The following is a 72,089-nucleotide window of genomic DNA, read 5'->3' on the forward strand; positions in this document are numbered from 1 at the left end:
GCATCCTCGAGAAGAAGGTTTTTCAGAGAGGTTCTGGTTTTAGGAGGGACTGAAGGATTTGGCCCTCAGGCGACGACACCTCCTCCACCACCCCCCCCCGGAATACACTCCAAGATTGGAGTCGTGCATGTTTGTGTTTTCATGTTTTTACGTGGATACAGTACTTTAATTATTTTAATTTCCAGTCGTTTACTTTTACTAAACATACTGGAACTACATGACTGCCTGGAAGTGGCGTTGCAGAAGAACAGCAATAAAGAATTAATTGTACAAACATTTATCATCCCCAGATCAAACCCTCCTTGTGAGGCTAAGGCTTAACTTGTGGAGAAGAAAAGGGGGAGGAAGGGGTGGTAATGGCGGAGAGGGGTGCTTGTGGGTTTTTTATGTGTTTCCTTTTATTCCAGACGACTATATAATGAAAAGCCTTTTAGCCTTGGAGAACTACTAAATATTAAGCACAGCTTAAAATAGGCAGTAGCTTTCGAGATCGCTTCGTCCTCCTGCCATGCCTTTTAAGAAAAGGTCGTACCCCTTCCCTTATTTTCCCACTAGTAAAAGCTTCCTTTTTTTTTTTTTTTAAGTTCTCTAACATGTAAGGAAATCCTCTTGTTCTACATAGCAATGTCTTTAAAAAATATTTTATAGACCTCTTCTTGTTCACCGATTCTGGAAAAAATTTATATTGATCAAGGTCAAACGCTTGAATTCTGACGTGACTCACTTCAAAGGTGTATTTGTGTGCCCTTCGAGCACATTAATACTAATTATCTCTCAAACACTTCCCCAAAACTCCTACTGCCTGTTTCAGATGCAAATCTAATTAACGAGCTGCCTTTGAGTAGCACACAGGGACAGCGTAATTCACTGAGTTGTTGAACCTTTTGCCTTCTTTTATATTTATTTATAGGTAGCTCCATCATATTTTGAAAGCGTAGGCAGTTGTGTGAAGCTACAGGGTAGCGAGTGCAGATCTGCTATAGCTAATGAGACTTTCCAGGCACCGGAGCTGAGAAAAAGGATTAGCTCCAACTTCTTGCAAATGCATTCAGGGACGTATGTAATAACACTCGCTGGGCCCTACTTTGTCTAAGTTAATTTAGAAATTACTAAATCTTGAAAGACCTATCTAAATATTGTGTATTATTTGTAACCATGAACTGATTGATTTAGTAATAACTGTTTGCTTTCGACACTGGGGGAGGGGGGTAGGCTGCAGAAACCCTGACTCCTGAGTGAAAGCCATTAAAAAGTGCTCGTCCCCTTCCCAGGAGCCAGGACCCGCACCACCTTTCTTACGCTTCTGCGTTTAACATGCGCATTTTCAAAAGCCACCTCCCGAAGATGTTCGCTTCGAGCATCAGCCCCCAACTGTGTCGTCCCCGTCGTCCCCCGTCCCCCCCCCCCCCCGCGCTCCTCCCGGGCTACGGCGGGCGGGCCCCGGGGGCTGAGCAGGGGGTGGCGGTACCCGGCGGAGGGTCCGCGGCTGCACCGCGCCTCTCCGCGGGGCCGGCGGGCGGCGGGGGGGCGGGAGGCGGCCGCAGCCAGCCACCCCCTCCTCCTCCGTGCGGGGGTGTGCGGGTGTGTGGTGTGTCGGGGAGAGATGCTGTGTAATTTTATCCACGCTGCACTCTGGGAGTTCACACGAGACTGATACCTTTTGCCTCCTCTGCTTTGTATCAATTGGTCGCAGATCAGGCTATTGTTGCAGGAAGCTGCTTTTATTTCTATGCTCCGTCGATCAACTATTTTCCCCACGGTCTCAGTCTCTTGCCGAAATTCAGTGGGTGTCTCCCCCCCCCCCCCCCCGCCCTCTCTCTCTCTCCTCCTGCCTCTCTGTCTCTCATGCATGCCGTCTGTCTAGCTGGAAACCCAAGGAGAAGGCTGATCACGGCAGCTCCATCTAATCCAAACAGCTGGGACTCTTCGGTGGCCTTTGCTGATGTCTATTGATTTAAGTAAATCTGAGACAGATAAAAGGGCCAGATCGGGGCTGATAAAAACTTGCCGATGCTTCACGGCTCGAACCAGTGTGTGCTCTGCAACTTTGGAGTGCTGCTAGCAAGACGGCTTTAATGGGACCCCTGGTGTCATTCGCTCCAAGCCTCCATCTCCCCCGCAGACTAAGCGCTGCGGCCATCATGCCACAATGGTTATAATTTGGATCTTGTTCCTGAGTTTGTTGCAGGAGCCGTGGTCCCCAGGGCGGGCCGCGGGGGTGGCCGAGGCCGCCGGAGCCTCCCCGAGCGACCCCCGGCCGCGCCGGGATGCGGGGGGTCGCGGCGGCGTCTACGAGCACCTCGGGGGAGCGCCCAGGCGCAGGAAACTCTACTGTGCCACCAAGTACCATCTCCAGATCCACCCCAACGGCAAGATCAACGGCACCCTGGAGAAAAACAGCGTCTTCAGTGAGTACCGGGCACACCTTTCCCATCCCGCTTCCCCCGGGCCGGGGTGTGTGGGGAGGGGGGTCTCTCCCTCGGACCAATTACGTCCTGCTGCAGCATCAGCGGGCAGGCGACGGCGGGTGCTGGGACGGTGCCGGACGGGGCGGCGGCGAAGCCGCTCCCGCCTCTCCTCCTGCCCAGCGCTGCCCCGGGGCCGGAGATGCTGCCTGGCGGCTGGGGCTGCTCGGCGGGGACCGGGAACACCCCCAGCTGCCGGGGCTTTCGTCCCTTCCCCTCGTCGGGCTCGGCAAGACCTCGCCTCGGCGTGTCGGGAGCCGCCCCGCTGGCTCCGCCGGACCCCGCAGCTCCCTTTCCGCACCCTCGCACCCTCCGGCTCCCGCTCCCGCTCCGTCCCCGGGGACTCCCGGCGGGGAACTCCCGAGCGGGGCCGGCTGGCGCTGGAGGGGCTCAGTGACCGCGGGGCAGAGCAGGGCGCCCAAACCCCAGCTTTTTCCCAAGCTCCCCCCGACCGGGACCGGGAACGTGCCCTGCACACCCGCCCCGACCTGTCACTTGCTCTCGCTCCGCCGGCGGCTCTCCGCGCCAGCCCTGGCCCGGCCCGGCCCGCTGGGCAACCGGTGGCCTCGCACCTCCCCGGGGCCGAGTCCCGGTGCCCTCCTCGACGGGCTGCAGGCTGCCCTCGCCTGCCTCGTCCCACCCCAGCTTGTCTCTCGCAGGGGACCTGAGCTTCCACGGGCTAAATCACATCTGTCCCCTTTGACATGTGCCGGGGATCGGCAGTAATTAAGATGAAACGGGATATGTCGGGAGTGAGGGGGTTTGTGCGAGGGCGGCAGAAGGGAGGACAGCGGGGCTCAGCGCCACCGCTGCCCGGGGGGAGCCCCGGGCACCCCCGCACCGGCCCCGTCCCCGGCCGTGGGCACAGCCCGGCCCCGCCACCCCAGGAAGCGTAAATCCCAGCTGGTGATGGCACACAAAGATAGGGCGACCTCAGGGATCTGTCTGAAGTCCATAAAGGAAAACCACTATTTCCTAGAGGAAAACCCCCTCGCTATGAAAGCCTGGAGGAGGCATCCTTCAGTGGTGAACCGGTGCCTGATTCAAAACAGCTGTACCAAAACCACCCCAACTCTCCCAGGCCAGCAATCCAGCTTTGCAAAGGGGATGGGCCCCTGGCTCTGCTATATCATTTCCAAAAGGCAGCAACGGGTTTGGGTACAAGGGTCACCTTTTGCCTTCAAACACTTGTAGAAAGTACTGAGCCATTGGGCCAGCTGAAAGCAGAGTTTGAGCAAGCGAGCTAGAGAGCCCTGCACATAAAACAACATCTCCTGAGCCATTTGTGCCTCCATCATGGCACCTTTGGCTGGACATAAACATTTTGGCAGGTATTGTGCCAGCCTCACCCGTGACACTCTTCTTGTGTTTGAGACTCCATTTTTGATGGCCTGAAAATCTCCTCCCTTTTAATTTGGCTCAGACAGTCATATTGTCCTTGCCTGGAGGGCTACATTGACCTCCTAAATGACAAGTTCCTTTCATGATTATATACATGGTTCTAAAATGCAACTGACTCACTCTGTTTTACCCTCTGGAGACCTCAGCAAGGGCTTTGTCCTGAAATGGACAGCTTTGTGACTGGTTTCAATAAGTCAAGAGCTCTTGTGTTCCTAAGCATTAAAGAGGATTTAAACTTTTTTATATACATATAGGATTAAGTGAACCTCTAGTTCACTGTCAGATCTTTTTCATTTTTGAAAGAGTTCAATCTCAATCAGACATCTAGGGATTTATTGTCAAGCTTGTCTCAAACAATTCCCACATCATCGCTGTTTTATACTGTTTCAAATAATAGTCTTGTTTCATTCACATGATTGCACTATGATTTTGGTGTGAGCTAGTGATAGCTGTGAAATCATACTCAGCAGGTAAGCAGTTATTCAAATGTATCTCAAAAAATTACACATGATGAGGAACAACAACATATCTCATAATTGTTTCTGTTTCTAGGTATTCTTGAAATAACTGCTGTTGATGTTGGAATCGTTGCCATCAAGGGCTTGTTCTCTGGCAGATACCTGGCCATGAACAAAAGGGGCAGACTTTATGCATCAGTAAGTTTTACTTAAGACTGGCATGTGCCTGTCATTTCCTATGGGGAGAACCGGTCCAGTGGGGAGCACTGATTTCTTATAAACAAACATTTGTAGAGAAAAGCATAATATTATAATGGGAATCGTTACAGACAACCAAACAGTATATTTTTAAAAGTGGAAAGAAGCTGTGTTCTTACTTGCTTTTTGCCTGTACAGCCAAAGGCAGAAGAATGTATTTGACAAAGGTATTTCAGCCAGCCAAGATTCTGGGCAACTGAGTACACTGATAAAGAACTCAGCAGCCAGCCTTTGCAGTGCAGAATGTCCATCTCCAGCCAAAATTATCCATCTTTATATTTGATGTGGCTCTTGGACACTGGCAGATGATATACATGTCAGATAAAGAATATTCAGAAGTAATTTAGCATCTCTGTTACAGGAAAGCAGCTTCCGACGGGAGTTTCTTTGCACAGAGCATTTGGTTGGGCAGTGAAAGAATTTATAGGTACTAAAAGGCAGGGCTGTAGCAAGGAAAGGAAGTATGAGAAGGTGCAAGAGGATAAAGGTGAAAATAAACACCTTGTTCTACTCCTTGAATCATTTTTTGTCCTGATCTTTGAGGTAAAATCTGGGCTCTACTGACATTAGTGGGAGCCTTGCCTTTTCTGCCCAGCCAATACTTCCCCTCGGTGAATAAAATACTTTAGCTTAGACGTCTTCACGTTCAGGGACACACTAAGGCATCTTTATCAGTGTGTATACTATACACATTAGCTACCTACTTGAATTTCTTCCATTGTCTTTGATTACATCCCTAGCAATCTTGTGATCTCATACTGTGGATCAGCCATACTGTGCAGGTTCTCCAGGAATCCTGTGGTATGAGAGCAGATTTGAAGAGAGTAAAACGTGCAATTTGCTTCCTCCAACTAGTCATGGTACATAATTCTGTTGATTTGGACAATATGATATATCCTCAAGGAATGTGAGCTTTTTTCCATGTGAATGCAACCTGGGTAACACAATCAACTCCGTTGCCTCCCTGGTTTAATGTATTTTACTCCACCTTTTCAAGAATGTTCTGATAGTGTTTACGACCCAGCTTCTATAATGTGTCTCATGTGATGCACGCTGATTAAAGGGCCTGTGTGTAAAGGTGATGGGTCTTTGCTGGTGCAGAGAAGCACATCACAAACAATTTTGGCAAAGGAAAATGCAGCTGAAGTGACATGAGGACATACCAGCTCTGCTATGCCAGAGCTAAGGCTGGCCATATCTATGCTTCCAGTTAATATTCTGATTTAAATGGGCATCTTTGTCAATGGAGCTCCTCCATCAGCTCAGAGCCAGCGTCTGCCCCAATTAAATCAATGGGGAGGATGAAATCTCAAGTTCTTTCTCATCTTTCTCTCTTTCCTGTTCAAAATAGGTACGTCTTTCCTCCAGATTAATTAAACTGAATTAAAATAAGACTAAACAAATTCTGAGCAAAAAGCTCCTCTCCTAGAGTGGAGAAAAGCCTAGAGTAGGGTAGCCCAGAGAGTCCTTTTCTTCTGGACTTCCCTGTCTAGTGTGAGCAGCATCAGGCCATCCTGAAGTTTGTTCAGCTGTCACATGCCAAGGAATATCAGCCATGAAGGGTTTCTGTACAACTAGAAAATATAAATTGTGCTACTCCAGCTCAAGTTTGAGAGAGACTGTTTCAGACTTGTGTTTCAGACCTGGAGGGACGATCCAGGAAAAGCTATTCCACTCCAGCTTTTTCACAGAAGCAGCAAAGGCTGAGGGCTCAGCTCAGGAGAAGCTTCCTGGCCTTGCTTGCCTAGAAAAAAACTAATGACTTCATTGATGTCACTGTGCTCGGAACCTGTGCAAGGCTCCTATTTCAAATAAGACTGACTTATTTGTGGATAATTATATAGGGAGCACCTTATGAAATCGTATTGGAATAACCCCATTATCCCTTGGATCGCCAATTTTCCCACGTCAATAAAATGAATTTGTTAAGTCTGCAGAATTCCTTTGTGTCCTTAGCAGATTGTGATAATCCTCTGGGTTTATCCTCTGTGACAAACCCTCTACAACCAGAACCAAGGCAGACAGCAGGACAGATCAACCTACATATGGTAGTTGCATGGGCTCCAGCACCACAGCATATGAAAACCTTGTCCTTGCAAGGAAGGGCACTTCCGTTTTACAGCTGTGATGCTGAGACATGTGGAATCTTTTAAAATCTTGTTAAATGCCTATCAGCATTTCTGGTGAGTGAACAGCATTAAAGACATGCTGTTAATGGAGTCTATGGCTTTTCTGGCCCCAGCCTGCCTACCCGTGCCCTTTCCAGGCCTGCAGAGGCAACGTTAAATAAAAAAAAAAAATCCTCTGTCAAAACCATGGCAACAGTTCCCCTCGGCCTCCGTGCTTTATGCATGTTAGATACTGGAATCTTACTCACACAGGTAGCACAAAGATGATTTTGTAGTTAAGAAAAGATTTAGAGTGTGGGAGGTCCTTTATTTGCACCTTTTCCACCGCTCACAGGGAGGAGGATGGAGTTCCTCTTGCCAGTCTTCTGCATACTGTTTTCTCTCAGTTGAGGACCAGATGAAAAGGGGCAAATTTTGGCAGATCATGTAAAATGTGAGGACCCAGGATGGGTGCGTATTCTCCCTTACGGTTTCTGATAAAGGAGCAGCCTAGCTTTTCGGAGAAACACGCTGGTGGACAGGGTGTACGCTCATTTTGTTATGCTGAAGCAAGCAAAGAAACTTTATAAAGGTGTTGTTTACTGCTCAAATATCTGTAACAAACTGGGTGTAACAGACTGCAGGTGTATCTAACTAATACTACACCAATAAAGAGCCACATTTAACATTAAACTCTAGTATTTTACCTTTTTAATAGATGTCAAAAGTTGATATGCAGCAATTAAATAATCTATCCAGTTCACAGGCATATTTAGATCCTTAAGCACAAAAAAATTAAATTTACAGCTGAACAATCAACAGAGCTATTCATTCCTGTTCACATGTAGTTTTTTGTTTTCAGATTGTTTTTTGTCCTCTTTCTGTCTACGACCCACAGAGTATGTTCACACTGCTGCCAGCACCTTGCTGCACAGCCGTTCAGGCTCAGTGCTTCTCTTCTGCTCGCCTTTTGTACCACCAGTCTGCGTTTTTCTTGCCACACGTGTTGCTGTCCTTATCCTAAAACTGAGTAGAGACTTTCTTAAGACTTTAGTCCAGTCTTATTGAGGTAGAAGACAGCTATTGCCCATATAGTCTTTCTTAAATTTCATTATGTTTGCTTTACAGGAAAATTACAATGCAGAGTGTGAGTTTGTGGAGAGAATCCATGAACTGGGTTATAACACCTACGCCTCCCGTCTCTACCGAACTGTACCTAACAGAGCCGGCGCCAAGCGCAAAGCCAGTGCAGAGAGACTCTGGTATGTCTCAATCAATGGAAAAGGACGACCCAGAAGGGGCTTTAAAACTCGCAGGACACAGAAATCATCTCTCTTTCTGCCCAGAGTACTGGATAACAAAGACCATGAAATGGTCCGACTGTTCCACACAAACGTGAAATATCGAGAGAGTCTCCTGAAGCCCCCAAGCAAGAACCAGCGAAGAAGGAGAGGACGCTGATGGGGATGGGGGGAGCCTGTATGGGGGCTGGAAAAGACAGAGTCGTCAAAATACTACTAAAAAAACTAACAGCTGTGATTGTATGACAGGCATTAACATGGACACTTTTTGTACCCTGTATAATATAACTGAAAGTCACATCACTTACTTTTAGCTATTGTAGAATTATTATCTGTGGTAAAAGAGATGTGAGATAAACTAAGGCACATTCAAATGTAAATTAGTTGGATGTAATAATTTTGTCAATGAGTTTCACATTTTCTTTTCTTAAAAAAAAAATATATATATATCACTTTCATTACTAGTATTTTCATTCTAACTTGCCATAGGGTATTATCTCAGTGACCCTGTCCTCCCAGAGCATATGAATATTTTACACTTACCAGTTTTGTGTCCATAGAGAAGGTATAGCACTTTCATGGCTCTTTTGGCAGTTCCTCATAAAAAGCTACATTCCTATTTTTATGGAATACAGGAGTTAGAAAACTGGTTTATTTTTTAACTTACATATATTTATTTTTATGTTATGGTCAGCCAGTATCAACTATACTTTTTCCTAGACTGTCCAAGAAAAGTAAAATTGTAAGCTACTTCAAACATTTCAACAGACCTACACATTACTAGATTATTCTTGAATTTTTTTAATTAAAAACCCAAGACACCTGACCTTGTCATTCAAATAAATGAATGTTGATAAAGTGGCATTTGCATTGACCGAGCTTTAGCAATATATAGCTGTTTAACAGTTGATGAATCCTCTTCTAAAACAGGACCCAAATATGATGTGAAAGCCGAGTTTATGGTGTGGACGGAACTTGCAATATAGGAAAATTCAGCATTGGGCATGAGAATCTTTATCAGGTACTTTTGTTTACCTAAGTTTTCTACAGGAAGTCCTAGTTCTAGGTTAAATAGTTTTAACTATTTTTGGGAAAAAAATAACAGTCACATTGGGCATACAAAAACCATAGCGACTTGCTAATTTAAGGTGGCTGCTATGTTCTGATTATTCTTTCTTTTCAAATGCTTGTTATTTTCACAAGGTAATCCTAAACTGAAAGCTGCAAATCCAGACAGGGTTTAATGATCCTGAGTTTTGGTTCAATCCATATAAAAATACATTTCTATAATTTTTTCTACGCTGATTCTGGAAGTTAACTTTTACAAAGTTGAGGGGAGTTCACATCACAAGTTTAATTTTGAGCAAGGGATTAAGCTTTAAAAATTTCTCTTGACATCCAGGAGATGACAGAGTAGTACAAAGATTTAGATGTGCTTGACAAGCACAAATAATCGTCATTTCAATATGTGGCCTTGTGCTCTAGAATTAGGCCCTGATACAGCACAGCTGGAGACTGCACTGAAATAAACATTCAATCTGAATTTAACAAAAGATCTGTAAGTTAAATATGACTTTACATAGAAACAGACAGGTGCAAATCCCATTCCCGGCCATACCGACACAAATCTCTTCTTGTGGGCTACCTACTGAATAACAGTGTGATCATTTAAAACTAGGTAGTGAAAATCTTCTATCATTAAGGGGTGAATTCTGTGAGAGAGAAGTAAAATGAGTCTATAGAATGAGTTTACTAAGCCTAGTAGTTATAGGTTTAGCACTGCTTACATCCCTATAAAGGTAAAAACAGGAAGGTGTCTATATCAAAAAGTATGTTTCATTCCTTCCACCTTCTCATCTTTTCTGTAATATTCTAACAAAGAAAGAAACTGTGTTTGAATAAGAAAGTCTAAATTCTTTGATTTCTGCTTTCCTTTATACTGAAACAATGCAAAAAGACAAATTATTTACATTAAATAGTGCAATGTGGAGCACACAGAATAGACCTAGGTTTAAAAAAGGGTACAGAAAAACATGGACCGTGTTCCCAAATTTTCTTGCTTTTACAAAATAACTGAAAATAGTGATGGGATCTTCACAGAAGTAATCAGGCAGTATCATGTCAGAGGCTGCTGAAAAAGCTGTGTGAAGAAAAAACATAGACAGCAAAAAAGAAACAGAAGAATTCAGGTTTTCTGTTTTGTTTATTCTCCTATGAACCACACAGGAGTCAAATGAGTCCATAAAAAAGGTCCAAACTACTGCAGAATTCAAGGTGTTTTTTGAAAGTTGGTTGTATCAATGAAGAAAATTAAGTTTTGCCTCCCGGGCATCAGGGGTGTTTTGGGGACACATTGTTGACTACACCAGCTACCCTAGCTCAGTTCTGTATTTCCCTTCAGGCTACTGGTGGGGGCTCAACAATTTGACTGGGCAGGAAAGCGAGGGGCGTAGGGAGTCCTCACGGCGCTCAAGCTTTAAGAACAGAATGCAAGGGAAGGGAAGGAAAGTGTCAGTAAGCACAACTGGCAGGGAAAGATCACCTACAGCTGAAGATTAAGAGAGCTGTTTTTCCCCATGTCTAACTTCTGGGCCATATTTATTGTGGCTGCTTTCAGATCTATTTCCCCTCAACTTGTAAGAAAAACAAGATCCATTCTCAGCTATCTCTCCCCTAAAAATTGTTGTTGTAAAGCTAATGACCAATGACTGTAGCAAGTATTTTTGATAAAATCCTGATTGTCTAAAGAAAGTGGACAAACTCCCGTTTCCTATGACACAAAGACGACATCTTCACAGCAGCTCCAAGTCCATTTCCTATCAAACGTTTAGTCTTTACTCTTAGCTTTTCTCAAGGGCAAGTGCTTGTGCTGACTATATTGCTTGCTTTTCTGGCTCTGCCTTTATCAAATTTCCCTCTCATTCTTTTCTCCTTCTACTTCTCTTTTGCAAATGGTCAAACTACCTGCCATAATGCAACAGAAGGTCATTACTATAGGCGATATAGGAATATCATGAATTACAAAACACCTGCTTACTCCTGTCTTTGTTTTGAGCTGTATTGCATGCTTGTTGTAGGATTATTGTTTTAACCACCTTCCCATAGGAAATTGCAATGAAGTTTAGCTTAACACATGAACTATATCCTTATTTCAGTTTCAGTTTTCATCCCAACAAGGTCTAAAATACTGACACGGAAAAAAAAGGAGAGGGGAAACAAAAGAAAAAATAATTAACTTATTGGACACAATGGCATTCTAACTACCATAGGTAAGTGATGATTTTCACATCAACCTAAAACAATTTTACTGACATTCTTAGAATTTTTCTTTGCTCAGTCTCATTGCAGCAATTCAAAGGAGATGGCTTTGGGATTTGTCTTTTTTTTTTTATCTTTTAAGAAATATTAATGTTCTTGTTGAAATACTTTTCATTACAGACATTCATTACTTAATATACTTTTAGCAACCTTGAATTCCACAGTTCCCAGATACTGACAGGCTGAAATCCTATTAATGGTAATTATCCTAGTTGTATCCTCTACCCCATTTTATTTATTTGGACCAGATCCTTACAAGATACCTTACAAGATGCAGTAGATTTGAGTTACTGTTACTTTCTCCTTGGGATTATAAAGTCAAGATGTATCTCCTCTTTTAAAAGTTTCTTGAGTGACTTTATACCTTTCCATTGTACAGGCTATTATCAGACTTTCTCCCTTTTTTTTTTTTTTTTTTTTTTTGAGGAAGATGTAAACTTTACCCCTTTTTGGATTGTAGAGTTTCTGCAAATTTCACGTACTCCCGAAGTTCACTGGCATCCTTAAATTCATCACAAAACAGAGGTCATAAGAAGGGTCATTCATGGAAGCCAGCCCTGGTAAGGAACTCATTTGCTGCAGCCTTTTGGTTATATACCAGGTCAATATTCAATTGTTTTGTGTTTCAGAGTCCTTTTCAGGGCAACCGTCAGCATTCTGTGGTTACATCTGTGTTAGCATGTAGTGCAGACCTACAGCAACAGATCTGCAGAGCCAAATCTTTGGTGCCAAGTAGCCAGTATCCACACTACGCATATTTTGGGAATGGGTGGGAGGGTTACTTTGGATGACTTCCAGTCTGGCCCTGTGGACTGGACTGGGAGCCCTTTGGCAGGTGGAGCACTCTGAGAGGGTCTTTGGGCTGAGTGTCACCAAGAAGGAATCCCCTTCATGTGCTCAGCAAATGTTGACATAACTCCAACTAGCAAGAGACCGTGCTCCAAAGCATGCATGCTCCTGATTTGAACCAAACGCCAGTGTAGATGTACGCTGTGTGAGATCCCCTCATTCATGCCCTGAACGTGTTTCCTTCTGGGGCAGAAACCAGATCTTGAAACCATGAATTCAACCCTCTCCTTCCTGGGCAGCAAGTCAGTTACCAGAGCAGAAAAGTATCGCTGTTCTCATGCTGGTGCCAGGAGAGCATGGTCACCATGTACTAATTGCCTACCCTCGGACAACCTGCTCTGGGTGGCCCTGCTTGAGGAGAGGGATTGGACCAGATGCCCTCCAGAGGTCCCATTCAACCTCAAGCTTTCTGTGATTCAGTTATTCAATTATTAGTTGTACTGAATTCAAACTGATTATTAGTTTGCCCTCACCTTTGGATATTCAGACTCATGCTGTGCATTTCAGAGTCCAGCTCCCTATCTGAACCCCTTAGATTTCTCTCCATTCACAAACCATCTGAAACCAAGCACGCTGGTCAGTTTTGGATCATTTATTCTCTGGCCCATTTTAATAGTCTGGTGTACTAACTATCTGTTCTTTCCCTTAAAATCACCTATTGCACATTCAGTATAGTCGTTCAGTTGCCAGATACAAACAAAATTTGAGTGGCTGGTGTGTGTAATTTAAAAATCTACTGTCTCAGCTTCCTGTCCTGCACCAGCTCTTTCCTGAACGCCACAATTCATTCATCTTCACATTCTTTTCGTCTCCTTCACCTCCTCCCCATAAGAGTCTTCCTGTTGGTGCCATTTCTAGCACTGTATAGAACTGTTTCCTTCCAGTTTTGTGCTTTTTGTAAAAAATAAATATTGTTCTGTAGAAACCTTACAAATTATACAAATATTGTGTTACTTTCCTGGTCACTCATACATTTCTTGGCTTGGATGTCATTTTCTTTCATGGGCATGAGCAGAGAAGAGTCTATCAAGAGGTTTTGGCAATTTTCTCCACTTGCTTCCAGACAGAAGACGTGCAGCCTGATCCATGACTTCTTGATTTATATCTGAAGCAGATTTTTTTATTTCCTTTAATCCTTGCTTTAGCGGATCATAGCCCTTATATTCCAAGCTGTTCAAAACTTCATGTAAAATATTCTGGTCTTTGGTGATTATATTAGTACTTTTATGGTTGTCTGTTCATAACAAGCAAGAGTTGCGCCTGAAACTTAAATAGTTACCCCATGTTGAATAACTCTGTTACAAAGCATAAATTGTTTCCCAATTTACCCAAACGTTTTTCTCCACTTTCTCAGCATGGATTTTCCCTCTCTTCGAGGGTCATTACTCTGCCATCTTGAGATTATATTTCAGTAATTTTGTGGTATTTCTGACTTTTTTTCACCACTTGCTCTAGGTCTGATACTCGTTTCTACAAACCCTGCTACCGTTACCCATTTGCTTCAGCAAGAACAGCAATGCACCCCATTTGTGTTTGGAAACTGCCTGACACTCATACCCTCAGCATTTAGAAGAGAGACTGGTGACATTTTTCAAGGTAATCTTTTTTAATTACAAAGAATGCATAAAATCTGCTTTCCTCAGTCACCACAAGCATGAAATAATGCTAGAGGGGATTTTTTGTTCTTACTTTTTAATAGCAGCACCTAGCCCCAAACCCTCTCTGTTTCAAGTCCTTTTGTGAGCTCCTGGATTTCCTGCTTTACTTCGGGATGTTTCCTCTTTCTTCTCTGCTTTTCTTTGCAGATGTACAACCTTCTGCAAAACAATAGGCAAAGAAATCCTTTTGACCACATGTGCCTTTACTCTGAGTAGTTGCATGGACCTGGTTTCGGAATGGGGCTGGTATTAGTTCAACTCTTCAGTCAACAAGGCTTGACTGTTTCTTATAATTGTCTGAATTGAGGATGTGGTTACTCCCCCAGCTTTCAGAAGGTTTAGTCCCATCTAGAACAGTTCAGGCTGAAGAAAATCTAGACAGCAAAGCTGCTATAATACACTGAGATTCATCAACTATTTGAGTCACAGCCTCATCAGTAAATATGAGCTCAAAGGAGCAGACAAGTAAATATATTTAAATTCATAGCCAGGCAGGGCAATATAAGACATCATAAAACAATGCCATTGAAAAGTGTCTTTGAGTTACAGCGAAAACCTTTTCCCTGAGCACCCTGCAACCACCGCACATTGATGTCCAGAGTCTCCCTCTCAGACCGAAACAATAAACTTGGAAAATAAAGCTGTTAATGATGGCAATGAAAACTTTGAATCTTAGTGCTTATTTGTATTTGAGATAAAGCATAAGATTCTTCATATTTATATGTACATGCATTGCATAGTTATATGGAATTTTCCTCAGAAAAATATATAATCAGTTGCATCAAAAATGAGGAATACTTTTTCTGGCCTCAAAAACTCAGGGAGAGTACTAAAAGAGGTTCATTTACAATGTACATCTCTGAAAATGTATTAAAACAACTTAAGCCAAACCTTTCTAAGTTTAGTCATCATGAAATTATTGAATGTCATATACATACAGCAAACACTATTACATCTTTGAGCCCAAAGCAAACAAGATTCTACACATTTTTATACTCCTGGAATCGAAACGTTTCAATTTGGATTACCAGTAATGTGCTGAAGGCCTTGTAAAAAGGGGCTTTCAGTTAGGACAACTATTTATGCATTGTTTATATGCAGAATTGTTTTCTAAGAACCAAACGTTTGCAAGGACATCAGCATGACACTCTGCCAAAAATATCTCGATAGGAACTGCTGTGATCTGTCTTATTAAAACAATAATCTGTGCCCAGAAAGACCTTACTGACAGCTCTTCCTTTTCTCCTTTTGGAATGCAAACTATTTTTATGGGTAATAAATATAGCATTTAGAAGTATCACAAAAGAATTATCTTTTACCAGGAAGATACACCAACAAAGAAACAAACAAGTGGTGGGATGAAATGCATTAACTCCCACTAATTCAAATCCTTCTTGTTAGAATATTCTTTGTGATATCAGTCATTTAGCATTTACATAACGTCAGCTATATCTGATAGGATTTACAAATGAGCTAAACAACAAGCCCTGCAGACTTCACAGCCACGAGACTGATGTTGGACTTTGGGCTTCAAGCTTTGCCACCGTGGCCCAAGCACAGGGCATGGATGAGCAGCCTGGGCTTTGCCCCAGCTCTGCATGCGGATGTGGGGGGCCTGGGATGAAAAGGGGGCCATCTCCATACTTCACTTTATTTTCCTGACTCTTGGATGCAAACACTCATGACCCACCTGTGTCACGACACGGAATATGGCTGTGGTTGCTGACAGTCTTGCCAGTCTCCATCTTCTGTGTGGGCAGGTAAGGCACAGGGGAGGGATACTAACATGTCAAAAACAGGAGACTGTGAAGAGTATCAGCTGATGAACCAGATCCCGACAGATATTACTGCATCTTCTAGAGCTTAAGAAGTCGATGTGAGATGTCTTCCATCACCCCTTAGTGATGGAAACTGGTCTCCTCAGCATGTCACCACAGCTGTACAAGTCTTCGGGGACTGAAGAATTTTTATTTTTCCTTTGTTCTGGTAATGACATTTTGAAAACTGATTGTGGATTCCTACCTGATGCTATAGCCGTTTTTCCGAATACTGAGTTCCTTGGTTTGTCCACAGAAAAGTTTAGCTGCAAGCATGGAGATGAGCAATGTGAGGGAGGTTCCCTCCTTTGTGGTTGTTTTTTGTGTTCTTTACTTGCTGGTGTCTAGGTTAAGAAGGTACCTATAGTGGGAAATGGTATCGTGGACACAACCCTGAGAGACAAACGGACCCAGTGAAGGAAAGATTTGCAGCTGCAAACATTGCTTTACGCATTTTGTGGTGATTAAAGTGACAGCACAAAGAAGTGACCAGCTTCTGAAATATAAAAGGGACCTGAAAATATGACATGAATAAAACCAGACGCATAACTAACTAGGTGTAAAAATTATTACTTGAATTTGATATATTTTTCTCCAATATGAGGCCAAATTTCATTCTTGTTACTATCTTCAGGGAAGCTATCAGGCAGAATGTACACAAAAGAATTCACTTTTGGAGTGATTTGAACCAATTGATACCACGAAGTTCAGCTTTTCAGCTATAATTGCTTGGTTTGACTCCAGCACAGTCTGGTTCCCACCACAGGTGGTGGGACTTATTCTTTGACTCTCAGTGGACTTGAATAATTTTCCACCTGACATTACAACATCTTAAACAAGATTTTGGAGTACTCTGAACCTTTCATAAATTAGTTCAGCAAACAGATCAGGGGCACATTTGAATAAAATAGTTATTTATTTGTAAGTGAAAGGTGCCTTGCTTTTTGGTTGTACTGTTCCTCAGATCCTCAGATGAGAGCACCGCCCATAACCATGGTGTTGGGAAGGTTTATTTCAGCAGCATGAATTAGCAAACCAGAGGGAGAAAGAGACCAAGAATATGCATAAATCCCCAGGGAGATTTGGGAAACTTGTACCTCTGTGAGAACTAAAGACTATAACAACATTGAATAGCTTGGATAAGGTAGCAGCTTCTTTAGTTCATGTACCTTCTTCCTCTTCTATTAAAGAAGATTTGTGCTCTTCCTTCTTGGATTTTAAATGGTAAAATGCTTTGCATAGGGATAAAATGTATTGAACTGATTGATTATTTTTTTAAGCTATCTTAAATAGTGCCTTTGAAGTTTGCAGTGGCACTCAACTTCAACTGTCATCTGTTTCCTTTCGGAAGGTTTGAAGGATTTGGGAAGGTGAACAAGCAGATCTATAATTAAAGAACAGTTGATAGTAACTGTCCTCCTTTGTTAGCATTCTCGGGGCGACCTCCAAATTTAGATGGTTAAAGAGAACTCTGTCCCATTTTAGTTCTGCAATAGTTTAGATGCCACCATCGCATAGCAGAAGATAAGTCTTTCTGAAATCCAGGGTACATCTCCTTTCTAACAACAAAACCAAGCTCACATTCTTCACTTCACATATTAAAGAAAATGCTATGCTTTCCTACGGTAACAATCCTAAACACTGTAGTATCTTTATTGCAGTCTGAAATGTCTGGATTTGAAGAACAGTTATTTGTCTGTGAGGAGAATTTAGAGACATCCTGATGCTAATACAAAAGTAAGAAAGATGCAGGGCTGGCTGCAGAGCTCTGGAAGGATCCAGCCCTGATGGGATGTGCAGTTCTACTGACTTGAAAATATCTCTAGCACCGGCTGCTTGATTTTGCAAATTTTTGTCCTGGAGCAAAGGAAACTAGGTCTGATGGTGTAAAAACATCACAATATCTCTCACCGAGATGTTTTTGAATGCAATCTCTTTTTAATTTGGAAATAACCCTTTCTGGAAGTACTTTGTGTAAGTTTGGTTATACTGTCTGATAAAACATCATATGTGATGACCTGTGATGATCAGCTACAAAAGACAATAATTGGTCTTAAATCAATTTTTATCTATTGAAATAACCCCTTGCGTGAATTTTGGAGGGAGAAATGGGCTCATTCATAAAGTATGACTAGAATTCAGTGTCTTTAGATACTTCATCAAATACCTCCCAAAAATTTGACAGCAGATCAAGGCTCCACCTTCCTTTTATGTTCCTAGTAGGAAAAGTCACACAAATGTTACTTTATGCGGCCAGAAATGAACTAGTCTGAAAGAAGTCTGCTGGCAATCTCTGAGACAGCGGCACTGGAAGATAGGTGATATACATTACCCGGCACAGCATAGTTACAGTATGATCGTACTTGCTTGGTTTTCACTGCAGACGTTGGAGTCACAGGCATGTGTTGCTCAGACCATGAAATCAACTGAAAATTATTCTTAAATCCTTAGACATTTTTTCATGGCAACATGGGTCTAAAACTACAGCAGCAGAAACTGAGTTTATTTGTGTCCCATAGACTGTCTGCTCCGAGGATCTGGTAGCCATATTCAGTAGTGCATATGGAAAGAAAAACCTCTGAATCAGATTAACCCTTTCTCTCCCCAATTCTAAATGAAGAGGACATTGTGTTTCTAGTGCTTTACTGCAAATGCATTAGAAAATAGCTATAGGAAATAGAGATGCTCTAAGATCTTCCCAGAGGGGGACCTGGATAGTGAAACAAAGCTCATCAGAATTGAATTTTTCCTTCTTTTCTTTTTTTTTTTAAACACGCTAAATTTCCTAATCTAAACAGAGCAAGGTGTACCTACAGGTTGTTTGCTTTTTCTTAGAGAACTCAATGCAATCTTATGTTTCCTCTTATATCTGTATTGCACAGACCAAATTCACTCTCTTTTGTATATCATCCCTTTCTGCAGTCTACTTCTCTAAGCATTTTCCCAGCTTTAGTAAAAATGTACCAAAGCCTTCTCCCCTGCAACTTCCCTCCCTGTAGGCCCATGTTTTTACTTCTGGTTCAATACTTCTGTATATGTTTTCAGAGAAGACAATCTCTTCTTAACTTTTTCTCTGCTCTACATAGATAGAATCATAGAATGGTTTAGGTTGGAAAGGACCTTGAAGATCTTTGATATCTATATAGATAAAGTAAGAACAGCCTCCTTCCAGAAATCCTGAAAGCACACAAGCGACCTGGAGATCTGACCCCAGAATGGTCTCAAAGAAACCCCACCACCCTACAGAAAGAGCCCTCTGAACCAAAAGAAAGCCCCAGCTGCTCCAGCACACCTCTCTTGGAGCCTGTGGAGGGCACAGGTTCACTAATTTCCTACATGTGTGCCCAAGGAAGGCAGCTGTTGACCGTCTTCTGGCCAGAATCAACTTCTTCCTTGTTAATCCCCATAAAAGACGTGGCTACCTCTCCTTGTGGTGTTTCCCCAAGGGGTGGCAACAAGCCCCGTAACTTAATTGCTTCTGAAACCCAATCTGCAGGCAAGTACAAAGCTTCAGTTGCTGGAAAGAGAGGTAACAGTGCTTGAGCTCAGGGGCTAGGTTTTATTTTGTAGCTGTTTGGGTTTGTGACTGTGCAGAGATATTTTGGGGCAGGACAATATGGAACTGTAATTTGATCAGGTGTAATAGCAGGTTGAGTATCTCCTAAGGGCTAGGAACCCAATCTAGCTTTTTTTAATGGCTTTTCCTAAAGGATGAGGATGGATTCCTGTGCCATAGCTCAATGCAAGGTAAGATTACTTTAATGTGAGCTCAATACTGCTTCTTGTTTTAAGTTCTAGCAAATGTTAGCTTCTCTACCAAGAACAAAATATAAGAAAGCTTTTCTGATTTAAAAAACTCATATAAAAGGTGTATGATTTTTTTGCAATGGCAATGTCTCGCAGCATAAGCCAAACATTCCATTCAACTACTACTCCACAGAAAACTTAAATTAAAAAAAAAAAATTCTTATGTACTGCTGTGTTTTTGTATCAATTTCCCTTGGCATCTGCAGTGAGATGAAAAACTGTAAATTTATGGAACAATAAGACCCTTATAAAATAATACAACTTATAGAGTCCATGTGTGGAATACTCTGGTGCCTGAATATTGGAACAAGGTTCTAGTTTTTGAGGTGAATTAGAAACGTAGGCAAGAGTTTGCTTTCTTGGTAAGTTTTGGAGCAAATCTAGGTTATGGCCCATGCAAAGAACATGTATGGCTAAACAAAGGAAGAGCTTTTTTTTTTTTAATAATGAAGCATTTGGTCGAAAAGCTGTGGCAAGACTGAAGGACACTTTGTGCCTCTTTTATATGCGACCTTGATAAAGCAGAATTGAAAAGGAAACACCAACCGATTAAAATGCAATCAAAGAGAGATAAGAAAAACACTTTTACACCTTAAGCTGCTGTTGTGGTGCTGCTCCCTACATGAGGTTGACAGAGGAAAAGGAAGAAAAGAAGCAGAAGGGGAAGAAGAAACAGAATTTGTTTAGAAAACTCTCCTGGAGGACCCTGCCAGGTGAAGGCCTGTGGGATTTTTATTCTGCACACATTTCCAGGAGTAAAGCACTTTATCTGAGACAAAGAAAATGTATATTCACATCAATGACATCACTTACTTGCAGATGTGATACTTCAAGTTCACTTATTTCTGAAACTCATACTTTCTGTTTGGCCGTTTGTGATGGCAAACCAGGAAAAAACTTATCAGTTGTAAAATTGTGTATTCAACTGTGATGGTACATGTGTATTTGTACTTGGAGACCTCATGAGAAGAGAAGTTCATGCTATGCAAGAAAATGAGAGGAGACTCGCATGTGTGAGGGCTGTTGGAGAGTCTAATGCTGACCACTCGCCCATCATGGCAGCTGTGGGCATGAGTCCTGCAGATGGTAGAGGGAGCATAAGGTGGTGCAGCTCTGCACAGGCTTCATTTGTGACGGTGGGGAAGCAAAATAAACAAAATGCCAAGCCAGGCGACAGGCTGCTACCATCCTCAGTGGGTATCGTGACTTTTGCAAGAGCTAGTACAGTAGGAATTAATAATTACATTTCAGGAACTCTACTCAACTCTCCCACCCCATTGTGTTTGGGCAACTGTTCAACCTTGGTGCTAATAAAAAGCAGCATTTTCAATTAATTCTACATTTCAGAGGAAGGATGGCCAGGTTTTTTGCTCCTGCAAAGAGATAAGGCTGCCCAAATTTCCAGGAATATTAGGGCTCTGTGAGATTTCTTCCTCCTTTTTGCTTTTAAAAAAAGTACCCAAAGTAAAGCTTTTTGAATAGTTTTGGCAAACTTTTGTATAGCTTCAGTACAGTTATGAGAGGGGAAATAGTTTTGGGTCAGCTGAATTAATTGCAAATTGATTTAATGGGTCCAGTTACTGAATTTGAGTAAGCAAGGTTTTGAATAACTGAGATACTTTTCAATGTAAGCAATAAATACCAGGGATAGAACTGTATTATAGGAAACAGAGACTATGACTGAGCTTTGGATAATCAAGATTCTAGTTTGTATCATGTATACTTTGGCAGCAGCTGATTCCTATAGGAATAAAACAGTAAGAACATGTGCAAACTTCAGTATGACACTACCACTGTGACCTCGTCAACAACTTCAAGGTCATCATTAGGAGAGTCTTTGGCTTTTTTTTTTTTTTTTTTTTTTTTTTTTTTTTTTGCCTGGTTGCACGTGGGTTGTTAAGATTTATTACAATCACTGCAAGAGAACACCTGCTAAATGTCAGAAGACTCCTGGGAAACTTCAAGTGTTTTGCTAAGGCAAAACTACACCTTTTACACAGCTTTCAGGAATCCAGCTCGATGGAATCCAGTCCAGTCTTCATTGATTTGTTCATGCTCCAGAGCAGAAGCATAACCACAAGTGATATCCAAAAACATGTTTGTCCTCCAGACAAATTTACCTGAGTTTAAAATGATCCATGTCTTGCTTCCTGGGATTTCTGATACATATCATGCTCTGAGTAAGGACCAGGTTCTTGGCTGAAGCTGGTTGGCATTGCTGTACTGGCTTTGGTGAAGCTGTGAGGAGTCACACAAGCTGAGCACTTAATCAGGTGACTAAGCGCTGTCTAAACATATTAGGAAAAATTAAATTTGACTTGTGAAATTTTACTGAACAAACATGGAGAAATACCTTAACTTTCACATTTCTAGAGGTTTTTGCTGAAATTTGCCACCCATCTCCTTTGGCTGTGTTGCAGCTTTCCTCCCCTACATCATCATTTTATTTTCAGCTCAGTGATTTTTTTTTTTTTTTTTTTTTTTCTTCTCCCCCCCCCTTTAAGCGATGAAACTCTGTCTGCTTTTCAAGATTAATATATGGCCCCTGAGTGAAGGCAAGGCTGTGATTCAAATCAAGAGTTCTGTTGACATTATAATCCTTAGGAGCACAGCTGGAGCATTTCATGAACGGTAGCAAAGACCCTCCATTGATTTACTGCCTTGGTATTCAATCAGGAGCCCATGTTCTGTGTCATTAGCTGCAACATACAAAAAATAACTCGGTGAACTTCTAATTAAGGCATTTAGCTTCTTGCCTATCTTGCAAGAAAAGATTTGTGCTATATTTGAGATGCTACTGCTTTCATGGATTCTCCCCTATTTTTATAGCAGGAGGGCTTCAGGCCCTAAGATGGTCCTGTGGGTTATAGATGGGATACACACCAGAGTTGCTCTCTGACCCTGCCAAGCAGAAGACTAAGCAGTGTGGGATGGCAGGAATTTTTGTGTGTCTCCCCCAAGCTCTGCACCTTTTTTTTTCTCTTTTGTTTTTTCCAGTTTTACATAGACCTGTCCGAGCCATAACCATCTCTCAAACCGACGCACTCATTCTAGTTCTCACAAGAGTTACAAAGGGGATCCAGAGCTCTGCTTCTGGGCAGCAAATAAACCCCTCCCTTTCTGCAGTGCCAGTCCCCAGCCACAGCATGCACGAGAGCAATTTTGAAGCCGTGCTCTTTCTCGTCTCGCCCCTCGTTCCCAGGGAGAGAGCGACCCTGCTGCCAGCCCCCACTGACCTGAAGATGAGAGTTCCCTAGATTGTTTCCAGCTTGCACTGCTAGCCCCGCTGAACGAATAGCACTTACAATATTTTTGGGGTGGTGACTCACAAGAAAGTCATGAATGCCCCCTTAAGAGGCTGTCAAAAGCCCCCTGGTAAGAGGTGTTTTGTTTTTCCCATTTTCGTTGTCCAGGCTGCCTGCGGATATTTCCCCAAGTCTCCGAAGCAGTTTTCTCAGTTCATTGTCCAAGCAGCAAGTTGTACCCTAAAAGGCAACAGAGCAGAGATGCAGACCCTAATCTGACACCATTCCTGTTTATCATCCCCCTATAGCAATAGCCAGAACATACAGCCCTTCTAGTCATCGCACAAGGTACCAAAGTGCCAACCAGGGCCAAAGCCGCTGAAGCTCCTGAATGCCTTTCACTTGCTTATTGGCCTGCTAATTTCAATGGTACTTCAGGCAGCTAAACACCGTGGCAATTCAGTTTAGGAATAAAGGTGTCTTGGCAGATCTGGTATCGAGCGTGTCAGTCGTATATTTTTACCAGCAGAAACTTTATTGATTCTCTAAAAAATAACACGAAGTAGGATTGTTATCACAGATATTTACATTTCCCAGAGCTGTGAGGTTTAATGACTTGATCAAGATCAATGGAAGGTTGGTGTTGAAGCAGGGTCTGGATTCATAAAAGGGTTCAGAACAGCCCTAAGATTTGGAGTGGTGAGTGTTATATTTGGACTGAAAGACAGCTGTGAAAAGAAAAAAAGGCGTATGTGTTTTGTCTTTTTTTTGGTCTGAACACGTGGCAGGAGATATGGTGCTTTAGTAGAAGGTGTTGCCTGCTTACCTTCTTTTGTCTCTTACATTTATATTTTTCAGATGCCTTCATAGTTCAAGCCCTAGTAGCGTCTGGGTTGCCAACTTTACTTCTTTTACTGAGTCAGAGCTTCAGCTGGTCAGAGCTCTGCTAAAGCCACCCTGGAAGACGGTGGTCAAGACCCAGCCTGATGTCTGTTGGTACATCTAGAGCTTAGTGACACAAAGCTTACTAAATAATTCTTTGCAGGACCCATGACCATTTTATTTGACCTATGTTGTTAAGGCTGGGTTCTCCACAAGGTGTATGATGGCAATATGACAACACTATGAAATCACAAAGCTGGCTCAGCTCAACGGTGATCCCCCAACCATAAAGATCCCATCATTTTCTCAGAAGTGGTCCATTAGAAACACTAAATAAGACAAAGGAAAGCTCAAGCCAAAATTTTTGAGCCTAGAAATCTCACAGGGCAGAATTCTCCTGTAAAAAAGCTTTCTAGTCCATGTATAGTTAAAGACTAAGTGCAAGTCCTGCAGGAGTTGAATGACAGTATGTAGTTAAACCAGCCAGGAAATATTATGGACTAGAAAGTTTTTTGTAGTTCTGAAAGTGAGATGTTGTAACGGTTCTTTCTTTTCATGCCAGTGAGAGGAATCACAGCTAAATATTTCCAAAAGAGATAAACCAACAGCCATAAATCACCTATGATTCTGCTTGTTTCAATTATACCCAAAAGGCTCACTGAAATATCAGGACCCCTTTGCAGCAGATACTGCACCCTTCAATAATGAAGACGGCATTATTGCTACTGTTAAAGTATTTATTCATGTTGTTCTTGTAAAACAAATAAAATGTTCCACAATATTCTTTTCTCTTGGAGCCCGGGTTCTAACTTGGTGAAAATCAGTAAGGAAAAAAATACCCCACTGATTTAAACAGTGCAGGATCTGACATTAGTAAAATAATGTCATGTAAAATAATGAGAGTGCAAGGTTTATGACTGCTTATTTGGTGGGGCTGGGGTTATCCAATGGGAGAAATACTACCAAAGTCCAGTGAGATATGGTTACCAGGCAGGAATCCCAGGAGATTCTGTTACCACACAGGAATCCCATGAGACAGTATTATCAAGAAGGAATCTGTAGTATTCAGTTCACCACAAGGCAGTAATATTAGATTTTTAGAATTAAATCCTGTGGTATCTTGTTTTATAAGAGTTGGCACAGAAGGAACAGAGAAAAATGCAATGGAAGAAAGATGTCTCCCTGGAACCTGAGCTGGACGCCCTAATCGTTACATCGATTTCTAGCAGAAATAAAACGTCACAGATTTTCCTCATGATCCTGAGATATTTTTACCAAACATGATATCAGTCCCTCATTAGTGAAATGTTTTGTGGGGGTTTTTGTTGGTGGTTTTTTGTTTGTTTGTTTGTTTGTTTTTTTTTTAAAATACAGATTTGATCACTAAAATACCAAGGCATGAATACTATTGTGACTGTTTTTTGATTTGTGATTTTGTATTTATAATGGATTTTGCTTTTATCACAAGTACTACTACTTTATGTTAAAAATGTACAATATGGCTATTTTACATGGGCACTAACAAAGCTAATGAGCTGCTCAGCGTCTTATACTGCACATTTGTGTAATGCCTCACGTCGTGATGTTTACAGCATTTGAACAATACAGAAATGTAAGAGAATTAAGATAATAAGGAAAACAAATATTGTTTTATTTTTCTTGTAGTACCAGTAACACTGGCGTATTTGGCAATAAGTGACTGGACATTTGGTTCAACAAGACCTAACTTAATTTCAGCCTCTGTCTAGAGATTTGCCACTCCATCTGCAAGTTTTGAGAGCTTTTTGTCAGCGATGCAGAGAGTTTTCGGCAATCTATCACCAAGATGCCCAAAGGAGGAAACTAAGGCTTACTATTTCGATTTGATCACAACAGGTAAGTCTGAATGCTCATCTTCTTTTAAATGCAGTATTTACCCTGCCTGTATCATGGTACACCTTTATCAGTGTTTCATCAGATAAGCTCTGATAAAGGACAAAATCCCCTTAACATGAAGAGTTTAGTGTGAAAAGACAGATCAGTTTTATGATTAGCCTGAATAAAGTTTGGGTATGTGTTAAATTAGGACTTAATACCAAGTCCCAGGTGCACTTTTAATTCATCAGTATTTCTAAATAGATCCTTTCAGAGACATATCTCTGAAGCTGTGCTTTGCAAGGTGAGTGACAAGCGCGGTAGGTCACAACCTCACATGGCCCCACACCTCCACGCGGACAGAGTCAGGAACGTGTCAGAATGGCTCATCTCTCAAAAGTTTATCATATTGAAGAGAGAGACAAGAAAACTAAGGACTGCAGGTGAGAAGCTAGAAGGGAGAGTGGAAAACTGTTGAAAAGAGCATTGGTAATCTATGTTGGGACATTTAAAAGATTGATCAACATGGGTGCCAAGCACAGCTGCAAGGATCAAGACTGAAAGCCATCGAGGAGAGTACAGTGGCCCCACAGATGTCATTGCTCCTTGGATCCACAGTGTGACACACAGACAGCCGTTCCGAAGCATCTCCTGACTGCGCTGACAACAAAGGTGTCGCCCATGGGACAGCATCAGGTATTCCCAGCGCTTTTGAAAGCTGCGGAAGGACTTGTCCCTGGTATTCGGATGTGATTACAGCAAGCTGAAGAAAAAGAAAAGGAGGTGGCAGGAAGGAATATAAAACTCAAGAGGCATTAGGTTGTTTGCTGTGTTTGAGAATACGTTTGCTTGAGTGCCTGTGAACAAGAAAGCAGGCACAGTTGAATAGTAGGCTTAAGGAAAGTCAGTTTAACTTCAGAAGAGGGTGTACATACACTGATCAGATCTTAACCCTAAAAGACATAATCAAACAGTAGTGTGAGCATGGAAGACTTCTGAATGTGCTAAGTGGACCATTAGAAAACACAACACCTATAGTGGGGATATTGGTGACACACAGGTACTAGGGAGATTACAGAGAGAGATTACTGGTAATGACAGATGGAAAAGTTACTGAACCCACACATTGGAGAGATGCAAATCACAACCATAGTGCTTTTGTGATAAGGTTTTCCACTCAGTAGGTAATGGTTTGGGACCATTAGCTCACATACCGTGGCTTTACCCAACAGCCCTCAGATGTTAATGGCTTGCAGGCCTGGCGACAGGAGAGTTGCATCACCCCAGCAGTCTTTGGGCAGCCAAAGCACTGGGGTCTTTGTGAGCAGCTGAGGACTCCCCACACATCTCTGATGTGCTTTTTGCTCAGTGCGTGACACATACCTGTGTCCAGAAGGCTATGAAAATTTTAAGTGGAACATCATTTGTGAGTGAACCCTGCTGTGAAATTCATTCTCTGTGCGCAGTGACCAATTTCACTGTTGTTACAAGGAGGAAAAAAAGTCAAATAACCATATAATCTTGGAAAAATTAATGACATTAGTACGTTCAACTTTAAGCCAAAAGTTAGGCCAATAGTTTGTGGACCTCTCAAGACTGATAATCTGCCAGGGAGATCTCTTCATCTTTAAGAAACCAAGTTTTATTTCACCAAGTTTGTCTTGTCCTGCTTAGTTAAATGCCTTTTTTTTTAATACACTCTGCTTCTAAAAGCTTTTTTTCTTGTATTGCAAAGAAATCGTTCTCATCTTCCCTTGTTTCCCCAGAGCCTTTCACAAATACTTTCTGGATTGTCAACCTCACCAGCAGCATCTCCTATGCTTACCTGTGCGAATGAGTATGCAACATATATTTTCAAAAATTTAACTTAGGAGCCTCTTTTTTTGGTGTCAGGGTGGTGTTTATGCAGAGTGACTTGACGAAGTCAGGTGGAGTTGCAAAGCAGCCTACGGGGCAAGTCACAAGATTGAGACTTGGAGCAGAAATCTGGTCATGAATTTGGTTTGGGATTTATTGCTCGGCAACTTGGAGCACAGCAAGTCAACAGCTGGCTCTCTAGCCAAAACACACTGGCAAACAGAGAAAAATTGTCATGGTAACAGTGTTACAGGGCATATTGCAATGGCGCTCTGGTCGACTAAAGGAATTCCTAAGTGGTACCAGTAAAAATTATGCCTAATAATAACCAGTAATAGTAACTATTGCTACTACTAATAATAGCAATGATTATATTTATACTATAACAACAGCAAGATATATTTAGCTAGTATTTGGTAATTCCAAATTGCTGTTTAAACACGTCTGGCTGATTTCTTGTAAGCTCTCTGCTGAGGTTCCTCCAGCAACATTGGATTAGTCCATGAGCAAAGGTGTTCCGTTTCCCTTATCCCAAATCATCACAGAAGCTTATATAGTTTATAGTAATATGCAACTTTGTCATCAATGAGTATGGTGTTGGCCATGGAAGTGCTGAACCCCCTGAAGGAGCAGTAGCATCACAGCAGGGTGTATGGCACAAAACATTGCAGCCCCAAAAGGGAAGAGTTCCTGAAGCCACTTCGCCAACACCATCAAATCATGAACCGATGTATTTGGGAGCTAATTCTGCGGCCTGTGTTCATTTTGAGTTGAAAGCATCAGGAAGCATGAGAATAGGTTGCAAAGCATCCCTCAGGCTTAGTAAAAAATAATGGCAATTTGCTGCTGTTAAATAATAAACGACAAGAGTGTAGGAGGTTTGTTCCCATGATTCTGAATTATGATTGCCCTTGCTCTAAAGCTGCTGCAGGAGGCAGTTTTGGGGTAGCTTTTTTATTTACACATGGTAATTTTCCTGCTGCAATTTAGATAAACTACTGTGGTGACAGAGGGAGGAGGGGAGAGAAACTTTCTAAGCTTTGCGAAGATCTAAGGTGGGAGACCCCTTGCCCGCACAATTCTTCTCCCTCATCTCCTTCGTCCTCCCAATTCCCCAGCAGTGGCCTGAGGAAAATGCCTTCCTCAGGCAGAAAGAGCCGAAGAGTTCTAGAGGGAACGGAGAAGAGATCTGGCTGCAGGTGTAACACGTTTGTTACGGATGACACTGCTTGCCTCTTCAAATACTGATAGTGAAAACTGTCACTACCACCAAAAATAACATTCTTACTAAATCATTTTGGAATAATGGGTAAATTATTACATGAAAGATGCTGAGCTAAACTCTGTTCTCACTCATTTCCATGTAATTTCCTGAGATAATGGGAAAAAGCAAAAGCAGCTGAGCCTACAGAAAGCACTAAATCCTGTTCAGTGGGGACTTCCAGGCAAACAAACAGGGTAGCTTTTAGGTCTCTCTGGCTCTTGCTCCCTCCAACACCTTCCAGTGGACAGCCAGTGGGATTTTTATGGGGCTCACAGTCCAGCGCTCCACGAAAAAGACTACCGAGCCAGGCTTTCCACCTACCCTCTTAGTGCGGGGCAGAGTCAGCACCAACAGAAGCCCGCCTTCCCTGGGATCCCTCGGATGACAGCATCTTCCGGACTGGTCTGATCTCTCCAAAGGGGGCTCTGGTTTGACACGGTGATCTAATCCTGATGTAATGTCTTGACCAGCTTCAACTTCCCTCCTTCCTCAGCTGCTCTTCTTGTGTGGGACAAGACATGACCTGCCCCATCCTTTTCTGAAAACCAATTGACAAATAGATAGGTCCCGTTCATCCAGGTTGCTATGCTGGTGTTGGCCAATAAAGGCCAAATGAAAATGACCTAACTGCAGTAATTTGTAATTACAGCATGTAGAAATACTATTGAAAACTAGCAGCTGCCTGGGCATTTTGGAACGCAAGTCAGTCAGCAGCTTATTGTATTTGCTGTTTTGTCCTGTTCATGGTTTGATCGTAACTGAAGCCATAGACTGATTTCTTTTTTTTTTTTTGTCAAAAAAAAAATAATGGGAATGATAATATGTACAGTGTTGTGGACAATAGGAATAGCATCTTACAGCGAGGACTATTGTATCATCATTACGTTCCTTTGTCTTCCAATCCAAGAAGGACTCATAAAGACTCCAATGCCTTTTATTTTTCTGAGTTCCTGCATCTGAACTTCAAGTGACAAGTAGCCTCCTAGTATGCTGGCCCACCAACTCTCAGGAATATAAATTTGCAAATTAAAAAGTGGAAGAAGGGGGGAGAAGAACAAAGATTAATTTTGAAAGTTTTTTGGTTTGTTTTTTTTTTTTAATGACAGGTTCCTTTTTTACCCAAGTACTGGTACCCAAATCTAGATTTTTTGTATCCCTTGAAATAAATGCATATTCTGAAGACTCCGGATAATTTTATAATACCTCATTCTGGCATTATGAAATTTCATTAAACTTGCCAAAAATGTTTGCTTCGCAGCTTCAGAACAATGCTAAAAGGCCACGGATGTACTGAAGCCAATCCCTCTGATTTTGCCTGGTTCTTTACATACTGGAATAAATTGCATGCAGCTTGTCCCGTGCCGGTCAACGGGAGCTCTGCTGTGCTCCTTTTGTGGCAGAGGGTGTGCTTCAGTGGTTATTATAAGACTGTAAGACTTTGGGGTTCTCAGGGCTTTTTCTGGCCATGTCTCTGACTGAGTGGAATATTTTGTGACTGTATATAGCACATGGCAAATAGCATAGCAGTGACTGCACAGCACTGTCTGAATTCCCTGGGCAGGGAGTTTTCCCTTCGTTATGTATCATTCCCATCCCAGTGTCCTGATTCCAACAGCTCGCGTGTACATCCTCTGTTCCCATTAACATAAATAATAATGTACGTGGAGATTCATATCGAAATAACCATTCCGAATGGGTGTGCTCTGAACATAAAAACAATATCTCTAGTAGGGATCAGCCTTTCTGTAGGCTCAGCTGCTTTCATTTTTTCCTATTATCTCAGGAAGTTACATGAGCGACAATAGAGTTTAGCTCAGTATCTTTCATGCAATAATTTACCCGTTATTCCAGCTGGGTACTAGCAAAGTGAAAATGTTGGAGTTGTGGGACGCGTTCTGCTTGCATGTGACAGCTAACAGGTTTTAGATGACCACACTCAACATTTGCAGGACACACCTATGCAGGAAGGAGACCTGGCTGAGTTCCAAGTGGCTTCCAATCCACCGATGGAGGGAATGATGGGTTAGTCCTAGGAAACTATTAGGATTACCAAAGTTTTCATTCTGTTGTTGTCTGTCTGGTTTAAGCCTGTTTTTTTTTTCTCAAGGCAATCTTTAAAATGGGCATTTCAAGTTTGCATTGAACTCATTCCACATCTTAAAACCAAAAAGCAGTCCTAAGCAAAGTAAGTTTCCAAGCTAATTTCCTGGGGATCTCTTCTTGCGGAGCACATTAACAGTATGGATTCTCCACATTCTCTTAGTCCAAATATAAGCATATTTTGAAATGGAAGAAGAAATCATAAACCGAATGTTCATTGCTGAGACCTAAGGAGACTGTGTGGTTTCATTGAACAAACTGCCCTGGAATCCAATCCTGTTCTTCCTTTCATCTGCAGGAACAAAAGTAGACCCTGTGAGAAATCTACTCTCAGAGCAGGACTATCGCACCAGAAATTGTCCAAAAGGAGATAAGTAGTGTCTCTCTTTTTCTTTTGCTTTATTTTTTAACCTGCGTGTATTAGTTCCTGTAATGTTGATGTTACTGCAGCTCTTGTAGCTTTATTAGTGAAGTGAGAAAGATGGAGAAACAGGTAATATTAAAATGGTTGACTAGAATGAAGTTGCTCTGGGCCTTGAATGACAAGAGGAATTAAGTGATTGAGTCAAAAATCATGCAGCGCAGTATGTCGTCTCTGCAGGTTTCTTGGTGTCAAGGGGATTTTTCTGGGCAAGGATCATTCATCCAAAACTTATTTACTTATATCTTGTGTGATCCAAACTTGGAGTGAGAACTGGCTCCCATTGTAATCTATGAGGCCTGAAAGAGTGAATAATGAATGTGCCAAAATCTAAGACAAATCCTCTGGACATGTCTGATGACAGATGACTGATGCATCTGTTGACAGATAACCTGTTTTACACACTTATGCAATATGTTTCTTAGGTATATTTCTGGCTTCTTACCTTTTGTTTCCAAACGCCTTGAAGGGGAAGAAGTTAAGTTTTACCTAATTATTACTTCTGTCACTACCTTCCAGCAACACAGAATTTGATGGGTAACCTCCATGCTGGTTGGTCTTCAAGCTCTAGATCGGTTATCTGTGTACCAGCTGTTATCTGTTATCTTCACAGTTTACTTTTCAAAAACTCACCCAGCAAACTGTGCAGTTGATTCTGGCTGTTCTCTGTCTCCAGGCTGACTTCATCAGGAGTAATGTAGTGCTGAACTGAATAATTTTCTGAGCAAACTCTCTCTTAAACTGTGTTTTTATAACAGTTTTCAGGGTCCTTTGTGTGCCAGAGTGCAAGATAAAGTTTTAGCCATTGCCAATACCACTGGTGGTTATTAGGAAAGAAGAGTATTTGGAGAGGTTTCAGGGTGTCTGTGTTCTGGTCCCTGCCCCACACAGCCCGTAAGGTACAGAGCTTGTCAAAAATCAAAGGAGCCCAGCTGTGTTTCCTGGTGCAGGGGAGTGCCATGGTCCTGCTGGACCCATGTAGCTGTCCTGTCCTTGGGGTTAAAATCAGCATTGTAGGTTCTCTGCACGCTGTGCCAGGTTGGGAAAGCAACTTGCCTAGATCAGGCTTTGAGAACTTCTACCACAGTAGTTTATCAACCTCAACAGATCACGCAGATCTTCCAGAACCTGGTCTTGATTCCTCCTCTGCTGCCCCAGACATACGTGAAGTCCTCCCACCTGACAGCAGTGTAGCTGCTCCTCACTGCCATGGTGAGCAATGGGCTGGGAAGGAGAAGAGCAACACCCAGCTCATGGAGGTATTCTGAGGATACGCTCACTACCTCCTCGGAGGGCTCAGACCTTGCAGTGATGAGCACCATGGAAAGTCTGAGAGTAAATAAGGAAAAGAGACATCCGTTTGTTTCACTGTTGTGACACTAAAGGTCAACTGGAAAAGCTAGTCTCCTACATGCTCGGAGAAGTTATGCATTGTACAGCTATGTCCATATATGTTCTGACAGATTTTAAGTGGTGCTTTGCTGGGAAGTTTTAAAAATTCAGCAATACACGTCATTTGCTTACAACAGCCAGTTTTCTTCACATTAGCCACCGGTAAAAAATGATTCATACAAGAGAGGCCACATGTTGAACAGACCAGTGTAAACCAATTATGCTACATTCAAAGTCAGCTAAAACATTCTCACACAAAAAGTTAACTTAAGCTACTATTTCCCACAATAATAATAATAAAAATAAGCTTAACAAACACTTACCCTGATTCTCAAAACTCATTTTCTGTTATGTGTCCTTTTACCGGTTTTGTTTGGCAGAGCGTCAAGTAATATGTCAGCAAAAGTATGTGTGCCATAATCTGACAAAAGGAAAAAATGTATATTTTTAGTTTAAAAGTGTTTATAATTTCAATAAGTAAAAAGAATACAGGACGAGGAAGAACAAAATAGCATATGTAGAAATCTCAGCAGTGCATATGAAAGTATAAGCATGTGAGTTTTAGCATAAGAATGAGCCTGACTGGGAACTAAGTTTTCTAAAAAAGACCTACATTAATAACTGCAGCCCTCTGCACGTATTTCTCCATCTAGGTTCTTAGCAGACTTCCTCTCCAAACTTTGGTTCAAACTCCATGAAGATAAGGGCTGTGAGGCTATGACAAGATGCCAGGACACGATTGCCCTCAAAAATGATCTGGCTTGACTGATGACTTCCCAGGACATGTCCATTGTCCCATCCCACTGAGTCCTGCTCTTCAATAATGCAAACTCCAGTGATACTACTGAGGCATCCTCAGATCCTCCATGGTCTCCACTCATCCCACCACCCCACAGAAAAGCATCTCAGGCTTCAGGAACTGATACAAATCACAACAACAGAGAGAAATCCCACTTAAGGCTGCTAAGAGTTCCTCCTTAGCTGGTTCTCATGACATTGCTGCCCAAAGCTCATTTTCATGCCAGCCATAGTTCACATGTTCAAGTAAGCAACGGCACCATAAAGGTGACTGCAGAAGATCCACCAGGTAGGACACATCCTTCAGCCCTGCAGTTAAGGTCTTAGTGGTGTTTAGTCATCTTTTACGATGAATGTAACTTCCATGAAGGACATTTGTTTCTGTAAGCCTGTCATCTTGTCCTGAGGATGGAGAAGAGAGTAGAACAGCTACAGAAAAAGGGAGACGGTAGTGGACAACAGGAAGCATGTGCAGCAAAAGCAGCTGATAACAGAGCAAACGCCAATGGAGCTAAGAAAACTGCTGGAAATATGGAGCAGTAGTGACTGTAGGGTTGGCAATTTTTGCTGTGGGGAACGCACAGTGAAAGAAAAGCGTGGAGCAAAGCTGCAGCCTGCAGAAACAGGGTGAGAAGCAGAGGGTACAATAGCTTGTCCAGACGTGTTTCTTCTCCTGAGAGCTGTTCATACGTCAGTCAATGACAAGGACCAGCAGGACAAGGAAATGGCTTGTCATGAGTACGTCAGGTTGCTTTGGTTCAAGAGCAACCTCGTGTCTCCCAGAGTGTCTTTATCACCACACCACCACCTCACCTTTGAGCTGATGTTGTAGGAACAGCATCCTTACAGTTCAAAAAGCAATAAAGCAAACAAATCAAGCACAGAAGCTGAGAAAAAGGCTGCTAAGACTCTAAATGTAGTTCACAGAAAGTCAAATGCCTGTGGCTTCATCTTCTAGTTGGAGCTCCTTGGCGCCCATCCCTGCAGCAGCGGGTGCGTATAAGCAGCACGGTCACAAGCTGGAAGTGTGAATTGCAATATCTAAGGCACTGAAGACCTACAGCAGCCACACAGATGGACGCCGTCATATCCTCTCTGATCTCTGCTTTATACAGAGATACACAGGGATGTACGACTGCGCAAATTCAACAGCAGCAGAGGGAGTAGCGGATGAAAAAGTCCATGTCCATCACAAGCAAAGTGATGTTCAGTTCTCTCACTGAATCAATCCAAATACACTGGAGAGACGTTATTGGTGCCTTTGTTATCTGCCTGGTATTGTAGCTGCCTGCTGCTACACTCCACTGCCCTTTTCCAATATATAACACTATAACATCACTCGAGATAATAAGGTTTTGATCATGGCAAGACGCTTACAACAGCAAACAGCCCAGGCACACAGAGATCAAATAGACCAGCTGCAAACAGAAAAAAAAAAAAAAAGGAAAAAAAAAAGAAAGCGTGCATATGACTCTCTAGCTTGTGTGTGGGTATGCGTGTTATGCAGGCAGCAAGCAGAGGCCTGGATGGCGAAGGTCTCCCAGCGACCCTGGCCATTCGGGGCTTGGGCCCCCAGCACCGCGCTGCATTCCAGCCGTCCTCCTCTCCCGGGACCACTGCCTCTGGTCACACAGAGAGGCAGCCAGACGTGAACGTGAGAAAGCTTTCTCAGGCGAGTCGCTTCTGCAGATCACCGGGTAGTTGTCTTCCAAAATAATCATAATTAAAAGGGGCGTGCACAAAGGGGGAGCTGGGGTGCGGGCTTGCTTTTTTACCATGTCTTCATAGCATGCAAACATGGTGAAAGGGATTTTTTTCCTAACAATATACTTCTCCATGCCCCTTCCAGTCCACTCCCCATCCTTCCAGATCAAAGGATCTCAGTACAATATTTGCCTTCAACAGAAAAGCTCATGAGCAATATCTTTCAGGGTCATTTACATCTATTTACTGGGGTTAATAAATATGTAAATTGATTTTTAAATCATGGACCTAGACCCCTTTAGAGCTAGCGACACAGAGCCAAGTTCGGATGAGCGCTGTGCCAGTGCAATTGCAGAAAAATTTCCATGAAGGTTGTAAAGATATTCCAGATTCCTTCATCTTTTCCCTTTTTCCTTCAGAATACATGATATGGGGCTTGAACCTGGGTGTGGACCTGAATTCTGTGAATCCTTTCTTCTTTTTTATACTTTAAGCCTAGAGGAATTTGGAAAGCGGAGCTGTCTGAACTGTGACATACCCATATGCTTCTTAGGGAACAGAGCCAATACAAAGATGAAGACATTTTACCTGTTTTAATATTTAAATTATTGCTGTGAAAGACTGTGACACAAGGCGTAGGGAGCACACAGCAGTGGAGCATGGCATGATATGGAAGATTCAGAATAATTAATTCGGGATGATCTGGAGACACCCAACTCCCCTGCACTGCACGAAAGCTGATGGCATGTTGGAGGGTCAGTTCCTGGCTCTGCCTTGGAGACGATACAGTTTCATTGGCTTCCATGAGGAATATGCTGCTTTAATGGTTTCCTGTGACAATAATTTCCAACTGACAGTGTCTGTGTTGCAGCATAAAGACCCCAGACGTCAGCGGTTTCCACCTGGTGCAAATTGGAAATGCTGCAGTTCTGCTTTGCTTTCACCCCTGTGGTTTTGTCACAGGTACTAACAACTCGGCGACCAGAGGGCTTTGAAGCATCAGTGTTTCATACGTAGACTGTGCACAAGCTCACACACACATGGATATATGAAATTTGAAAGCAAACCTGAACCTCATAGTTTCAGTCTTAGTTGAAAACTTGTTGCTTTTCCTCCCAGAAAGGTTCATTTGAAGCCTTTATGGAAAGAGTGCCATTTAATTCTGAAACAAGTTTAAGAATGAACTTGTAGAAGTGTTCCTTATTAATCAGTGATATTGTGACAACATAATTTGATGTTCTGGATGCTCTGTGTAGTCATTTAGGACCCAATCTCGCAAACATATGGACTCAGAACCTGTCAGGGCATTTTCAGACCCGTTTCGATACATCCCAAAAGGATGAAGGTACCGCAGCCTGCTGGGCCTCCAGGGCATATCCCTACCTCCAAGTTCTAACGTGCTTTCACATTCACAGGGCTAAGGCCTCAGAGTTCTTGCTTTTTTGGGTCAGGGACAGACGCTGTCAGTAAGAGCGAGCAGCCCTGGCCCTGACCCGTTAGCTGTGGGCGTGGGACTATACTTCTGCCCCAGGAGGGGAGCTGCCGGGTGAGTGTGTTGGCAGAAGAACCACTCCTTGGCCTTATCCTTCAGAGGGTAAATAAACTTAATCCCAAATTCATCCACTGCTGTTTGCTAACAGCAAATAATTCCGATTTGGAAGCGAGGTGGGATCACACTGGTCTAAGGCCATTGGGGAAGGACAAGGTGTCCAGCGCAGCCCCTGCAGAGCAGGGCAGTTTCCAAACCCGTGAGCAGCTGGCTTTTGCCTGACGCACAGCTCTTTCCTCCAGAACTGATCCACTGGGCTTGTCAGGTGTAAGAGGGGTCTGGATGGACCTGCTGCAAGCAGAAATGTAGTAAATGTCCGTGCATTTGACCTCAATGGATTTACCAGCCCACAAACCTCCACAGAGGAAAATCTAAATTCTGCCGCCTTTAAACACATACACAGAAATGAATTTGTTTGACAAAACTACACCCAGGAGTCTTTTACCTTCAGAGCACCAGCCTGCAATCACCCACAAAGCAGCAGCAGTCTCTTCTCCATCCTGAGAGGTGCAGTAGGAGAAAGACACACACACACACTGTGTATATGCACCTCACAAGAAGAAATAAAAGCACATCATCTAAGTTTGCTTAGGTTTAGCGAAGGTCAGAGATTTTCGCACCTAGGTGAGCTGTCATCTGGCTTGGGGCAATTCTCTTTTCTCTCGCATCCTTTGCTGGAACAGCAGGAGAGCTTTACTGGCGTGAAAGACTAAATTATCCTCAGGCTATAAAGGGCTTGAGTCACAAACCACTTCCCACACACACACACTTTTGTATTAATTCAGGACCTTCCAAAATTGTCCTAATGTCTCCTCACCTGTTGGTTCTGAAAACCTGTTGAGGGCCAAGGCTTAAGCTAAGGGAGGTGACAAAACATATGGGATTTGCTCTAAACAAAGTAATTCCAGACTGATGGGGTCAAAACGTCTCTTGCTTTTAAATACTGAGCTTTGTTTTCATGAACTTAAACCAAATGAAGTGATTACCTAAGAACAACTGCATCATTGAGGCACCACAGCAACAGCTAAGTGAGTGCATGCATAGCAAAGATTAGAAAATAATCATACAATTAAAAAGCATGGCAACACTTGCATGAATGGGCAGCCTCTAAAGCTCAGGAATAAACTCAGGTCACTACAGCCCTTATCAGTACAGTGACCAAGAGGGAGCTCCATGCATCTTGTACTCCAGAGCAATGCTGTGCTTTCTCGTTTCTTAAAGGGATATTTAGAATCAAAAACATTATTACCACTTTTGAGAACATGCTGCCTCTTTAAATGTTTTTGCATTTATTAAAGCCTTGACCCTTTGTTAATTTATTTTTTTTTTGCAAGTTCTTTCATTTTTCATTTCTTAAACCTCCCATGCAACAACTATTTTGGCTTTTAATGAAGGGAATTTTTCTGCATCCAGCAAACTGTAAACCATGTCGCTTGGATACAGCAAAAGCCGAAATTCCACAGATTTCCACAAAGTCATACATTGTGTTGGGTGGAAAGTGTGCTGAGCATTCTTTGATTTTTGTGTCCTGCATTAGCATTTGTAAGCACTTAGGAAAGAGAAAAAGAGAAAGAAAAGTGAAAAAGAGAAAGAAAAGTGAAAGAAAGAGAAAAAAGAAAGGAGAAAGAAAGAAGGAAAGAAAGAGAAAGAAAGAAAAAAGAAAAAGGAGAGAGAGAAATAAGAAAGAAAGAAAGGAGAGAGAAAAGAAAAGAAAAGAAAAGAAAAGAAAAGAAAAGAAAAGAAAAGAAAAGAAAAGAAAAGAAAAGAAAAGAAAAGAAAAGAAAAGAAAAGAAAAGAAAAGAAAAGAAAAGAGAAAAGAAAAGAAAAGAGGAAAAGAAAAAGAAGAAAAGAGAAAAAAGAGAGAAGAGGCAGCTGCTGTGATGAACGCAAAAGATGACCTTTTCTTTTTAAAAGTTTCTGCTGTCCCTCTTGTTTAGCACCAGTGCTGCTCACCCTTTCCTTTCAAGACGCTTCGGAGTTGTTAAGCATCTAGGGGTGATAATTTGACTTTCAGCTAAACCGGAGGGCTGCAGCAGACAGCAGTAGGTGGTGATGTAATAGGTACCAACGCACATGGATATATAAATATCGTGGCTAGGACTAAAGCGCTATGGCTGAGCAGCTATAGAAGAAGATCAGCACTTCAGACAAGACTCCTGGAGTTGAGATCAAGTTCAGAAGCTCTTGCTCCCGGGATTTCCTCTCCATGCAGCCAGCCCAGGGAAACCGCAGATCCTCGGGGGACTGAGCGCGGGGCTCCCTCCCTCCTCCCCCACCCCTCGCCTCGTTTTTTTTGGGTGTTTTTTTGTTTGGTTTGGTTTGGTTTGGTTTTTTGTTGGTTTTCTTTTTTTTCTCCTCTCCTTTGACCTCAGTATAAAGTGGGAGCTGGGGGGGCGAGCGTATTTTCGGAGCGACCGGCCGCCGGCCCGCGGCTACGCGCCCCTAAGCGGGATGCCTCTCCCCGCCGCGCTGCTACCGGCTCTGCTCCTGGGGCTACTGTGGCCGGGGGCGGTACGCGGCCGGTCGCCCCCGGGTCGCCTCCCCGCCGGGCCCCGCCAGCGCCGCTGGGACGCGACTCTCTTCGCCCGCTCCGTCGCTCGCCTCCCGGCCGAACGCCGCGACGCCGCCCGCGACGGCGACTACCTCCTGGGCATCAAACGCTTGCGGCGCCTCTACTGCAACGTGGGCATCGGTTTCCACATCCAGGTCCTGCCCGACGGCCGCATCGACGGGATCCACAGCGAGAATCGATACAGTAAGCCGGCGGCGACCCCCGCGGCGGGGCAGGTGAGGCGCTCCGCGCCCGCGGAACCGCCCCTAAGGGCGGTTCCGCGGGCGCGGAGCGCCTCACCTGCCCCGGAGAGCGATATGCGCCAAAGGGAGGGTGGGTGCATGGCAGACCTCTAACTCCCCTAAAAAGTCCGCCCGCCCACGGCACCGCGGTGCTGCCCGCCTCGGCTCCCCCGAGGGCGGCGGGCGGCGGGGGTAGAAGGGGCGGCGGCGCAGCTCATCGAGCGCTCCGGCGGAGGTCGGCGGCGGCGCTCGGAGCCGTGTTGTCCCCCTTGCCGCCGGCAGGCATCAGGTGTCGGGGTTGCCTCAACATCTGGAGAGGCCGAAGTCAGTGAGCCGCCCACTCTGAGCAGGGGCCGGGGAGAGCCCAGCTCTCCCCCAAACTTGAAAAGCATCTGCTGGGGACTTAACCCCGTGGCCCCATGACTCTGATATCCAACTGAAACAATAAGATCCGGGGGGGGGGGGGGGGGGGATATAAGCTGCATGATGACAAATGTTTCATTCGCCCCAAGCACACTCTGGCTTATTTTAACCTCGGCTACACAGAAGGATGCCTGGGGGCGAAGTAAAAATAGATACTTAGCTAAAAGAAGAGAGGGCATGGGGCATGGGGCAGCACGAGGCTGGGGTTCTGAGGCCACCCACAGCAGTGCTGGGGCATGGGGATCCACACCACGCTGGGGATGGGAGCCTTTGGGTGAGCGCAGCACTGACACCACACACTCCGTCAGGGCACAGCCCTCTGTCCCCCTAATTCCTGTGTCTCATCTGTAGGTCTGCTGGAAATCTCCCCTGTGGAAAGAGGAGTGGTGAGCATATTTGGTGTTAGAAGCAGACTCTTCGTGGCCATGAATAGTAAAGGCAAACTCTATGGATCTGTAAGTAGCCACCCATTATGTGCCTGGGGAGGGGACCATGGCCAGCTGGGGGGAGAGGTGTGCATGGTGCTAGAAGCTGCCCAAGCCCCATCCTTGCCCCTCCTGAGTCAGGCAACGCAGAGCAGCCCTTGCTGCCTTGCCAACAGAAGGTGTGCTGCCCACGTATGCTGTTTACCGAGCTTTTGAAATAAAACCCACTCTTTTGCATTACACTTCCTTGGTTCCCCCATAAAAACTAGTCACCCAACCATGGCTACTCATCTTGCCTACCACACAGACCAACAGAGTAGTCATTTGTGTGGCAAGACCTCAAGCTAGCCTTAGTCCATATCCTTCTTGTATTTAAGTACAAACAACCTTAAGCAGGTATGGCAATCTCTCACTCTGTCTCTCAGAGTGCACTTGAACTTGTGATCAGCCAGGCCCCCACAAATAATCCTTTATGATGAGATGAATCAGTGCCTGTCACATAACCATGGATCACTCTTTGTTAATGCTCTTGATCAGAGGGTCTGTTTTGATGACAGTTCAGCATCCTCAAGGTTTGGTCTTACATTTTTAAGGCAGCAGCTCTATTAGGAGACAATACAGATTTTTGTTTGGTTTTTTTTTTTTCCACATTGAATCTTTGGAAGAGATAGAGGCATCTTATAAAATACACTTGGGGTGGACAATAAAAGTGCATATCTTCACCCATGTTGAGCTGTCCTCCTGCTTTTGAGTTAACCTCTGTATAAGTTACTGTGATCAGCATAATTTCAAAACCACGTTCCCGAGTCTCCTTCCTTATCCATGCCTTTTCTATTTCATGTTTCTCAACTATGCTTTGAAGAAACTTGGGCCGGGGAAGAGCCAAACTACATCAAAGGCAAACTGTGTCAAAGTTAACCAGGGCACTTTCACATGAAGACACGAAGCATCCAGAATTGTTTTCTGGGGCATCAGTCCTGTTACAGAGGATTTTGACATATAAAAGCCAGGCAGAATCAGTCACCAAAGTGCGAGAGCTCCCTTTGCATCATTTCTTATGAAGACTGATGCTTTGTGTCCTGGATAAAGTAATTACCAGCGCAGTGTTCATCTTGGCAGGCTGAGACCTCTCTTACAAAACCCCGGGCTTTTGCCCAATACTAAGAGATGAGTTCATTTGTTACTCTCCAGATAGCAACACACTTGTAACACCTGTCCCTCTTTGGACTTACTTGCAAACGAAACCTTTTCACTGGAAGTGTGCCTTTTGTCAGCTCTGTTTTCCTCAGTCATTAACATAAGTGAACCCAAACCCTTCCTTCGATTTTAAAACTAAAGAAGCAGAAAGTGTTGTCCACACCGAGTGTCTTTAAAATGCCTTTTTCTCCTCAAGTGACGTGAGAAACTGCCAGCATTCAGATTTTTCTGAAGCCTCTCAGGCAATTTATTGCTGGTAGGACAACCCCTGAGCAATGAGGTGAGCAGGGCAGCAGAATTGGGCTTGGGCCTCACCCCACTGCAATTTAGCTCTGTTAAAATGTGTCCCTCTCCCTCCAGAGTGCAGACGTGGCCATGGGTGTCCTTCCCACCTTTAGGTGTACATGCCTGGCCTGGACGCAGCATCCTTAATGATCCTCTGACTCCCGAGTCCTGTTTGAAGCTTCCTTTGGGCGACCACTTCAAAAGATTACTAAGGGGAGGGGGAGTCAGCTGCACATTTCCTCAGAGCGCACCTTCTACACCTGGTAGCAAGAATATTTCCACACCTGATGTTTAAAATTCCTTCTCTCTCATTCTTCCCTTCTCATTTCAGACCCATTTCAATGACGAGTGCAAATTCAAAGAGATTCTCCTGCCAAACAACTACAATGCTTATGAATCCAGGATTTATCCCGGGATGTACATAGCCCTGAGCAAAAATGGAAGAACAAAGAAAGGCAATAAAGTATCTCCCACAATGACAGTGACACATTTTCTTCCTAGAATCTGAGACATCTCCCTTCAGACCTACCTCAGCACAGGGGAAGATGCAGAACACGTTTGCGGAAAAGAAACATGGTGCACTTTTACTGGAGAGTTTTATGCAAGAGTAGGTGTAAGATATTTAAGTTAATTATTTAAATCTGTATATATTGCCACAAAATTTATTTATAGTTCCGATATTTTTTTTTTTAATTTCTGAAAACAAAACAAACCTTCAACCCAAGGTATTTCATTTCGTGGTGCAACAGTAGAAGACTTCTGCTTTGTGGTTTATTTAATTCATTTCAAAGTTATCACAGGTGTGCTGCTACTCTGTGTCCTAAACCGGGTGAAATTCAATTCCTCTATTACGATGTTTTGCACTGTTTGTGTGTTGTACGGTGTCTATCGTTGTACACGTGTGTGTTTGTTTGTTTGTTTGTTATGGTAGCTTTGTTCTCCTCTGCGTGTTTTCCAAACTCCCCCGTGACTCCCAAAGAAGTTCTTGGCCTCCAAGAAGGAGTGGTGGTGGAGGTGCCTGGGTGGGATGCCAGCACGGAGCCACACACAATGCCTGACCTCCTTTGTGCGGCGCTGCTATTTAGTTGGAACAGTATCGATTTACCTCGGTACAGAAAGCGCGGTGCTGAAGAGCTACCCCACAAATCTGTTTTTAGATCTGCCAGTGCTGAACTTTGAACTTTTCTGCAGTCCGTCTTCTTAGAGCTGCCAGGCGGTAGAGAGGCTTAAACACCTACATAAACTCAGCAGGATCAGAGTGGGTTTTCTTCTATTTAGATAAACACGAGCATATGATCTTTTGTGGCTCTGCATGGAAGCTTATATTTGATATACAATTGCGTGGCATTAGGCTGGAAAAAAAAAAGTGTCTGTCCCTCCCCCAATGAGCGCACTGTGAAACACGCTACCGTGAATGAATTATATTTTATTCAAATCTAATTCCTTTTCATATTTGGAGACTACGTTCATTTTTCAAAGTTCTCAGAACTCTGTAATACTCATAAGTTTTTAGAAGGCGAGAGCATTTGCTGGTTTGCAGAAAACACAAGCTCCACAGGGAGAATTTAGATTGATTACAAGGAATTGAGGTTGTTTTGTAGTATTTATTATTTTTGCTGCAGTATTTGGAAGGAGAAATATGCTGCTTTTTTCTGTCTCATTCCCTGACATTAAGTTGATTAATTTCTACCTCACTAACTCTCAAAGCCAGTCTCTTAACAAAATCTGCATGGAAGGAAGGTACACACTTTTCTGCTTGGTCTTAACAGTTCTGCAGGAGGGCCTGGGGGAACAATCGTAATCCCAAATGTCTCTTTTTTTCCATATGTAGCCAAAAGTATTCAGGATAGAGTTGGTTGCATCCTATTTGAGCCTTGTCACATTTGAGCTATCTTTACCCAGTGGTTTACTTTTAGTAAGGATAATCATGGTGAAAATATTTGCAGACAGCTGTCAGGCTGCAGTACTGTATCGTCATCGAGTAACCCTATATTTTTCTTTATATATTTTGCAAGTGTAACTCGTGTCTCTAATGTGATGAAGGAAAAGACAGGTTTGATTATGGGGGAATCACTAAAATGATCCGTTTGTCCTTTTCTCTTTCGTTCTTTTCTTTAAAATATACATCGTCTTTGGGGCATCAATGTGTTAAGTGGGAACCAGGACTAACCACAATGTTTGATGACTTTAGAGGATGTTTACAGATCATCTTCCAGTCTAAACTAGTTATTTCTGACTACATGCAAATCCGAGTGGCTTTTTTTCTCCTTTCTCTTTACATTCCTACACAAAAGCCTTTGTTCCTTTGTAATGGTATAGACTTCCCTATATCTCCTACTTACACATGACCTTGAAGACAATATCTACTCACCAAAGTTCAGGAAGACCAGAGCAGACCAGGACCAGATCTTAAGCCAGCTGCTGTCAAAGCAAAAATCACAATTAATAAAAAGGAAGGCAAATGAAGAGAGAGCGCCTAGGAAATGTCATGCCTAAGGATTTAAATTTTTTTTTTCTATAATTTGGGGGATTTCTGTACTTTCTATGTTTTCTATCTGTGAGTAATCATTGTGTAATTATCACCACTACCTCTGACAACGGATGGTTTTGTTCCAGATTTCAGATAGCAAAATCAGATCACAAAGATTTTCTCTGGGAATCGTTCTTCTTTGTCACTTTTCACTCCATTAAATCCACAACCGACGGCCTCACACAAGATCTGCTTGGAGGTAGTTGTTGTAACTTTGAAATATTGTGATAAAACCTCGATAACAATGTTACATGGTATGAGCTTTCACCATTTACCAGAATCTGTCTGTAGTTTTATACAGGTGCTGTTCAAGACTGTGGTGTATGTGCTGTGCACATTTAAATGCATAATAAATGATAAACGTTTACAACGTATGGCACCCTGGTATTGATTTTAACTCTTTAGAAGGGAACGCATCCTGCAATGAAAGACAAAAAAAAAAAAATGCTATTTCACTCTCCCAAAGACCGGGGAGTCTTTGCACCTATGCCAGCTACTTCGCGAATGACAGCCTGGATTTCTTACTCAGCTAAAGTTCACCCTGCCAAAGCTGGAACTCGTCCAGCAAAGCCCAGCTTCATGAGCTGGGTAACAGATACGCACGCTTGCATCTGCCACGCACTAGTATTCCCACTCGTACTATTTGTGTGGTTATTAACAACGGCAGCTTTTTGCGCAGCATCTAATATTAATGGTCAGAGACACAAACCACTTCTGGCATTTATGTTGCTGGATGTTAACGTTACAAATGGAACCTGATTGCCTTTTTCTTGGCTTTAATGAGTGCTGCTCGCGCTCTCTCCATGAAGTAGGACTACATTAGTGCCAGACATTGCAGGATTACCTGTTTGATTTGAGACACTGTCTCTTTTTGCAATTAATGATTATATTCATACAAACACATAGAAATATGAAGTGCCTTGTGGGAAGATTCTTCTGCACAACTTTTATTTATAATTACTAACATATATGCACTTGTACACACACACACACACACACACACACACACATAGTGTCAAATCTGCACTTTCAGTTTTACTCATGGCTCACCCTCTTCCAAGGATTAGGAAAGGATATGTAATGGGAGTGACAATATTCAGGTTTGGTCTTACACACTTGACGGCAAAGGGAGTTTGTCCAGCTGAGGGCCATATAAAACAGAAAGCCAGACCCCAAGACAGACTTCTTAATTTTCCACTGTGTGATGCTCTTTTTCCTGTTCCTAGAAAGGGGAAGGCCATAGAGGAGCTGGGAACGTCCAGTGCCCTCACTCTGAGCAAGAGCTATTTCTCTCTAAAGTTGTATAGGCTCTATAAATATATAGCACAGGTGGGGGTTTTTTAACTGGACAAGTATAGCTGCAGCGTGCTTAATGCTCCTACGACTAGAACCAGAATAAACAGGCAAACAGACATATATAAAATTTTTCATAATTAACTTATTTGTTCACAATGCTTGTAAACAAAGAACAAATGTAAATTTATCACTGCCAGGTTTCCCAAAATTGTAACAAAAAGTTATGGCCAGGGACAGAAATTTGTTTCAGCCTCAGGGAGACATCCAATTATAATTTTAAGATCGGAGATAAACCCTAAGACGTGGACCTTAGGAAGGTGTGATTTCAGAGTAGCTTTGTGGGCTCACAGCACCTAGAGTACTGGTGCACGTGTGGCCCTACCCACAGGTTGCCACCGCAGACGGAGGAGCCCAGAGAACTCTAGAGAAATGTTCCTCCTCTGGCATCACCTATTTTTTGCTTCACTGCTAAGCCAGCTTTCCTCACCTTGCCTTTGGAGGTAATAAAAGAAATGCAGTAAAGGTGAAACTGAATTTTAACCGCTGCCAAGAAGGGCATGTACATCACGTGTGCCAACATTTCCGAGATCACGGAGAGTGGTGCCATGCTCCAGGCATGCCCAGTGCTCCTGCCATCCTTTACCAAACATTTCTCTACACAGAACAACCGAAAACCTTTCCTGAGGTTGGATTAATGCCTTCTGTAAGCCAGGCACGTTTTCCCCCATCCCGTCACAGTCCAGCCTGTCCTGTAGGATGACCAGAAGCGGAGAAGTGCCAGGCTGGCCCCGCACTGTGCCCCCCCTTGCCAGGGAAAGGGCAGGGACCAGCCTCCAAGCCCCATCGGTCGTTTGCAGACTTGCATGTTTTAAATGGTCCATGCTTAACATTTTCTGACTCATCTGTGACATCTACCAAGTTGTCTGTATCTAATCCGTGCTAATAAAAATCAGCATGACAAAACACTGCCTTGTATATAAATAGCCACAGGTTTCAGAGCGGTCACCGAGTTTACAGTGCCAGATTCGGTTGTTCACACTTTACCACTTGGTTTCCACCGCAGTATATTAACTGACCATGCAAGTGGCCAATTAAAGAGAGTCTGTTAAGGGGTGAGGAGTCTTTTGATAAACGCTAGCAAGTACTTCAGCAAGAAAGTTAAAAGGAATTCCCTGAAAGACTGCAGTTCCCTTTATATGTCAGAGAGTACTGTTGTTTGCCAAGCACAGATGAAAACAGATATTTAATGTATAAAACCCAGTCTGAAGCTAAAAAAAACAAACCCCGAAACAACAAAAAAAACCCACCCCAGTTCTTCTTCTACCGAGTAATCTAAATATGGATGGGATAGGGCAAAATTTTAATATCTAGCTGCTCTCAGGCAATACAACATGCAAAAGGGAGGCTGAGCACCAGCCGTGATTTATGGACTTCAAACAAGAAATACTACCCTGAACTGTTTGTTTTTAAAATTGATTACTTAAAAAGTATAGCTTCCTATTGTGCCAAGAAATGCCTACAGCCAGTCACTTAAGGCAGACAATTACCTAATGTAAAACAATGGCAATTTTTTATATCATAAGTTTCATTACACATTAAAAAGAAGCTGGTTAGTGCTGTTTATAGAACAGATTGATTGTTTTTTCATTTTTAAGACTATTTATTGATCTTTTAAAATGTATAAAATTCAGACAAATGTTCCTGAAAACTGAGGATGATTGTTTTTTCCTTTTTGCAAGCATGTCCAAAAATGCTGCAATCCCTTTTGAGAACAGTATTAGAAGATATGATGTCTTGTCTACGCTCAAAAGTTTGAGAACCATTTCTTAGCAAAATCTCATGCTGCTAATGGACCTGCAGCCTGAATGGTCCTGCGCTGGGAGTGAAGCAAGTAACTAAAATAAAGACAGCTGCTAATAGGTTCTCTATCTGCTTTGTTACAGAGGCAGAAACTATATAGTGAATGGAAGGTTTTCAAGGAGAAAACAGTTTGGTGCCACACTGGAGAATCAGGTGTTAGTGTCACCTCTGCCACCGGGTAACCTGTGATGCCACCAACGTCGTGCAACAAGTGGTCCAGACTTTCTTCTCTGAATGCCCAACGTGACACCATGAAGTGTAGAGAAGACGGTGAGCACCTGAAACTTAACTCAGCTACAGCTGTGTTGTGGATGTAAACGATGCCTTTGGTAATGACAAGCACTGTAAATATCATGCTGGGAAGGTTTCAACCTGGGCAGTTTATAATACCGCACCTTTTTGACACCAATGTCTCTGTGCTCCCTGTTTCCAAGCTGTCGCTAAACAGTGTTGAAAATATACCCACTAATATATCACAGTTTGTGAGGCACACAGATACTGAGTTCGTGAGTGCGTGGGATCAGTAAGGCGTACAGTTTGCGACTGAGCAAAATAAAACGAGGAATGGATGCTCATTTAGCGAACACCGACTGTATTAGGCTCTGAATGGGGTCGGACTTCTGGCAAAAAAGGTGGCACAAGACCAGATTTCAGTGGCGTGGGCAGGTTTAATTAAGTTTTTCTTAAATTCTGAGTGCTGGATTGACCTTAGGTACCTTCTAGTGTCATTCTGTGTGTGTACATGCAATTACATTTTATTACTAATCATACTATTTTATTGTGGGTAGATACAGAAGTACTCATTCTCTATGAGTCCCCAGGCTGTGTTGACCTTCGCTATCGTTCATTCACACTACTTCATATAGGTTAAAGAAAGTGATTTAGTGATGTTTGTACCAATTAACATATTCCAGATTCAAATTGGTTGCTAATCAGGTTACCTCTGAAGTACAAATCAGATCTTTATCAGCTTAAAGGTATTTGGCAAGTGTCAAAGCCACTTGGTAAAACTCTGTGGTTTCTGGGGAGCTGCTATTTACATCCTTTTTCATTATCTCCGCAGCCTCGTCTGTTTGCTTCCAGTGCCTTCAAGAAAAGCGTTTGTAATGCTAGCTGGGGCCAATACAGCTGTTTAATGTCATCGAGGTTAAGGGTGCTTGCGAGAAGAAAGGGAGTGCCACCTGCGGGCCCAGCATACGTTAGAGATGGGAGAGACCCCAACCTTGTGGGGATCTTGTCAAAGACCTTTAGAAGAAATGTCCGGTCATGCACCTCTGAATGATGGCCGCTCAGCAAGTTTGAGGGCTCATCTGCAAGGAACGTTTTGGAGCTTTTGTTGGGTAAACCTCTTTTATAAGGTCGTTCACTTGGCCAGGTGGTAACTGGGTCCCTGCTCTGATCCCCTGTCTGGGGTGGGGGTTGCCCCGGGCTGGCTCACAGTGGCTCGTGCCTGAACAACACAGCAGGACAGATGGCCTCCACATCACTAAACCAAGGCTGCTCCAATGCCTCTCCACGCCCGCCATCAACACTGAAACCCAGCACCGCCACGGCCACTCCCCATCTGCAAGCCCTGTGCCAGGGAAGCCCCCCCTAGCCGGGAAAGACCAGGGAGACCCTTGGCTCCTCCACCAGCCATCATCCAGGGTGAGGACCACCACTCTGCCGGGCCTTGGCTCTCCTCTCCTCTCCTCTCCTCTCCTCTCCTCTCCTCTCCTCTCCTCTCCTCTCCTCTCCTCTCCTCTCCTCTCCTCTCCTCTCCTCTCCTCTCCTCTCCTCTCCTCTCCTCTCCTCTCCTCTCCTCTCCTCTCCTCTCCTCTCCTCTCCTCTCCCCTCTTCTCCTCTCCTCTCCCTCCCACCCAATGCTAACCAGCAGGGTGGCTTCATATTACCTGGTGGGGAAGGGGTGAGGTAGAGCTCCGCGACGCTCACCTTCCATGCTGAATGCTGCTCCAAGAAACCCCGATGCTACTGCGAGCGGGAGCTCATCCATGAGGAGTTACACATTAACCCAGACAGTTAAGTTCGCTATCTCACCCGTGTGGTCTCGCTCTGGAGCCAGAGTGTCTTTTCCTCGATGCCTTTCCTTCAAATGAGGTTTGAGATAAGCGGGCTGATTTCCCTGGGCGGGAGGTTACTCCGGTGCAACGACCTCAGGTCTCCTGCGGTGGTTGCTCCGGGAGCGGCCGTGCCCGCGCGGGTAGGCTGGTCCAACCTGCCGACAGCCATGACTTTGGCTGCAATTTATTACAGCTTTTCCACAGCCCAGAAAGAAAATTACCTCGGTTGCTTTTTGCCTTGTTTTTGACCTTCCTCCGCCGGGGCCAGGTGACTGGCACTGCCTTTCCCCAGCAGCCCTGCCCGTGCCCGGCATCCTCCTCACACGCAGAAGGCCGCTTCTGCCCAGAGACATCCCCCATTCAGCCCAGCACGCTTCCTTCTTCCACGCCATCCCGTCTTGAAAACTTTTTCTCTTGTTTTGCCATTTGTCTTTTTCCCTCATACTCCCGTTTTGTTTTTTTACTCCCGCTTTGATTTTTTGCTCCCCTTTTCTTGTATCTCTTAGTTGCGTTACCTCCAAGCACCCTCCCTTTCTCTCCTGCCTTTTCTACTCTTTCTCTTTCCCTGAGATCTTTTGTTAGATGTTATTCTTGAGACCTTATTAATCACGTTAAGGCCAAAGAGCTTTAACCAAACAGGCGCCTGGGCCTGCCTGCTGCGGCTGGCAGCAATGATGCAAACTCTGCCAACACGGGAGCGACTCGTGTCTATATCCGACCCTGTGACTCAGGTTTGTTCCCGCAGACGTTAATATGCACAGACTGTCTGCTACGCTCTTGTCAGGGTGGGTTTATTTTCATAGAATCATAGAACGGTTTGGGTTGGAAGGGACCTTTCAAAGGTCATCTAGTCCAACCCCCCTGCAATAAGCAGGGACATCTTCAACGAGATCAGGTTGCTCAGGGACCCATCCAACCGGACCAGGAATGTTTCCAGGGATGGAGCACCTACCACCTCTCTGGGCAACCTGGGCCAGTGTCTCACCACCCTCAGTGTAAAACATTTCTTCCTTATATTTGGTCTGAATCTACCTCTTTTACTTTAAAACTCATTCTTACTGCTCTGGTTGGTATCTGCCCCTGGTTTTCATCTGCTGCATTAAGTTCAAGCTCCTTTTCAGGCGTCATGGTTTAGGCCATCAGGTTAGCACAGAACTTCTCACTTGCCTATGTTTTATTTTTAGCCACATATCTCCTCTCCCTTGGTCCTTTGCAGTTTCTCTCCCCAACGTCTGAGGGTTGCAGAGGTAATCAAACTAGCTTTCAGCGAGCAATGGCCTACCTACAGTGGTGAAGAGTTCAACACATGCATCCATCTGAAGAGCAAGGTGTATTAGCCACAAACCGTCACAGAAGCAGAATTAGACCATCAAGTGTCCATTTACCAGCCAGAAAAGCATAAAACCCAGGTCCTTTGTGTTCCCTGATATGTTATCAGATGTGATTCACTGGTTCATATCTGTTTTGGCAATCACAGCGTGGGCAATTCAGCATGCTTAGCATGGTCAAGGAAAAGCACTTATGTATTTATAGAATGTTGTAAGTTATAAATATACCTATGATAGCCTTATGCCATGCAAAGAAGGTATGCTCTGATGGAGTAATCAAAGCAAAGTGTATTTTAGGCAGAAAGATGTCTATATAGATGGCCTTCTCTACACATTGTTTTGTGTTGCTGATTTTATTTTAAAGATTTTGAATGCAGAAACACTGCTGAAGTCAGTTCTATAAATGGAAACCTAAGAAATTAAATAGTAAGATAAATTGTAAGTCCTTGACCTTGAAGTTCAAAAATTTAGAATCTTCCACAAACCTTTATTCTAGTAATGCTAGTCACATCCAAGATAATCACTTGTTTTAAGTTGATTCTTGTTATATATTGTGTTCATTTAAATATATATATATATAAAATCTTAACTATAGAATAGGTACTCTAGCCATACAATACCATTTTACTTCATGCCTTGGTGAATAACTCCTGGAGTTAATAATTTGGACTAATGATTAGTAAACAGCAAATAATGTGACTTCGTGGAATCAGGTACTTCATACGATTGTTGCTCAGGCTGGACTAGACTGGAGCTTGTTCAGTAAATGCTGTAATTTTGGAATTCATCTTAGTCCAAAATACGGAATAAAAGGGTAAATACAATCACAATGGTTTAACATTTTGAAAGTCTATCAAAATACATCCTGAAGTTAAAAACCGAGACGTTTTGTTTCAGTCTGGGGCTTTTACACTTTATATTACCAAATAAATATCACAATGGCAATGTTTGCACTAGAAATCTGACTGTAATTACCATATTTCTAAACAAAGTCCTCCTATGCATACCTGGTGGCCTTTGTAGAATAATTAGCGCATATCATTAGGACTTACTTGGACCCTTTAAGCCTCAGCTTACTGGTAGTCACAGGCACCCAGCAAAACTAAGAGCAGAAAAATAGATTGGTTAACATATTTCATGAATAAAGGCTAAACAAATTAACAAATACCTCGTCAGGTTTTAACTGGTGGAAAAAGGATCTCCTGATACTTTTCTGCTTGCAAGTCAGGTGAGTGCGAATTAGTGACCTCGCGGAATGAGGGAATGCATATGCTGGGAAGCATATTCTACATTATTAGTTTAAAGTTCAGTGTTTAAACAAATGTTCTTGCTCTTCTGCAGAATGATCACAGAAAATAAATAAGGCCACCAGTGCAGCCATCGAAGGACCCACACTGAATGATAGATTAATAGTCATTAATACATTGTGCTTGTTGTCACTCTTACAGAAAGATGAACAGACGCAGAAACGAGGGATATATATGCATATAATAAAAGTTGTATGTGTTCATGTAGGTACCATAGCTGCAGGTTGACATTTATCATATTTACTTCTCCTGACATAAATCTGAGGTTTCTTTCCATTAGAGTTTTGGAAGACGGTGCGGTATGAATTTGCATTTGTTCCTTGTTTACACTCTCGAAAAGTTAATTAAGAAAAACATGGAAGCAAATATGCATCTGCTTGCCAATTTGTGCCAATTCTATTCATAGCAGCATCAAACCTGCTGTCCTCTGGATTCTGCAGAAAGCTCCACCAGCTTCGCTGATGTCTACTGATTTCTTAAGGACACAGTCGGGCACTCACCAGTACAAGTTGCTGCGTTAACAGAATTGCCTTTACATGTGACCATCAATAAAAATATTTCTTTATGTTGGTGGTGGGAGTGCACTAAAGGATATATTCTCTATAAAAGGGAAAAGTACATGAATTGGTGATCATAAATCCACATTTAAGGCAGAACCAGCATGGGTTCTTTAGATGCTGTGCCAAAGGATCACAAAAAAATACAACAGCCACAGCTTTATGAATGTGCCTACAGATATAAACATAGATATGCATACTTAAAAATACCTCTGCTAGCTATCAATAGCTATTAATTTTTTTACCTTTCATAGGGATCTATGAAATTTCACCAAAGTGAACAGTTCACAGCCTTCTTCAAAATGGTGTCGCTTGGGGAGAATCCACTCAATTACTCCATTAAAGAAAATATTAAAAAGTCCATGCTAATTCATTTTATAATTGACACAAATGCTTAAAGCATTGAGCTACTCTAGAAGTCTGTTTAATGACACACAGCTTCAGGATACTTCTGTGGCTTTCCCATCTATTTTCTGTAAATAAAATCCACTTGTAAGTTAGTGGAAATAATATGAAAGACTAATTTAGTTTTTAATAAATTAAGGCACACAACAATGTTGGTAATAAAATGATGTGCAACAGAGAAGAGCTTGTGGAAAAAATGTTCTTTTTTTTTTCCTGCTAAGGAGATTACAAGGTTATCATTTGTAAAATAAGCATATTCCTGTTAATTAAATTAAGGACTCGGGCTGCATAAGCAAACACCAATCACAGGAGAGAAAGAGAGAGAGAGGGAGCGGGATGCTGAGTTTCACACATAATTTGTTTCTGGCTACTTAGCAGGGCTATGACAGACATTCGCTAAGTAGAAAGCAAACATTTACTATTTAGTTCACCTATCCGGCTAACACTTATAAGCCTCTATTAGCAAAAGCTGCCCCCTTCGGCAGAGCGGGTGGTTTGTTGTGAAAAACTTTGACTGTGATGGCTTTAAAAGAGCATTTGCTGCTAATTTAAAGGTGTATCAGCGCCGACAAAGCAACAAACATACACTTACAGTTATGTACTTGCTGGTTGCGGTATACTTTATATCGCAGCCCCGTTTCAGGTCTACTACGACGAGTAGGGAAGCTTCTAGTGACTTCAGTGAAGTCGAGCCCCAAATCAAATGCTGGAAAGGAAATATACCCAGCATGTCCCCCCTGGTATGTATACCAAAATAATCCATCTGAAACAATCTGCGCTCAGCCTCGTGCAGGTACACTCTGTCTTTATAGGGTTTGGAAAACTCTTCCCCGCACTGCCTGCCCCCTGAAATGCCAAAGTAAATGGTGGTCCCTGGAAGGGTTTTTCCCCAGTCCGGCTGTATCTGAGCTGCAACCCATGTCTAAGGCAAGCTCCATGGCAAAACGAGCCCTACACCCCCAAGGAAGAGGGAAATTCCCTTTTGGGATTCATGGCTGCACGCCCCACTCGTGCCTATGCCTAAAACTTGCAACTTCAGCCGACTGCTTTCAACAAGGACTCTTGTATTAGGGGGACATTAGTGCAGCTTTGCTAAATGTCAGCTCAAAATTGGAGCAGCCCAAACAAAGCGGGAGGAATGCTGTGTCATGGCATGGGCTGCAAACTGGCAGAGCACGCTGGAAATAACAAAGCGATGTCAACTAAAGTTTTGCAGGAATGTGCTCCTGGGGAGGAGAAGGGGAGGGAGGACTGATGGACTTGGATGGGCACTGGCTGTTTGAAAACCTGTCTTGTCTAAGATACAGCACTTTCTTGTTCTCCGCTTTTTAGAAATTAGAGGTGAGGGAGGTTCTTTCCTTTCTGTGCTTATTTGAAAAAGAAATAATGCAATAGGTGGGCACTGATGTAGTAAAAGCATTATTTACACGGAGGTTTTAGACCCAACTGAGTACCGCAGAGAGGTGAGCTGATGAATTGCTGCTACACATTTTGCCAGTTTGGTCTAAAAGCTTTATATAAATATTGCTTCAGTTGTGTAAGCGTCCATCCATTGTATTTTCTTTCATTTTTTCTCCTGGAGTAAATACGACAGGGCAATTAACCACAGGACATTTACCTGTGTTATTCACCAGAGGGTATTAGAGTTTAAACGAGCTCAGATGTGGACTCGTTGAACTGCTAACCGGGATATGAAACTCACTGCTTGCACCAGCCTTAGTATCAGAGAAAGGAAAGATGGCAAATGCGCTGCTTGCTTTCAAAAGGGCTCAAGGGAAGACCAATAAAACTGGAAATCAGTAAATAACTGGCACTGAGCACCTTGTTGGAAACAATAATGAAAAAGTATTAGCAGCCACAAGGATAAAGACAAAAGAGTGGGCAGGATACCACAAAGATTTTACAGAAGAAAGTTACACCTCAACTCTGTGGTTTTGGACCAGTCCCCCTGCCCAGGGCTGCCGTGGGCTCAGAGGGATGTCTTGGAACTCCTCTTCCCTGAAAACGCCAGAGCTGAAATCAGCATTGATCAAATAAAATGTGACTTCCATTGTAAGTTGTTGAGTACAATAATCTAGATTATAACCTTCATTTCATAAAGTCCCTCTAACAAACATTGCCAGAGGTGGAAGAATGACTCCATGTGGTCCTTTTTGTCTTGTCGTTCTGTAGATATCTGTAGCCAACCACCACCAAATTGGCAGGATCCTGGACTAGACTCATCTTCGATCTGGCTCGTTCCAGCCATGCTTATGTCCTTGCAAGCCTGTCCCAACATAGTCCTCCAGTTATAACAAGATATTTGAAGGATGTTAACACAGTGGTTCTGGATTTATCCAATCCCCAACTCCAATAGCTCAACATAGGACCCAATTGGAAGGCAGGGAAACTGAATTCGGAAAACCTTTGGTCTTATGTCCTAAGTAGCAAACTCTTATGTTTAACCTAGCAATCTTAAAGCCCCAAACCTGCTTATTCCTGAGGCAGGTAGCTGGCGCCAGGCAGCGTGACCAATGCAGCACTTCCCTGGGAAGACACAGCCAACTCCCTAAATCAAAAGCTCTCTCAAATGCAATGGCGTGTGTTTGCCAAGTGTTTCAAAACTTCATGATGGTGGCTCCCATTTCTGGGTGAGAACATGCATACCGCTTTTGAGCCCTGACACTAAGAAGTCATCCCTAGGCATTGCTTCCATAAAGCAGTTTTTGAATCATAATGACATTTTGTCAATCCTTGTACAGACTGAAGTTAAATCTAGAAGAAAAAGGGAATTAAATATGAGGCTAGAGAGACTGAAATGAATAAGATTTGTGTCCTAACTGACCCCACTGTGTCTCCTTTGATTGGCAGGATACCCTCATCTCTTTCACAGCAGGCTGGGGGCACCCCGCACCGGAGCAAAGCCTTCACGCGCTCCTCAGAGGGTCTTGAATCTGCTTCTGAGAACAAATGCCGGTCCCCAGCCCCGGCTATTCCTATGGCAACACGGCAAAGTCTGTGGGGCCAGATTGCTTCTTTGAAGGTGAGTAAAAAGAAAATGAATAAAACAATCACCAAAGCAAGTAACAAGTTAACAACATACAATTTCAAGCGAGCTAAAGGAAAAGAAAAGAGTGGCATTTGTAAGTGATGTGCATCCTGCTGGTCTTTTGTAAAGCCAGCTGTGAAACATAGCTGCGATGTCTGTTTAGAGCTAGGTGTGCAGGCTTCCAGATGTGTAAGTGTAAAGCCTGCAGACATCAAAAGGACTAACATTCAAAACCATTACCTGAACACCACCTTTATGTATTTCAAAGGGAAACCAGCTGAACCTTCCCTGTAATCACCATCTCGCAACATCCCTTTAATGATCCAGCAGTACAGGATCGTTGTGTCAGCCAAATAAAGCGAGTACTGGCGTTTCGTTTTCTTCTACTAGGAGTTGCTCATGTCCCTAGAATCCCTCACAGCCCTGCTGTTCATACGAGGGATCGAATGGGATTATACAGCAGCATCAGGTGGGAAAAGGCAGACTCAGCAAAGCCATCAAGGGGTACGGTGGGTAAAATCTGTGGTCGTAAACTGGAAATGTTGGAAGAAGGCCAGCACTCAAATCTCGGGATAAGGGGAAACATGAGCTGATAAACCCCTCACTACTGCATTTGGTATTTTGTAATTTGGTTACTTTGCTTTCTGGAGCATAAGGAATCACCTCTTAGCTCAGGAAGGTTGAATGTGCTGTGGCAGTGACAACTGGGACTTTGTAAATTGCCCACAAAGAGTCGATTACTTCTATTAATAAATTACCCTGTGATTGCTTATACAAACAGTAGCCAGTGGAAACTTTCTAATATGAATCTAGGATTGCGACTGGTACCCGTTTCAAAGAGAAAAATTGTTGAACTTTCTGTGTTTAGGATGTGCACACCCATGGTATTTCCTACCCTTCTGGGCGAGCGGCTCCCTAGGTCGTATCCTGGCATTGCTGCGCCTTGGGTGAGTAACCGGAGCATTTAAAAACGTTGTGCTTCTAAAGCATTCCTCATCAACCATCCAACCAACAATATTTTTCCTCTATAGTGTTAACAGAAAATGATTAATCTGGCAATTACATTTGTAATGGTCAATAATTCAGTGGATAAAAAGATACGAATGGACACCTCTCTGTCACTTTATCCATCTTTTCCTCTCTTACACTACTGTGGCAGAGAATCAAGAAGGGACATACATTTTCTGTAGACAGGAGATTTAAAACCCACAGGAGTCACGTTGTTTAACAAAACCATTAAGGAAGTAATTTTATCCCGTGACCCCACGGATGAGAAACTCATTTCAGAATTAGTTCCTACTTGCTGTATTGCATTCCAGATAGGAGGTTCATTCTTTAAACTTTGGTTCAATCTTCTTTAGTCCCAGAAAAAAATCTCAAAGCTGTAAGCCAGCTGTAAACAGGAGCATCTGCCCACAATATTTCTAAAGATGTGTGAGCTGCCTCATTTCCCTATTAGGACTTCATGCGATTTGCAATTTTCTGTCTGAGAAAACTGGCATTTTCCCAAGGCGAAATTCAGGGGTTTTGCCACAGACTTCATCTTTTTTGATCCACATTTTGGTGTGGTTTTTTTGTTGGTTTGTTTTTTTGTTGTTTTTTTTTTTTTTTTTTTTTATCTAGCAGCCTGCTTTGCATAGCTACCTTGGTAGCTTTCCCACAAGTAAATAAGAAGTCGATGATAACCCCTTCCATAATTCCCTAGACCTACACTTCAGAAACCCGAGAACAAAGAGCTAGAAATCACCTTGTAAACAGAGATCAGCCCACACCAAGAGCAGGCAGACTGATATAAAAGCTCAGGTGCAAGAATTCACCGCAGTTTGGTTCACACTCTTCACTTCATTAGCCTAAGCTGGCAGGACAGTGCCAAAGTGAATTCAGTCCACATGTTCTGATACCACTCACTCCAAAAAGCAAACTGAAGCTCAGCAGGGAGGGAAATCAGTTTTTCTTCAAGCCATTTATTCCGACTTCAGCCAAAATGCTGCCGTAAACAGACCCTTTTCCCACTGACATACCGCGCACCAAAAAACAATCAAGTGATTTGAACTCATTTCCCTCTAAATCGCCATAACCAGTTAATGGAAAGTAGCGTGTACAGGTATGTACACCTGCAAGCGGAAAGTACGCCTGCAGAGTGCACAGGTCAGATGGAACGCATTCAGCCCCCTGCTCCTCTTCCCTACCATGAAGCCTTCCAGACCAAGGCAGCCACATTTGCTTCCCTCTTCAAGACACTTTCGTTTTTCCTGTGCCATCCTCACTCTCACAACCAGCCGTGCTGTTGAAGGACTGAATTTTATTTCCCACTGGCAGCCAGCAGACGTGCGACAGGATTACAAGGTCACCGGCCACATCGCAAGGGTCAGGGCACCCTCCCTCCGCCGAGCGCCCGTCGGGGAAGATGCTCCCAGGCACAAGCAGCCCTCCTCCCACCCTGGGCTCAAAGGAAAGGCCCGCAAAACAAAGTCGTTGCCAGTCTTCTCGTGATACTTCCAGTTTCCTTGCTTTGCTCAGTTTGATTTATAACGCGTCACGGAGTTGATCTGGTTTCACCGGGCTGTAGAGTAAGGTCCTGTACTCGCTCACGTGAGCTGCTAAGTGGAAGCAGTTGGTCTGCCCTTTCCTGTGAGGATCAGTCCTGAGAAACAAAAGGTTATTTATTTTCCATTGCTTGTTCAGTCCTTGTCTTCTATTTTTTAACTAACACCATCGTGGGTAATAAAACAAGCTTACTTCCATTTAACTTAATTTTTAGGGGCTGGGGAGATGGCTAAAGACTGTCCATAGCTCAGCATTAATATCAAAATTATATAAGCGCAGTCTGAAAAAATATTTAAGTTCTAAGCACTCCTTGGAAAACTATGGGAAGAGGAAATGTTTAGCTCTATAGGAGCAGCCGCTGGCTGGCTCATAAACAGGCCCACAGTAGCCTATATAAAGAACGTTGCAAACACTTTGGACAATGTGCATTTTATTAGGAAAAGGAAGCACTGAGGAATCAACTAGAATATACACAGCAGGAAAAAGTAAACGCATTAACTGACTTTAATGCGGATAAAAATGGTGGCGCAGGGAGAAATTCTCTTTCAGAAAGGTCATTCATTTGCCTCTGCATTCCTTCCCCACATTTACATGCTGCTCACTGGATTCATCAAAGGTCTTCATTATGCACTCTTGGCACGCATAAAACAATCACTTTCAGATATAATGACCTAATTACTTCAACAAGACAAATGAAAAAAAAAAAAAGGCAGTTATTTACTTCAGATGTTAGCATTTAGCAGCTCTTCAGAAAAGAGATTTAAAGGTCTTGTGCCATGTACTTAAAAGGTGAGAGCCAGTGTCACCCGACAGGGTGGGTTTTGATGACTACAAGCACTGGTGATGATTCCCTTTCCACGTGGGCTGCTCCGACTTCCAGTCCTCTCCCGAGGGGCCAGGACATCTGCAGGTAGCCATCAACAGCTGCAGAACAAGGACTTTTTCACCATGTTTCTCCCCCAGCTTCCCTCTGGTCAATGTGCAGGCCAGGCAAGCCCCAACAACCAAACCTTACCTTTAAAGGCCATTTCTGCTCCCTCTATAGCCTTTTTCTATTGCCCGAGCGGCGCAAAGATAAGATGTATCAAGGGAAAATTATAGACTGAACGTTTGTAAATTAATTCATAACCGGGATGGTTTATTGTTCAGATTTGCTGTGTCTGAAAAAGAGACGTGGTTCAAAAGGCGGATCATTATGGTTCTTGTTTATTTTGTGGTGTTCTGGAGGATGGCATAGTAGTAATGATGTAATCGCTACCAGTAAATGTGACAGTCAGGCAATGACTCATTTAGAGCCCACATGATTACAGAAAAAAATAGATACTGGTGTTATTATGATGCTTATCAGTGCTGTGTCATACACATAACCATATTAATTGTCTCAGTTAAAAAGAGTTGATTCTGGGGACAAGAGTCAAAGCATGAACTTTTGAGCCTCCCTGTGCTTTCCCCTACAGAGATGTATTTTATTTGCTGTCCCCAGTACCTCTGCAAGGGAGGAATAGGCGTCCTTGTGTTTTTCCAGCACAGCCTGCCTTCCAGTCCACCTTACTGCCTTGGCAGTGGCGGTAACCGCTCACAGATATTACCTAGCAGTTTGCCTGAGCCCGGTACGTTCATGCTAATACACACCGCTTTAGAAAGCTCTAGCTCATTTCCTAATTACGAAGCATTTCACACTGGATGGCAAATGAAAGGCTTAAGCCCCAGTGGGATCATATGTGTCTGACCCACAAATAATTGTTTGACATCAGAAGGTTTATTATCTCCTAGCGGGAATGAGAAGCATATTTCTTAATAGGTTCCCCACCCTGGGCAGCGCAAGCCTTCCTTTGATGAGTGTCTCTATGGTAATTGATGTTAATGAGCAGCAAGCCAAGGAGAAACACTGGGTCACCAGGTAGGAAGCCCCCCAAGAGATAATCTAATTACTCTCCAAAACAAATTACTTTCAACCAAAACAAATTACTTTCAATCACTCTGCAACAGATAAGATCAGTGGAAGGAGCTCAAAGCTGATGACAGCTGGAGACCGAGGCTTCACCAGTTTATGGATTGATCGCTTTTCTCTTTGGTGGGTTTTGTTGAATGACAATGGAGTGACAGAAAACTGGAGCCAAGAACTGAGCTCCCTTTCATTTCATTCAGACGAATGCGGAGGACATGCCAACGCGATGCTCTTTGCTGTGTGGCTCATTGATCTAAAACCGGAAAAGCTGTAGCCATGCATGTTCGCATCTGTAACACGAGCAAAACTCTCTAGGAATAAATGCGCAGGCTGGGGGACTATAAAATCCACTCATTGTCTGTGCATCGTTGTGCTAGGAAGCAGAAGGGAAAACATGACATCGTTGCTTATTTGTGCCCGTACGTAAAATGTGAGTCAAAATGGAACCTTCATTCTCATGAGGCCTTAACAGACCTAAACTATAAATATTAATTGATACTCTAATAATTTACTACCAAGAGCTGTTGCCAAATGTCTGACTGTTTCCACTGAAGTAAATGAGTTTTTTTCCATAGAAGGCAGAATTTGGCCTTAGCTCCTTCTCTTAACCAAGTATTAACAATATTGTTCTGAATATTAACTGATGATGATTATTGTTGTTGTTGTTATTATTCTTATTCAGTACCATATGGTGTAGTCAGACTGAAATACAAACTGGCCATGACCAACTACCACATTAACCAAATGATAAGATTTATTCAGTGCAAAGTGGTGGCTAGACAGCATAACTGGAAAATCTTACCTAATGACAGTGCAGAAGGAACTTAGGAAGCAAGGCCTATAAATTACCAGCCAAAGCTGCAGTTGATACGTCTGTCACTCTTTTTCTCAGGAAATTGAGAGTTAAAATGCAACTCTGAAGAAAATGTGACTCAGGCATGTGAATGATTAATCAATGAGGTTTTATATCATTTGCCAATGATGGTGCAAAGGGGTGTCACTACTGTTTCTGTGCATGTTGGAGGAAAAAGTAAATTTGGGGATTACTGCCTTTGGAGAATGGGATAGTGGAATTGCTGGTGGAGCCATGAATAGAAAGGGTTTGTATGGGGTCCATTTATAGTTCTGTTGTTCTTTATTTCATTAGTATTGGCTAGTTCCTTCAACAATATTACCCAATCGATGACACATCTGCCTAACTGAATCTGAATCACGCTGATGGCAATACGTGACCTATTAGTCAAGAAAATGGAAAAAGGGACATCTATTGCCTAGCAATAGCAGACCTTCTGCAGAATGAGGCCACCGTAACAGAGATCGGTAGCTGTTTTGTTGCAGGCTTTGTCTGCTGGAGACCTCTGATAAAGAGTAATATACAGGTCTCGGGGAGCCTTCGCTATTGAATGAAACCTTGGTGCCCCACACAGAGCTGCGAGAGGGACTCCAGCCCCGCTCGGGAGATGTTCTGAAAGGGTTAAATTTGGAATTAATTGGCGGGGGGGCATCTTTACAATTCCTTTTGCAAAATCAGTGCCTAAATTAATAGATCCATATTCAAGAGTATATGAACTGGAGACCAATCCATACGAGAGCGACACCGTGACTCCACTTTTTCATCCTCAGCACATTGGTCTGCTTTGCTCACTTCAAGAACTGAGGTGTCCCTGCCTCTTGGCATGCAAGGATCTTCCTGGGACCGCCAGCCATGGAAGAACCAGAGGTAATTTGGCTCTCACTTTTGGCCCATAACGTTTCAGGAACTTCGATTCCAGGAAAATTAAAAAATTTGAAGATGCATTTAACATAAAAATTTGGGGGTTAAAGATGGTAAATTAGAATCCTTCTGACCATTATATGTCTGGTCACAGTTGTAAATACACATAAAATAAATACTGAGTTTAATTCTTCTTCTCACATCAGGTCAAGATAGGTAACATACACATCAAGGTACATAACACACGCAATAGACAGATAGTGGGGGATTTTACACTCCATTTAATATTTGCTGTGATGTTTAGATAGATAAATCTTTTGTTTCAAATGCAGGTATTTTGCTTCACTTTTCAGTGATGCTTCAGATTTTATCTCATACTGAAACCAGTTATTTAATGAATCTGAATAACTTTTGGAGAAAGACATCTGTTACTACTCATTTTGTCACTACTCAGATGTGTAAAACTTAAGTAAACTTGAATTACTTTCTAAAGACCATCCAGACTTTTTCCCTGTTGATTTGTTCTGCTTCTCTTACTTTCAAATGGCCTTCTAATTGGCCATTAAACTAGGAAATTATGGCTGATTAGGATCAATCCAAATGCAATGTTGTGGATGGACTAGCTATTTGAATACCGTTCTTTTAGATTCCGTGTTACTTCTGCTTTGTCAAGTAAAGGTCACTTTTAGCCGCTTTGGCAGGATGCTTCAGTAACCTTTGCCCTTCAATTCTTGACCCCAAATGTCCCATAGCCATGTTTCGTGGTAGCAAACGGGACTAGTTAAGAAGCTGCAATAAGGAACATCAAGAGAAAGTTACTCGGTTTCCCGATTCATGGCAAGTGGTGCAGCTACTCCACAGTTGTAACACAGCACCAGATTATTTCCTCTGACCTCCAAGTGGAAGACCAGTTATTAATAATCTTCATCTCTTGCCTTTTGAGCAAAGCCGCTGTAAAAACTTTCTGCATGACTGTTACCTATGTTGAGGATTGAGTTTGGGTGTCTTGTGAAGAGGAAGGCAAGGTATCCTCACACTTTTTAAAATCCAAGTGAAGTAACTCCACCTGCTAAACAGATTTTGGAGGAGTTGCACAAGAATTTTATTTCTTCTGAGATATTTCTCCTTGGTTTTAGACCCAGGACACGGGCTAGGGTGAAAGGTAGACTTCTATTGATTCAGCTGAATCACTTCGCTTTCCAGAAGCTGAGGATGTGGCTGTGTGCGAAATGTTCTTAACAACCTTAAATGATGTCATTGGGAAACTTCGTACTTTTTTAAGTTTACGTTTGTTCAGAACTGTTTCACACAGCCCTTCAGTAAGAAGTAAGAGTTTCAGTAAGAGTCCTTCCTGCAATATCATAATAATCAGAAGGGATGACCGTAGGTGAATAAGCACCTGCGGACTAAATTGACACTTTGACACAACGTTCACCTGCATTCACTAATCATTTACATCTCTCTAACAGTTCATGCAGTTCCGTTGGTGACTTGCAATTCCTCGTAATGATAAGCCACAGAGCGTAGCACAAAATAACAGGCAGCAAGAAAACAGAGTCTTAGCTGGTTTCCTTAACTCCCTTTCTACCTCTTTTACTTCACAACATGGTAAATTGTTGTAATGTGTTCAGCGTGGACCTCAGACTCCTTTTTATCTGATCTTGGTCAAGTGTTTGAAGCCCAGATCCAGAACCCTCACAGTTATCTACAGGGGAATATAAGCAGAAGTTCCCCAGACACATGTAATTCTTCCTTGTCGTGCCCTTCAGTTTTAACAGGACTGAGCAATCTGGAGCTAACCTGTACAGGGACAACCTGAAGCCAGGCACTTCTCCACCTCTGTCCTCCAAAAGACTCACTGTGCCAACTATCTGCAGATCTTGCGTATATATTGGCAAGCGTCGGATTCTCATAGAAAAAAATCAGTGCCAGCTTGATCAAAGCGTGGCTGGACTAGAAACCTTCCACAACTTTCAGTAGAATCCAATGGTGATTTAACAGCAAATAAAGAATGGAGGTCTCTTGTTCTGCAGCAGTTCAGACCCCTCAAGCCTTCCCTAAGAAAGCACAAAGGCCAACCTAGCGCGTAGTTTGAGCTGACAGCAGCTATGAGGAAACGGAGCTCTTTGTTAGCACAACTGTTTACGTGTATGTTTGTTCCACCGACTCTGTGACTCCGTTGTGTGGGATCATCCTGCTGAGACAGCTGCAGTGTGTAAATTTTACATGCTGCAAAGCCTCAGATGAACATCTCAACGGCGTCTTACCTTTATGGGCCGTCAGGGACAACTATGGCGTAGTCTGATCTTCAACGTAAGCCGTAACAATTCTCCCATAGGTTCTCAGTCAAGCCTAATTGCTTCTAGCTAAAATACCACTTAGATGGCCGTAAGCCTACCAAATACTATTAGTGATATAATTTATTATCATCGTCATTTTGTTGTATCAATTTTACAACAAATCGGGATTATTATCATAGGTGTTTTTGAGAAAACGTCTGCCTTTAAGCAGAGTTATAATCACATTCCCAGATATATAGGAGGGCTGACTTCAAGAGGAGGGGGGACTCGGTGCCTCACCAAACATTCAGACATAGATAAACCCCTTTCATCCCCCTTCTTCTTACTTCTGACTCCCAAAAAATCACCACCTGAGAGCCCCTGGCTCAGCGTCCTTGTTAGCAAAGAAAACAATTTGGCACCTCCAGGGAAATGAAGTTAGATCTTTACAGAACAAATTCATCCCAGATCTAACTCGGTGAAATTGCTCCAGGGTGAGATTTGGTTTAACGTGCCTGTGTTGGTCTCGTTGCTGAAGTCCTTGCACATCCCGGCTTCCTACTGTGCTCTTTAGGACTGATTTTTGTAGGAATTTGTCACTGTATCAGACTGAATAGGGCCGCCTGATTACTTCTGGCTCCCCAGGGTTTGGATGGATTTGAACAGGACCACAGCTCTGAGTACGCACTCCTGGGAGTTTGAAGCAAAACTTTGGTAGCAAAGTTTTGGTAGTATATCATCTTCTTCTAGCGGCCTGTCCTCTCTCTATTAAAGGAAAAATGTTTCCAATGGAGTTGAAACTTGTCATAGAGGCAACATTACTTAGCCACCGACAAGATAATAGTGCAGGTAAATGCTCTATGGATACCGCTTTAGACTGAGAAGCTGCTGCTCCAGAATCACTCTTTTCTGAAGAAGCTAGAGACTCCCCTCGTGGTTCTCACCAACACATTGCATAACCGGAGTCCAGGGGCATTGCTCCCTAGGTCAAGCTAGAAATGAAAATGTAACCTACTGGCAAGGAAACTTGCAATCATTAATTTCTGCTGCGGGATGCAGGCTTGCTCAAAAAATAACCACGGTGCAGGATTATTTTAAAGAAGGAATCACCATCCGTAATAATCCAGCAACATCGCACATTTCTGTGTTAAGGTAAGTCCAAAACAAAAGTAAGAAAAAATGCAGATCTCAGCCTTCATACAGAGGCCAGGTTACAATCGCCTTGGGTACTTACATATTTTAATCTAATTAAGTGTTTAGATGATGTGCCTACATTTTCAAACTTTTGTTTATTTAGTGTGAATGAGGTGCTGGAGAACTACTGTACCAAATATGTTCCCAGAAAATCAATAAGGCTGCTTCTGTACCGGAATTACAAAGAATTTCAGAGCACACAGAAAAGATGGGGTGGATTAAGCATTTCCAAAGGATGAAATAATGACTTACAGTGAGGAAAAAATGCATTTAGTCCATTTGAAGCTGATGGGACTTTTGTGAGCTTTAGAATAGACTTAATCAGAAGATATCATTTGACTGTGAAAGCTTCAAGTCAATTCCAGGCTAAGCATTGCTCTCGGGAATGCATTGACTGATAGCAATAGTTAAGACAGCATTAGATAACAGAATGGTGAGAGATATTTGAAATTAGTTGTCTGGCTGTGTTCGTTGGAAAGAACCAGCAATAACACATGCAACTACGAATGACGGTAGCAACGATCTCTCCAGCGCGTTGACCTTCTTTAGCAGAGCAGTTTTAGAAGAGGAACCCCTCCGGAAGCTGATCATTCAAAAAATCTTGAAGTATCTGATGCATTTGGATCCTACTAATTCACTGAGGGCTATTATGCTGTATTATTATCTGGGGAGAGCCTCCGTGAATGCTCGTCCTGTCGTATGACATCCTGTCAGTGGGTGCACGCAGCGGGAGCTGTGGAATCTCCATTCTGCGCTCGTTCACAGCCCGGGGAGAAATATTGTCACCTTTATGCCTCTTGGATTGCAGAAGCAGCTGGGGAGCAGAGCAGTCCTTGACATATGGTGGAGTAACCTCTCCTTCTTAGGCAGGTTTTTTAACTTGGGCTGTGCTGATAAGGCTCTTTATAGAACAACCCCGTGCTCGAATAACCGCATATCGCAGTGTACTATGTCTTCACTTCTGCCTTCCCTCGTTCGCCTGACATACTCGTCTCTACCAGAAGCAAGAGAAAGGACCGGGCTGCTCTGCTGGCCCTCTGCCACGGGGAAAATAAAGGCTTTCTTTTTGCTGTCGCTTCGGGGATGACATGCAGGAACTACAGCAGAAATCAGAAACCAAAGGAATTAGCACTAACGTCTCCAGCTCTGCTTGGGACCTTACTTCCCTCAGAGTATTTACGGCCTCTGCAATTCTCTCACTTCCGACTTGAGAGTAAAGGGGAAAAGACTTACAAATCTCTTCTCAAAAGTGATATTGAATCACATTCATGTGATGCCCCCTCCGAAATCTGCAGGAGATCCCAAAGAGACCCCAAAGGAAGTAAAAAGTCTTTAAAGTTTCCGCACCATTTTCCTCTTTCTGCAATGACATATACCCAAAGTTTTCACAATGATGTTCTGTAGACATTCTGAAGTTATTCTACTTTTCAGCAGATGTCTCTTCATCCTAAACACGTTTCGTCTCTGTCACTCAGCCTTGAGTGACTCACCCATGTAATTTTTCCTTTGATGTCCACCACAAGGCAGCCTGCTACGACCACCTTCTGCTCATGGGTGGCTTCATGCCCTATATCTGATCATTACTTGTGTCAATCTTCCTTGGTTTCATTTCAGTTGGTTTCAATGATGTTGCTGCCCAGTTAGGCGCAAGCCCTCTGTTATCGTTTTGGCACGTTTCAGGATCTCTGGATGTTTGAGTTTTAAATATAGGTAGTTATGTTCTTCCAAAAGACATTCTGTTCAGCCTTAGTGGTACAGAAAGCTGAAGTTCTTGTTCTGCAGAAATTACATCGGGACATTGAAAAGTGCAGTGGAAATAAATGATTCATTACAACAGGTGAAAATGCTTTTGCAGTTGTGTACTATTTGGTCAGGAGGTATTTTTATTCTACAAGACTTTCCTCCGGGTTTGTTGGGGTTTTTTTCCTATCCCCATAAAAGCAAAAAGTCCTACACTACCAGGTTTCCTTGTTGAAGGTTCTTTTTATGTAGGGAGCCGGTCCAGCACTGGAAGTGATGGCGTGATTCACCCCATAATACATTTGTTCTGCAAATAACTTTTTTTTTCTGCAATACATTTCTGGAAACATGTAAAGGCATGTATCTTTCTGTTGAACTTTGGTAAAAAGATGCCAATAAATGATAAAGTTCAGTGACACTGATAGGAACTGAAATGAAAATCACATGTTGCAACTATATTTTGAAAACAGTGAGATTCATTAGCTCCTTTAGCTCTAGCTAAAAATAAGGGACTCAATCTGCATTAATCATCTAGGGTTTTTTTCCAGAGCCTATAAAGAAATAGGTACTTCCAGAGGTTATTTAACCCCTACCTCTTAAACAGCTGTTTTGAGATAGGATTGGTACTATTCAGTCCAGATCAATACTTGGAGGCGCTTACCTCTGTCACTGACTACAGAGGAACTTGGACAAACGATTTAGATTGAAATCTTCCCGTAACAAGAGAGGCCATTCAAAAAAAAATAGCTAAAAGTGCTTCATTTTCATTTTAATTTGATTATATACAAACCTTTAAACATCAGTTCATGTAACATCAGCAACAGTAACAATGAAAATAATTTTTAAAAGCTCTCCATCAATTGTTAGGAATTTCTCATTTATAGCCAGCTTTTTCACTGATTTGAAATATCATTTAGTGCAAATATTTTATCCTTTCTGCCTCAGTTTTTGGTCTTTGCAATGGAATAATAATGCTGTCAAAACGAATAAGCAAGTTGCAAGCGTCAGTTCCTCACCACTTGAAAGAACTTTGAATTCTTGATGAAGAAAATCAATACTTATGATTGTGAATGTTATTCACTCTGTAGTATAGCAGCAATGGTAATCATAAAATGGCTTCTGTGCACTGAGATGCATAACAAAATGAACTAAAAAAGCCTTTCAGATTGATTTCAGTCCATAACCTCTGTGTATGTGTGGTGGGTGCTCGGTACCTTGAAGAATGCATAAGTAGCCAGGATGAGTTACATGCACAACTGCTGTGGGGCCCAGGGCTGCAGGGCAGTGAACCGCCTTTGTAGCAGTCGTGTAATAACATCGTAGAATTCTGGAGAGGAAAAAAAAATGAGGGTCTCGGATGCCTTAGTATTATTTACTGGGTTTATAATATTGTGAACTTGTGCCATGTTTGAAAGGCCAGAATTTCTCAAACCAGCCCGTGACTTGAAGGATGCAGCAGAAGACACCTGAAAGTGAAGTGGTCCTGATTTTTATTAATTATTTATCAGCCACGTGGAGAAAACTGGGCTCCTTCTTGTGTGTCTCAAGCTGATCATCAAAAAACCCCAAAGGTAGTCACAATCAGTAGCTGCTTTTGAAATGGTTGGTGACATATAATCCCTTGCTCCAGGGAGCTTTTGATGCAAGACCCTGATCATTCAAACGCTGATTGACTGATGTGATTAACTTCAGTACCATAAGCTACACACAATAGTGTAAGCGTTTATACAGGTGCGGGCCACCATCCTACAAGACTCTGTATTCTTGTATGACCTTGTCCATGTGCACAGCCTCACTGCGCTAAGATTGCTCACAAAGCAAAGTTATTTGTGAGTTTACAGGAGGGAAAATTGAGTGTATAGATGAAAGGATAAAAGTAAACAGGTAGGAAATATAAAAACTGTGTAGAAGCTGATCAAAACTTGTTTCAGAGAAGTTGCTGAGGGCATGGGGTTATGTTTTGCTTAATTTTTATTTAATGTGTCCTGTGGGGAAAAGAATTTTTTTTTTTCTTTATGAAATCACCCATTTTCTCACTTGAGATCTGAGAAAATTCCTGCAATGCTCAGTTTGGACAGACAGCAGAAAAGTCAGCAGCGATCCTCTGAAGCGCCCCTGAGATGCCAAAAGCACAGAACGAACCAAAATATGTGTGTCGGCTTCTTTCCACCTCTCCTGGTGCGCTCACTGAGCGAGCTCCCGGGGAAAAGCACGCGTGGGAAAAGTCCACGCACAGACCAGAAAAAAAAAAAAAACAACCAAAACCAACTGTTTGATGCTTAGATGGGGCCGCCGGTTGCGGACAAGGCAGTTTTACCACACACACTTCCCCCCCCCCCCCCCAATCTTTTTGTACACATGGGGACGAACAGGAGCTGCAGAGCCCCCCCAGGCAGCAGCTCCCCAAAGGCGAGGCCACCCCTCATCCCAGGTGCCAGGCTCCATCTAGTGACGCCGCCGGGGATGGCCGGGCTGCGATAAAGCCCGGGAGCCGCGCCGGCCCGCCCAGAGGCGCCGTACCGGGCTGTACCGGGCCGTACCGGGCCGTCCCGTCGCGGCGGGAGACTGTGCCCCGCCGGGAACCGGGAACGGCGGCACCGCTCGCCCAGCGCTGCCGCCGCGGCGACGCGGCCCCTTGTCCCTGGGAGGTGACCGGGGCTGCGCGGCGGGACCGGGGAGGTGCAGCGGCTCCGGCAGAGGGGCAGGGCGGGACCCTGGGGCCGAGGAGCCCTAGCGAGGTGTAAAAGGTGTAAAAAGCATTCCCCCCAGGCGAATTTTATTCCTCACCTCGGCGTAGCCGCTGGATGAGGGCTGATGTACACGGGCCCACCCCCGGTCCCCTCCCCGGCGCTCACATCAGGGCAGGGGCTGCGGGACCGGCAGTGCCACCCGTCCCCTCCCGTCCCGTCCCGTCCCGTCCCGTCCCCTCGGGGACCGCGGGGGTCCGGTCGGGCGGGGAAAAGCGCGGCCGGAGACTGGAAAGGGGGAAAAGCTCGGAGGTACGGATGGGGAGGGAGCGACTTCAGGGTGTCCCCTGCGAAATGATGTCATCCGATCAATATTTTCGGGGGGAGTGCCCCATCCGACCAATTCCCGCTATGAAATGGGGCTCTATATCGGAGCTGGATGCAGCCGAATCGATCGGGCTGATAAGGGAGAGCTATAAAAGGCCGGGGGGCCGCCTTCGCCCGCGCTACAGCCCCGAGCCGCCGCCGCCGCCGCGCACACCGCCCGGCCGCCGCCGCTCCGCTCCCTCTCCGCTCCCCCTCCGCGCCCCTCCGCGCCCCTCCGCGCCGCTCCGCGCCCCTCCCGCGGCATGGGGCCGCCCCCCTCCGCCCTGGCGCTGCTGGGTCTCGCCGCCGCCGCCGCCGCCGTCTCGCTGCCGTTGCCCGACGCCGGTCCTCACGTTAACTACGGTTGGGGGGAACCGATCCGGCTGCGGCACCTCTACACCGCCAGCAAGCACGGGCTCTTCAGCTGCTTCCTACGCATCGGCGGCGACGGGCGGGTGGACGCTGCCGGTAGCCAGAGCCCGCAGAGTGAGTACCGCCGGCGGCGGGTACCGGACGGGACGGGACGGGACGGGGCGGGGTGGAGCGGGATGGGATGGGATGGGATGGGATGGGATGGGATGGGATGGGATGGGATGGGATGGGATGGGATGGGATGGGATGGGATGGGATGGGGGCCGCGGAACTAACCGCCGCTTTTCCCCTCCGTCCCCGCAGGTCTGCTGGAGATCCGCGCCGTGGCGGTGCGCACCGTGGCCATCAAGGGCGTGCGGAGCTCCCGTTACCTCTGCATGGACGAGGCGGGGCGGCTGCACGGGCAGGTGAGCTGCCACCATCCCGCATCCTCATCCCGCACCCCGGTCCCGGCGGCTCTATCCCGGGCTCGCCTTTCCCGAGGGACATTTCCAGCCCGGCCGCCGGGCTCAAACGGCAGGCGAGACCAAAGGGCTGACATATATTTCTTATGGCTGCGGTTGGTAATGGGTTAACAAAGCTTTGGGGTCCTCCCCACCCACCCCCTTTTCTCCATAGGGCCGGTGATTCCCGTCGCTGTTACTGCCTGAAAGGCCGTCAGGGTTATTAGAATTCAGCAAGGAACATCATTTAGAAGGCAAAGTATGTGTTGCACGTCCCCCGCCAAAATATACTGAAAATACAGTCCGGGGCAAAATTGTGTTTATGTTTAAAAAGCCTCGTCGGTGGGTGGCTGCGTTTCTGCCGCAGAAATAGATTAAGTCAGGACATAGAATCTGAATAATTTAATCTGAATAATTTCTCACTGTTCAGGTCATGTAGTCTAACAAAAAACAAAACAAAACAAAACAAAAACAAAAAAAAAAACCCAACGAAAAAACAACCAGATTAGTCCTTTGGAAAGGAGATGCAGCCAGATGGCTGCTGAGCATACAAATCCCAGAAACATGGGGTTGCCACCTCCTAGGTAGCACCAAACAGAAATGGGATTTCGAGGGGAAGAAGGACTCTCCTTCTTCTCCACTGTCTCACTTCTGACCTGTGGTAACAGCACACCTGTGGGACTCCAGGAGGTTGTGGAGTTGAGAGACCGGCAGACACCGCTTTGGTAGGTCATGCTTTTTCCCTAGGTATGTCAGCGGATCAGCCAGTTGTTATCAGTGATATAAACTTGTTTTTGAA

The 72,089-nt window shown here is 43.6% G+C and overlaps 3 protein-coding genes and 1 long non-coding RNA gene across 4 annotated transcripts in view; 3 read left to right on the plus strand and 1 right to left on the minus strand.

Moving 5' to 3' along the window:
* Positions 1-2,149: 2,149 nt before the first annotated feature.
* FGF3 (fibroblast growth factor 3) lies at positions 2,150-8,151 on the plus strand (the record flags this gene model as incomplete). The annotated part of the gene is made up of 3 exons (XM_082485109.1): positions 2,150-2,408; positions 4,419-4,522; positions 7,819-8,151. 3 exons carry the CDS (start codon positions 2,150-2,152, stop codon positions 8,149-8,151), a joined length of 696 nt encoding a protein of 231 aa, XP_082341235.1.
* Positions 8,152-26,156: 18,005 nt separating this feature from the next.
* Positions 26,157-39,240, minus strand: LOC309673589. Its single transcript, XR_014269327.1, has 3 exons — positions 39,150-39,240; positions 32,779-32,876; positions 26,157-26,184 (listed from the first exon to the last, which is right to left on the minus strand). It is a non-coding gene; the product is annotated as an uncharacterized lncRNA (long non-coding RNA).
* FGF4 (fibroblast growth factor 4) lies at positions 38,958-42,137 on the plus strand (the record flags this gene model as incomplete). The annotated part of the gene is made up of 3 exons (XM_082485406.1): positions 38,958-39,261; positions 40,074-40,177; positions 41,961-42,137. 3 exons carry the CDS (start codon positions 38,958-38,960, stop codon positions 42,135-42,137), a joined length of 585 nt encoding a protein of 194 aa, XP_082341532.1.
* A 28,601-nt stretch (positions 42,138-70,738) lies between these two features.
* FGF19 (fibroblast growth factor 19) overlaps positions 70,739-72,089 on the plus strand; it is a gene marked incomplete at both ends in the record, with an annotated part of 4,265 nt that continues 2,914 nt past the window's right edge. Inside the window, 2 exons of the mRNA XM_082485618.1 lie at positions 70,739-70,961; positions 71,151-71,254. Coding sequence (XP_082341744.1) covers positions 70,739-70,961; positions 71,151-71,254 — 327 coding nt within the window. The remainder of the gene's footprint in view (positions 70,962-71,150; positions 71,255-72,089) is intronic.

Source organism: Vanellus vanellus (genome assembly GCF_965231255.1).
Source record: "Vanellus vanellus genome assembly, chromosome: 6".
Taxonomy (NCBI): domain Eukaryota; kingdom Metazoa; phylum Chordata; class Aves; order Charadriiformes; family Charadriidae; genus Vanellus; species Vanellus vanellus.